At 38.2% G+C, this 72089-nt stretch overlaps 1 long non-coding RNA gene across 1 annotated transcript; it reads right to left on the bottom strand.

Moving 5' to 3' along the window:
- Positions 1-4588: 4588 nt before the first annotated feature.
- Positions 4589-28341, bottom strand: LOC102548210 (uncharacterized). Its single transcript, XR_005502504.2, has 3 exons — positions 26046-28341; positions 7455-11797; positions 4589-4859 (listed from the first exon to the last, which is right to left on the bottom strand). It is a non-coding gene; the product is annotated as an uncharacterized LOC102548210 (long non-coding RNA).
- Positions 28342-72089: the final 43748 nt, after the last annotated feature.

The raw sequence follows: 72089 nt of genomic DNA on the forward strand, positions 1-72089 counted from the left end.
GTGTGAAAAAATGCAAGTTGCAAATACCAAATTATTCATAATCCATCTTCTTAGGAATATTTATGAAGTGTTCCTAGTGCAGAAATGCTGGAGTAATTGCCGAGTTAAGGCAGGCTTTCTTCCTGCACTTTTGCTTTTGGGGGTTATTAAGTTACTAGCATCACTCACAACTATACACATGAAAGGATTGAAGAGATTCGAGTGTGCATTCATTCATTCAGCAAGTTTGTATGGATATCTCTGTGTAACTAAGAGAGCAACTTAGTTGCATGAGTGAGAAATAAAATAAAAATTAGTCAAAAGTCTTCACCTACATTCTGGTAGGAAGTAACAAAAAAAAGAGAACTACATATAATTAGTATGTGAATTATACTGTACAGTAGAAAGTCGGTGATGTACAAAACAAGAGCAGAATAAATGGCCTGAAAGGTATCACGGAGTCAATTCCTTTTTAAATATGACTGCTAAGGAGGTTTCCATGGTGAGGTGACATTAAACAGAGATTTGAAGGAGGTGAGGGAGTCAACTATGCAGTTATCTGGGGAGGAGAAGCCTAAAAACAAGACCAGGAAGAACATTGATACAGGATATAGGAGCCTGGAGCACAGGGGCTGTGATGACAGTGATAATGGAGGTGGATGGAAATTATCATATACTAGAAGAAACCAAATGAGTTCTGAGATACCTCTGGTCAGATGCCCAGGCTCTGCTAGATGTTATGTGTGCAGAGAAATAATGGAAGTTCCGAATGATGATTTTTTTAAAGGCAATATTTCACTCTTCCGTTTTGAGGTCAAACTGGGAGTAGGAGGAGGAGTAGAAAAGAGAAGAAACACTAAATTCAGAGAATGCTATTTTTTTATTACTTTTGTTTGTTTACAGGCCACTCATTATCCCCCTCCCAGTCTTCCCTCCCACAGTTCCTCATCTCATTCCTCCTCCCCACCATCTTCAAAAGGATCTCCCTACCCCACCCCCTGCCAGGCCTTCCCATTCCCTCAGGCCTCAAGTCTCTTGAGGGTTAGGTGCATCTTCTCTCACTGAGGCCAGACCAGCCAGTCCTCTGCTGTATATGTGTCAGGGGCCTCAGACCAGTTGGAGTGTGCTACCTGGTTGGTGGCTCAGTATCTGAGAGATCTCAGGGGTCAAGGTTAGTTGAGAATACTGGTTTTCCTCACCACCTCACCCCCACCTCAGCTTCTTCCAGCCTTTCCCTAATTCAACCACAGGGATTTCCAACTTCAGTCCATTGATTGAGTGTAAGTATCTGCCTCTGTCTCTGTCAGCTGCTTGTTGGGTCTCTCAAGAGGACAGACATGCTAGGTTCCTGTCTGTAAGTACACCACAGCACCAATGATAGTGCCAGCCCTTGGAGCCTCTACTTGAGATGGATCCCAAGTTGGGCCGATCACTGGAATTCCTTTCCCTCAGTCTCTTCTCCGTTTTTGTTCTTTCAGTTCTTTTAGACAGGGACAATTCTGGGTCAGAGTTTTTAACTGTGGGATGGCAACCCCATTTGTCCACTTGTCTTTCTACTGGAACTGGACTCTACACAAAGAATGCTATTTTAACACCAGTAAGTGCTTAGGAAGATAGACAAGGAAGTAGCAGGAAGATGATAAATAGAACTTCTGTCTTGATTATGCAAAGGATTTCCAAAAGCCTAGTTATTTAGAGTGTTACAGAGCATAAGCCTTAGGGATGATACTCCAGTAACAAACTCTCATGACACAACTAGAGAACCAGAGCCCCTAACTTCAGAGTCAGAATAAAGTGCCCAAGCATACGCTGTTAAGGTGAGAGTGGATGTCAAAACCCCTAGTCTCAGTAAACCCTAATACAACTAATATAGCAGTGGAGGCCAGGACTTCAGGCCAACTAGTCTCTGTGGGACTAACCAGGTGAAGACACACAGACAGAAAGTAAGACCTAGCAAATATACAGGCCTTTGACATCGTTCTTGCTACAATGACTTCTTCTGTGGATAACGGTAACGTTTTCCTTGAGAGCAGCACGGAGTCATACATACTATCTGTGTTTATATGGCAGCCACGAATAGTAGGTTTCTCCTTTAAACCATTGATAAATAGTAAACCTTCAGGAAAGCCTTTTCCAGGACAGGAATGGTACATGTACTGATGAGGACAACTCCGCCACAATGAGTAACATTCTGTTCGCCCCTCTGCAGTTATCACTTTGACATTTCCCACAAATGTTCTTTCCACTGCCCTAATAATTCCTACAGAACTATTTGGCTGCCAGCAGCAAATCCCCCTTGGGTAATCTCAAAACTCTAAAGGAAAAATGCCTTTCTTTTTCAGGAAATATTGTCTTTTCACAATCTATTAATCCCAGGCTATACTCTTGGCCAAAAAAGCCTCTATTTACGTATTATAAAAGGGAGTCCTTAACAAATGTTGAAAGACTGATAAAGTGATTTTTCTTATCTAGGGAAAAATTAAAGGCCTTGGATCTGGAATAAAGCCAAAATAATTTTGAGGAAAGTCCATTTCTCTCTCCCTTCCTGGCATATCCAGGGCTCGTTCTCCCTTCTTATATATTTACTTAACAAGAGAGCTAGCAAATCAAGTCTAACATATTTTCATTCAAGATGCAATGCCTATAGTGGTATTATAAAATATTTTAGCTACTGGTTGAAAATTTCTTAATTTAGCTAAATACTGTGAGCATTCCCTGATCACCCACCTATCAGCCAGCAGGAGAAGCCTCCAGAAGCCTGCTGAGACACAAGAACAGGTCTGTCTTGACACAACGCCATCTTTGTTCCTGACACATGGCTGCTTATTCAGCTTTCACAGTAACTTAAAAATAGGACCCCACTATGCCAAGTATTGTAAATGTCACTCTTTATTCTGAAGACTAAGTTCAAGCCATCGTTCCTTCTCAGTACTAATAAAACATTTCGGCAGGAAGCTAGCAAATTTCTAGATATTTGATTATTTTATTGACTTATTTATTCAAGTTGTTGGCATTAGCTCTGCCAAGTTTGTCATCATGTTCTTATCCTGAGGCTGTAAAGAAATTTAAAAAATATGAAGTAGCTTTTGCCTTTTGAAACAGAAGTAGCAAACTTCCTTCTTCTTCTTCAAGACTGGTTCTCAAACTTCCTGCTGTGACCTTTTATTCCTCATCTTGTGGTGACCCTCATCCATAAAATTATTTCGCTGCTAATTCATAACTGTAACTTTGTCACTGATATAAATTGTTATGTAAATAACAGATGTGCAGAATATCTGATAAGCTACCCCTGTGAAATGGTCATCTGACCCCTGTGGCTTCATGCCCCACAGGTTAAAATCCTCTGGTGTAGAGACAGGCTGGAGATAAGATTCTCCACATTTAACATTTCTGAGGAAAAATACTCCTGAGATCAAGTAATGCCACTCTGCTTGATGAATTCTTGATGAGTACAAAGAAAGCTAGATTCAATGAACTAGAACATCAGAGGCATGCATTGTTTCTATATAAAAAGTGATTTTTGACAAGAGGAGTCCATGAATACATTAGGAGAGGAATATGGATTTGAAAGGAATACTCTTACAGAGAGATGAGATACTCGTGCCTGTTTCAGTACTTCTGTGTGGTTATTAATAATCCCCTAACACAGAATGCAGGGGGCATATGTTCCTCTTACAGAGAAACCAGCTCCCTGAAGCACCAGGCAGGGAAACAGGCGGAGCTCATCCGGAACCACACAGTGCAGTCTGCACACAGCCAGCTTTGGATACGGCAAAGCAATGGTGCTGCTTCTGTTCCTGGCACTCGCTACCAGAAACCTGGAACTGAGGAAAGGAAATAAATTAGATCACAGCCCAGGTGGGATAGTCATTCTGTTGGACAGCAGGGTGGGCCCTGAAGGAAGCGTGGGCAGCCATTCTCCCAGGTCCCAAGCAGAGACAGGCTATGTTGCACAAAATGCTTCCAATAAGACAAATCTGTGCTTCAAGAGTTGGGGAAGGAAGGATGAACCTTCTGGAGCCTAAGATTCCTACTGAGTTATTTTATTGGCTGTCAATCTGGCCTTCACATACTGCTCACTTGTCCCTTCTTTGTGACCCTTTTTAGAAAAATCTACTCAAAAGTAGAGCAGTTGGGGATGGGGAGATGGCTCGGGGAGTGAACACTTGCTGTATGAGCATGAGGTCTTTGAGATCATATTCCCCAGCAACCACATGAACAGCCATGTGCACCCAAAACCCCAGCACTGTTAAAATGGAGAAGGGCTATGTCCAGGTTAAGGGAGGGACCTTGTCTCAGGAGAGTAAAGCAGAGAGCATCAGAATGAGTTGCCCAACAACATGCTCTGGCTTTCAGATGTGCACACAGGTACATGCAAATGTACAGCCTAAATGCACAAAGATGTTGCCTACAAAAAGAGTGCCATCTATAATGGCTACCACTTTAAACAAGCAGTAGCATGCCAAAGGGTAATTTTTATTATGCAAAAGGGTGTAGATACTTATGATGCCCCTTGACAGTGAAGGACCCTGATACATCAAATAACATCATCCATGAGCTTTATCCCATGGCCTGATGACAAATCATGATCTACCCTAAATGTCCTGAGTAAAAATCAACACAGCAAAGAGATCCCTGGGAAATGTATATGGATATTGAAGGGAAAAATAAAATGTTTCAAGGAAAAGCAAGAACACATTCTGCTATATGCTGAAAGATGCCTAAGTTTCTAACTCAGATGTGTCATTTGGAATCTGGCTCACCTTTTCTTTTGGTTCTCTCTTCTGAATAAGCATCATTTGGGAAGCAAACTCCCTCAGTGAGTAGCTGTGAATGTGTCCATCGGCATGGCCAGGTTTGTGCCCAAGTTGTTCTGCTCACTGTAGCAAAGGAACAAACTTATTGCTCATAATTCAAGCAAAGGTACTTGACATTCACTTTGGTAAATTCGACTAGACCAAATATTCAGTTCTAGAGTGATTATTGGTCAGATTGCCTAGGTCTGATTACATGATATAGGAATCACAAAAATGTGACTGCCACTCAAAAATAAAACAACCAGCCAACAAAACCAACCAGATGTTCTTAATTAAATGAGAAATGCAACTGCAGGAGAGGGCCAGCACTTTGCTGTTTCCAGCACCTATGATTCCTTGAGATCTGACTTCAGGGCAGTGCTAGAATCTAGGCATTATTTCATGATGGATGGTGCTGCTCCTTGCTATGAGTGTTAAAACAGAAAACAAGCAAGTCACATAGTATAGACTCCGTAGTAAGGTGCCATGGCTGCCTTAAACATCTAGATTTGTACTAGGAACTTCAAGAGTATCTAGGCTTTCAATGTGGGGATCCCAAATGGAAGTAAGAGCTATGATTCGGATATGTGTCCCATTTTAGGGTGTAGAAAGTGAAATACTGGAGGATTGAAACCACATTGCAAAGGGTACCTGTGATTGTAAACTTGTGTAAGTGAGTTTTAAGAACATAAGTTTTGCTCCCCCAAATGCTGAGGGTTTACCATACTGCACGGGAGATAAACATCATGTTTTTATTACAGTTTAGATGAAAAAAATTAACAGCTAAATTTTTGCATCTAAACTACCATTAGCCAAGTATCAGAGGACTTCTAAAATAAAAACATAATTATTAGATAAAATAGGGAGGTACTAGAGGCGCTGGATAAAAGTCAGTTTGCAGGTCCCTGCACTTCCTTAAATATCTAACAGTTTGAAATATGATTCGGCATTAAACTAGACAGCCAATTGATATGAGTTGTACCTAATTATATTCTCTCCAAATACTGTGCGTGTATGTGTGTATGTGTGTGTGTGTGTGTTGTTGTTGTTGTTGTTGTTTTAATATTAAAAGTTACAAGGGGACTTGTAAGATGACTCAGTGAGTAAAAGCTTTGCAGTACAATCCTGACCACGTGAGTTTGATTCTCATAAACTACATAAGAAGCCAAATACAGGGTAGGCAGCTGAAACCCCAACACTCACATAGTGAGATGAAAAATGGTCACAAAGAATCATCCAAAAGCTACTAGGTCAGCTATCCTCACATGCAACACATTAAAAACAAGAAAGACCCTTCCTCAACAAGGTAGAGGGTGAGAACAAGCAACGAAAAGAAATATGTCCTCTGGCCTACACACACACACACCACACACACACACACACACACACACACACACACACATAAACATACACACACATACACACACCACACACACACACCACACACACACATATACACACACACATACACATACACACACACCACACACACACTACACACACATATACACACACATACATATACACACACATACACATACACACACATACACACACACACACACACACACACACACACACATACCACCATCATCACCATCATTATCACCATCATCATCCCCACCATTATTATTATTTAAAGATGAAAATAACTAAGGACATCATGGAGAGAAAAGAAAGAAACAAAGAAAAAGAGACAGACTTGGGAAAGGAAGGACAGCAAGGAAGGATGGGAGAAAAGAACAAGGGATTAGACCAGTAAGGGACCCATGAGGAGGCAGGGACAGAGAGAGTGGAAACATTATTTTAAAAGTCAAATGGGGTTCAAAACCTTTCCTTGAATCAATTTCCCACCAAGGCCACCTGCAGACAGTCCTTACACTTGTGAAGTAGGATGTCACTCTGAGTTTAAGCACAGCGCTCACAGTTCTGACAGCAATCTACAGCACATTTAGAACCATTCCTAAAGGTGACAGTGGGAAAATACGTTTCAAACCATAATGTGAGAGTGGGTAGTGTTGTGGATCCATGGGATGCCTGGCCTGCTGTGCAAGGATGCTCTCACAGTGTCAACACTGCTTTCAGCTCTCATACCGACTGAGCTGGCTATTGTCCTATCAAAAGGAACTATCCACCTGTCTCAGGATATAGACCCATCTGCTCCAGAAGGCATTGGACAGCAGCCGGTTTCTTTCTTAGCAATGAGGGAAAGCTATTTCCTAGGAACATCTCTTTCTTTCAAAATAGCACATTCCCAAAATATTTATTTCATAATGGATGGTGCCTTCTTCCATCACTCAATGGATATGTGTGTGTGTGTGTGTGTGTCTGTGTCTGTGTCTGTGTCTATGTATCTGTATATGTGTGTATATGTGTCTGTATGCATGCATGCACATACTTGTGTATATGGGTAAGCTAAATAAATACACTCGTTCCATTTTGATCCTCTGGTCTTGCCCTTTCATTTCATTTGAAAAAGATTAGGTCTATTTGTTTACCAATAGAACAAGACAACAAAGGAGAGTTACTACATAAAATGTTTACACCTAGAAAATTAATAAAATTTCTCTGTCTTAAAAATCTTTGTTAAACTGGATTCCTTAGAGGAATAGAAGTGATAGGTTAATATTTATTAGATCAGCTTCTACAACAAGATCTGAAGAATTCAACAATGTCCACCTGCATGCAGGAGAAGCAGAGAATCCCATAACTGTGCAGTCTGTAAAGCTAGATGTCCCAGCAGTCCCAATCCAGTACCCAAAGCCAAGAGAAGCGGTTGTGTTGAGCATACGGTGGGAGGCTGAAAGAGCTGTGGCATGATTTCATGGTGTGACAGATGCATCCATTCAGAAAGAAGCTGCAAAAGTAAGAAAGATGATGAAACATCTTCTCTTCTTCAGATCTCTTTTCAGTTGGACTGCACTTAGGGTTCACTCTGAGTTTTCCTTTCTCAGCTAATCCTATCTGGAAACAGCCTCATAAACACAGCCAGAGGTATATTTCCTACGTGATTCTAAATCCACTGAGCTGCCAATCGATACTGATGTTCACTAAATCAGTACTAAAATATGCCCCATTATAACTTCTTGGATGTGTTCTTATGAATGTGTGTTTAAATACAGATGTTGCTTCTGCCATTCTTGGTAGGTTAATATTTTAATCCATCCATAGGCTAGTGATGTAGAAAGAGGCAGTTTGGGTGAAAACACTAAATATTTTTGTCATGTTCACAACCAGTAAAAAGATGGTTAACCAATTTAAGAAGACATTTTTCTTCTCCAAAAAAAAAAAAAAAACAGTATTTGTTTTCATACACAAAGCAATTATAACCAAAGGTAGCCATCTTGGACTCATGGGGAAGTGTCCAAAATAATACTCCCTAAAAGCTGTTTAACATTCTAACAGACATTCCATTTTTAGGTATCCAAAGGGATGACAGAAGATAGTTAGTGGTACATTATTTTACAGAGAGGAAAAGCTATCAAAATGTTCCTGACGGTAGCAACAATAAAACCCTAATGAAGCGGAGGAGCAGATGGAAATTGAAAAGCCTGTGCAGTGTCAAAGCCCAAAACATGGGGATTTGTTAAATTACAGGGTTCCTTCCCCTGAGACAAGAGCTGCAGTTTGCTGATAACTCAACAACTGGGATTATTACTGTAACACAGCAACACCATTTTCCTCCCAAAACCCGCATGAACTAATTAATTACATAGCTTTGGTTATTAAGTTAGAACCAAGCTTTGCTGTCCAATTTCCAAACACTGAACTTCATAAACTGTCAGAAGAACATATTTTTCCTAACTGTGTACAGACTATTTTGAATAGCTACAAAGACTACTATCAATAGCCATAAGACAAATTTCTTAAGGAAAACCTGCATTCTATTTTGACCATTTCAAAGAATTCTTTTTTTTCCCCGAGGCCTTTTTTTTTTAAATCCTGGATCTAGTGACTTACTTAGTGAATGACAATCTATCATGTTGCATGGCCACTCTAAACATGATGTAAGCATCAGGAGGCAGAGTGACGCCTGAAAAGGGTTTTTTATAATGGTGCCAGTTGGGCATACCAGGCTAGATGGGTAAAATATAATTTCTTTCATCAACCATATTGTTCTTTCTGCTCTAAACAGAAGTCCCCATATTTTTTGTCAATAAATAAGTAAAATGTCAGAACCCTCTTGAGTGCAAGCAAATGGGAAATAAAGCTCTGTCCATTATAAGAGAAAAGAATTGCCTTTGTTTTGGTGGTTTTCCCCTAGAAGCAGTTAAGTATTAGAAACAAGATTGACCCCTGGAGGCCCAGTGAAAATTGGGAAGGAAACATGGACCCTTAGTCTCCTGCAGTTCTGGAGGCCTTTCCTCTTTCATCATGCCTTGGCATCTTCACCCAACCTCTTCTGCTGCCACAGAAGCAACCCCCTTTCTTACCAGTGGAAGAATGCTCCATGAAGAGGAGCAGGGTTCGAAAGCATGCACATGCTATGGAACATCGAGCAGACAAAGGGCATATCCATGTGCTTTGGGGTGGTTGTACCAGGGTAACCAATGCAACATTGCTAATATGCAAACTGTATGGGACCATTGGAGTCAACAACTGTGGAAGAGCTAAACAATGTACACACATATTTAGATTATTAAATTATTTGTAAAAGGTTATTCAAGACGCAATTATACTAATGGTACTAGAAGAGTTCTAAACCACAGAATTGAATTAAAACAAACAACTAAATAAAATATAGCTATACAATAGCAGTTTGGAGGGTAAAAACTTTCCTAAAAGTAATATTTTTATAAATACAAGCACAGACAAGTAATCTTGAATTGCTTATATTAGATGGCAAGACACCATTATTCTCTAAGACGGAGTGGATGTGTAGGAACTGGGCAGGACAGGGAGATTTAGATAAACCTCATTAGCTAGCAAAGTAACTTGAGAAGAGCCACTCTTCCTTGGATGCCTCTATAATCCAGAGACTAGAAACTTGCCTGGCCGGTGGAGATGCTGTGTGGATTAAATGAGTTAGCAAAAAAAAAAAGCAGTTACCTCACAGCCCCACATGAGATGTTCTAGATGCTCTGTGTTACATCATTGAGTATGCAGGTGCTAGGACGAGTATAGCCAATGATTCATTGACGGTAAGGTGACTTACCAATATCTTAGAGAAGGAAAGCCTAGAGATTCTGGGACAAGGATGGTCTTCATGGACAAGTATTTAAAGTAGAATGAGAACCATTTTAAATCTAAAACTATTCCCTGAAGTTGGTGTATCCTCTTATATTGGAAGGAAATAAACATGAATCCTATGAGGGTTATATATCAGTACAAACTTGACCAATTTGGAATCTCCTAGGAGATTGGTGGCATACTCCTGTGGTTGCTGTGAAAGTGTTCCCAAAAATGATTAACTAAAGGGCAGAAGACACACCCTGAGTATGGAAGAATGAATCCTGGGACCTGGATAGAATAAGGTGGCAGGAGTCAGGGCATTAAGCAGTCTCCTGAGTGCTGCCATTCACCTGTTCCTGTTTTCTCTCCATCATGATGTGATCTCTATGATGAACCCTCTGAAACTAAATACATTTTCACTCCATCAAGTGCTTTTACTCAGATGTTAGGTCCACTAAAAGAGATCCACTGTCTGGTAACTCCGGATCTCTGGTACTTAAGAACACATTGTCCCAGGAGCTAATTAAACCAGGTGGGTAGTATTCGTGTCTGTCAAGTTCAAAATCTGAGAATGAGTTTAAATCTCCCCCTTTGTCAAAAGTAATATGATAGATTAAAAAACCGAACCTAATACTTTGCCACGTGTGACTTTATGGTGGAAAGATGTACTCTGTCACCCTTTAGCTTTGGGTTTGTCTATGTGACTTGTTTGACATCCTGGAATGTGGACCATTGCGATTTGCTCAGAGGTTTCAACGGTACTCATTTCATGCAGTTGGGTTTATTTCCTTTCACATATGTTAATCTGGAAGGAAAACATCCCAGATGCTCACTGCCCCTGCAGAACCAGACAAGTGGAATAGACGTGAACTGGACTTACAGACTCAAGCCAATCCCAACTTAAATCTGCTTAACACCAAATACAAAATTGTCATGAGTGGAAAAACGATGCAGAGGCTCTAACCTACTGGACCATTGCTAGGTTGTGGTCCTCATGATTGTTACACAACACTGCAATGTCTTTGTAGACAGATACACTGGTCATGTATAATCCTTTTTTCCTTCTACACTTCTGAAAGGACAGCTCTTTCCCCACCAGGACTAGAAGCTTTACCTCTACATTTAAACAATATGCAAAGAGTGTCTCCTGCTGTGCTTTCCACAGGCAGCATCACCTCTCACATCAGTCCTGGGGACTGAAGTCTTTCCACAGCCGGCCTTTGCCACCCTCGTCCTCTTACTCCAAAGTCTTCAATGGCTTCTTAGTCTGGAGTGCTTTCACCCTGCTCCAGGTTTAAGCAGTGTCTTCTTTCTCCCTTAAACATCTGTTAAAGTTTGTACTCACTGTGCTGTACCTGGACCATTCTCCTAGCAGACTATTGTTTCTCTAGCCTCTCATTCATGCGTCGAATTTTACTACAACATAAATTCCTCCTCCGTCCTTTCTCTTCTTACAGTACCATCTGCTTAGCACGTACCTCTCCCCTTCCATTGCTGATTGACCGAACACAGCAGATTCTATACTAAGGTCTTGAAAGTCCACCTTCCATTTTCCTAATTTTATAACTACCGTGGTCGTTGCTCCCAGGTAAAGTCTCAAACAGTATGGGCTCTGAGTATTTAACAGTGTTGTCTTGACTATACAAAGAAAGTTAATTAATTCCTGAATCTGTTCCGTGGTACACTACTGCCACCACACAGTTAGGCTTTGAGATTCTCAGAGTACAGTATGGTTTTGTGTCACTCCCATGTCACAGAATGTGTCAGTTAGGGTTCTGCTCCACGCGGTGGCTACCGAGGGACTCATGCTCGACGAAGCTTCAGCACAGCTCTGTATTTACAATTTCACACTGAAAAAAAAATGTAGAAACAGGCAAATGACTCCCAGAACCACACTTTTAACCCTGTATTTTATATGAATCCTATCAAAATATCTACCAATCTAGATAGACAAAATCAATTATCACCTAATAAGTAGCAGGTGAGCATTTTTAATTATAATTCATGAAGTGTTGCTAAAAGGAAAGTGATAAAGGATTGTGATATAGTTATCTAAGGAAACAAAATTTCCTTGAAGTTTGATAGTTTGCCAAAGATGGAGCATATATATATATATATATATATTCATATGAATATATATATGAATTTAAAACTAAGACTTCTTAACATATTCCAAATCTTTTATTTATATGGGATGATTTGCGGGAAAGGAATGTTGTCCTTTTACTGTAATCTTAAACAGTAAAACAAATATATGTTATACAACATTGTAGGAGAGGAGACAAACCAACACAGGGAGACCTGGGAAGAAAGATATCTTCTGAAACCAATTAGTTTTCCAAAGAAAATTTCCTTTGGGTGTGTGAAGAGTACTCAAAACAAGTTCTTTTGAATGACCGAGATCTCACACACTGAGAACCAAGTAACACAAATATACACTAGAGCCTTGTTTTTCATAGTATCTGTGTTCAAAACTCACTGAAACCAATCAATGATCTGAAACTCACAGAACCTTCACAGCCATTCACAGGGATATAAGCAGTAATGGAATTCTGGAATTTCAGAAAGTACAGATTTCTAGCTGATATTAACAAGGGAGTGAGTGTCTGTCTTCCTGTCTCGTGTGCCACACTGTAACTGGGTGGCTTCCTCTCCATTAACCTGGAGCCACCTCTTCCTCATTTTTGCACTTTGGTGTGTTCTTTTGCTTTGCAGTGGCCTTCTGCATAGTGCCAAGCAGCTCCAGGAACACTAACTGTGTCTCATGAGAAAAATGCATGTGTTGGACGGGCTTCATTCACTCACAGGTTACAATGCTGTGAGTTTAATTGCCGTAACTCAACAGCACAGCATGCCCAAAAAGAGAGAAATTTCCACTCCTGATGTGAAGCTGGGGAGAAATACCTGTTTTAAAAGCTATGAGAAGATAATAAGGAAGGCACATTTTTTTCATTTCTAAGATGGCCACTAATTAGAAAATTTTTCTAAAATTGAAAGCCAGGGAAATGTGTTGTCTTCTTATCCAGAACCAGAAAAAAAAATGTCAAATAATTCTCACCTAGTTCCGGCTGATTTGCATGTTTCAAAAAGTGATGTGGCATGAAAAAAATAAATTTTCAGTTTCTGCAGGTTCAAGACATTGCATAAAAATTGTTTTTAAGAATTTGACAAATGCTGTACAGTAAAGGTTTATATGAAAGAGCAGGTTTTCATCTGTGACAAGACAGCTTATCTCATAAGCATAATGCTAAAAGAACTCAATTAACACAAACAGAGCATGGGCCAAGTGTTGCAGAGGGACAAACAAGAACCGCTCCCTGTATTCCCTGAAGGAGCCATGATTCACTATTTGCTAACTCCCTGTTATGAGTGATTTTACAAAACAAATATCTGCTTGGAATAATGAGAATTGTCTTAGTTTGAAGTAGAATGGCCACCATAAGCTCGTGTATGTGAATGTTTGGTCCCTCGATATGGGCACTGTTTGGAAAGATTTAGGAGATGTGACTTTGTTGGAGGAGGATGTTACTGGAGGTGGACTTGAGAGTTTAAAGACTCAGGGCATTTCCAGATGCTTTCTCTACTTTGTTTTTGTTCAAGATATGAGCTCACAGCATTCTGTTCCCGGTAGCATAGGACCACTATGGAATCTCTCCTCCAGAACCTCAAGCCCACATAAACACTGTCTTCTTTAAGTCGCCTTGGTCGTGGTATATTACCAACAGGAAAATAACTCTTTCTTTCTCTGTGTGTGTGTTTGTGCATGCTCTATTTGTATGTGTGTGATTATGTGGGTGTGTGTGTGTACATGAGCATTTGTGCACACATGTGTGTGCCTTTATTATATGTGTGTATCTAGTACTTAAAGAATTCTACAATTTCTAGGTAGGAATCTAGGATATCTGCCATGGTACATATTAGCCAAGTAGCATTTTAATAAAATTTCTTTTTCATCAGTATTAATAGCTCTTCATTTTCAAATGAATTTTTAAAATTCCCATCTTTTTATTGTTTACTTCACTTTTTAATGTTTTGTGTGTCTGGTTTTTACCATAGCTTATTTAAAATGTAAAGTGACTTGGCCCTCATTGTACCCCTCAATTAACTATTATAATTGAGGAAGAAATTATTCAGTGTTCAGAAATAGCTACAAAAAATGTATTCCTTAAAAAGAAATTGGATTTTTCCATATTTTCCAATCAAATTTCTTTTCATATCATGTGTTATGTGTGTTTGCATAAACACATTAAGTCCATCTCCTAGTCTTACAAACCTATTCTCGTTTAAAATGTAAGAATTGGTGCTGCAGAGATGGCTCAGTGGTTTAAACACCTGTTCTTCCAGGTATTTTATGATTTGATTCCCAGTACCCACATGTCTGCTTAAAACCATCTATAAATTCAGGTATATTTTTCCAGCACCCTCATCTGCCGTCTATGGACACTAGGCACATGGTACACAGACAAACATGAGAGCAATACACAAAACATATAAAATAAAATAATCTAAAACCAAACAACTGAAAAGTGTTATTTTTAATTGCCTTTTGATTTAAATTGAAGATTGAAAAGCAACGAAAAAGAAAATGTCTCCTTCACCTACATACAGATTTCTTATCTCCAGGCAACTGTTACTGCAATTTAATTGTCCTACTTGATTGCAAACCATGAGACACGAAGGAAGATGAATCTGTCATGGAGAATTACCATTAAAATTCTTTAAGTATGCTTTCACAAACAAGTCAGGGATGTTATATTCTTGGATAAAAAGGAAACAAGCAGAGAAGGCATCTTTGTGCTGGGAGTCTGAGTGATGCAATCAGAGAGAAATTGCTATAAATGTATAGCTATCCTGACATTTTTAGTAGTGGGAGAATGTCAACCTGCCTTCTGAAATTAGAGCAGGAATTTCATATACATAAATGACTAGCAATACATTCCAGCTTTGTGCTGAGGCTGTAGAGAACAAAGTTCATGATGTAAGATTCTAGAGGACAGGTATCTTGGTGTGAGTGCAGAATGTAGCCACAGAGCAGAATTCAGAGTGCTTCATTTGCATTACTTCAGTACTTTTCCAGTGCTTACCTTCCAACTGTGGGCATTTGCTTCTAAGATTTGCAGAGCTCACTGTATATACTTCTGACCAGGTATACTGCACAATGGACATCACCCTCTTCCAACTTATCTCCATAAATGAATGTGCTCTGTGCCCACTGGCTTTTGTAGCCAGTCCCTGGGATGTACTCCATTCTGGTCCCAACATCTCTCAGTGTCACTGGGATATACATCCTCAGGTTTAATTCTTCCACACTTCATTGGCCACTTTCTTCATTTATATTCTTTCCTTTCCCTCTTCCCAGTACTTCCAGACATGGCCTGCCAAATATTGCCCTCATTTTTCTATCCTTGACTCTACTTCTGAATAAATCCAAATTAGGAAGACAGGTTTTCTACGCTCTAAATGATTTATACTATTATTATACTAAAGTCAGGCATCCCAGTAGTTACAAATAAAGAAATGAAAACATCACACTGTTTAGTTTACACCTGGCAGTGTAGTGTCCTCTTACAGGAAATATGTGTGTGTAGGGTGGTATGCTATATGTGGTAAGCATGCACATGTGTTCTCGTGTGTGTTCATACATGGAAACTCACAGTTGATTTCCTTTAACAGTCTCCAAATTTATTATTGAAGCAGCATCTCTCACTCAAACTAGGAGCTCACCAATAGGTGAATTTTCTAGCCAGATTGGTGTGAGAATTCTTTGACTGCTCCTTCACAAGATAGCCAGGTGAGCCACCATGATTACTGACATTTACATAGATTTGTGAATACAAACTCTGCCCATTCTCTTCTAGAAAGTGCTTGATAGCAAAGATCTCATTGGCTTCAAAATGGTGATTTTTTTTTAATATTGAGGATTAAGTCAACATCTTAACTGAACACAATTTTTCATATAGTATACATTCTGATCAAAACTTCCCCTTTCCCCAATGCCTCCTCAACCACATCTTTCTATCCTTTATTTTTCTCTATCTTAAGAAAACAAACAAGCAAGCAAACATGAACTATAAAATAATGCAATAAGGTTGAAAACCATTAAGTAGAGAACAACTACCTACCCTCTTATTAAGCAGTTTCAATCTTGTGTGGATACTCAATAGAATTACATACTTGGAATGCTAAACATGTCTAGGAGGCCACAAAAACTCCATTAATTAATATCACCAAAGGAGAAGGCTCAAGTGCTTATAATGAGAGAGATAAATTTCCAAGGAAATTGAGTCACTCCTACTTGCCACAGCAGAGTATTTAAATACTACATTAAATAAAAGAATATAGTACCAACTCTATTCCCTGTAGTACTTCATTGACAAAGACATCATAAGCAGTAAAAATTAATATACATTTAAGTCAAAGAATAATTATATTTTTCTTTTTTTATTTTATTTTCTTGGATATTTTATGTATTTACATGTCAAATGTTATCTCCTTTCACCCCTCTCCCACACTCACTCCCACACTCCCCTGCCTCTCTGCGGATGCTCCCACTCCCACCCACCCACTCCAAACTCAATGCCCTGGCAGTCCCCTACATTGGGGAAACAAGCCTTCATGGGACCAAGGGCTTTGCCTCCTATTGATGCTGCACAATGCCATCCTCTGCTATATATGTGGCTGGCATGATGGGTCCCTCCATGTGTAATGATTGGTTGGTGCTTTAGTCTCTGGGAGCTCTGGTGAGGTCTGATTGGTTGATATTGTTGTTCTTCCTTTGGTGTTGCAAATCACTTCAGCCCCTTCAGTCTTTTCTCTACATCCTCTAGTGGATTCCCCTTGTTCAGTCCAACAGTAGCTGCAACAATTCTCATCTGTATCAGTAAGGCTCTGGCAAACACTCTCAGGAAATACTCACATCAGTCTCCTGTCAGCAAACACTTCTTGGCATCAGCAATAGTGACTGGGTTTGGTGACTGCATATGGGATGGATCCCAAGGTGGGGAAGTTTCTGAATGACCTTCTCTTCAGTCCCTGCTCTACGTTTTGTCCCTATATTTCCTCCCATGAGTATTTTGTTCTCCCTTCTAAAGAGGACTGAAGTTATCCACATTTTGGTCTTCCTTCTTCTTGGGCTTCATATAATCTGTGAATTTTTCTTAGGTATTAAAAGCTTTTGGCCTAATATCCATTTATCAGTGAGTGCAGACCACGTGAGTTCTTTTGTGACTCACTCAGAATGATATTTCCTACCTAGTTTTATTGATTTGCCTAAGAATTTCATGTAGTCTTTGATTTTAATAGCTGAGTAGTAAGTAGTCTATTGTGTAAATGAACCACATTTTCTGTATCCATCCCTCTGCTGAAGGGCATATGTCTTCTGGCTATTATAAATAAGACTGCTACAAACATAGTGGAACATGTACCCTTGTTACAGGTTGGAGCATCTTTTGGGTATATGCCCAGGAGTGGTATAGCTGGGTCCTCAGGTAGTACTATGTCCAATTTTCTAAGAAACCACCAGATTTCCAGAGTGGTTGTACAGCTTGCAATTCCACAACCAATGGAGCAGTGTTATTTTTTCTCCAATATCCTCTCCAGCATTTACTGTCACCTGCATTGTGATCTTAGCCATCTGACTGGTATAAGGGGCGATCTCAGGGTTGTTTTGGTTTGCATTTCCCTGATGACTAAGGATGTTAAGTATTTCTTTAGGTGCTTCTCAGCCATTGCTGTTCCTCACTTAATAAAGCTTTGTTTAGCTATGTATATTTTAATAGCATTATTTGATTCTCTAGAGTCTAACTTCTTGGGTTCTTTGTATATATTAGATTTTAGCCCTCTATCAGATGTAGGATTGTTTAAGAACTTTTCCCAATCTGTTGGTTGCCATTATGTCATATTGACAGTCAATTTTTGATCTTAGAGCATAAATCATCGTTATATAGTTCAGGAAAATTTTTCCTGTCCCCACCTGTTTGGGGCTCATCCCCATTTTCTCTTCTAGTAGTTTCAGTGTATCTAGTTTTATGTAGAGATTTGATCCACTTGTACTTGAGCTTTGTACAAGAAAATAAGAATGGGTCAACTTGCATTCTTCTACATGCTAACCTCCAGTTGAACCAGCATCATTTGCTGAAAATACTGTCTTTATTTCCACTGGATGGTTTTACTCCTTTGTCAAAGATCAAGTGACAATAGGTGTGTGGGTTCATTTCTGGGTCTTCAATTTTATTCCATTGATCTACCTGCCTGTCTCTGTACCAATACCATGCAGTTTTTATCACAATTGCTCTGTAATACATCTTGAGGTCAGGGATAGTGATTCCCCCAGAAGTACTTTTATTGTTGAGTATATTTTTCACTATTCTAGTTGTTTTGCTTTTCCAGATGATTTTTTTAAATTGCTATTTCTAATTCTCTGAAGAATTGACTTGGAATTTTGATGGGAATTGCATTGAATCTGTAGATTGCTTTTGGCAAAAATGGCCATTTTTACTATATTAATCCTGTCAATCCATGAGCTTGGGAAATCGTTCCATTTTCTGAGATCTTCTTCAATTTCTTCCTTCAGACACCTGAAATTATTGGTATACAGATCTTTTATTTGCTTGGTTAGAGTCACAGCAAGGTATTTTTTATTATTTGTGGCTATTGTGAAGGGTGTCATTTCCCTAATTTCTTTCTCAACCTATCTATCCTTTGAGTAGAGGAAGGCTATTGATTTGTTTGAGTTAATTTTATATTCAACCACATTGCTGAAGTTGTTTATCAGCTATAGGAGTTCTCTGGTGGAATTTTTGGGGTCACTTAAGTATACTATCATATAATCTACAAATAGTGATATTTTGACTTCTTTCTTTCCAATTTGTATCCATTTGACCTTTTTTTATTTACTAATTGCTCTGGCTAGGACTTCAATAACTATATTGAATAGGTAGGGAGAGAATGGGCAGCCTTTTCTAGTCCCCTATTTTAGTGGGATTGCTTCAAGCTTTTCTCCATTTAGTTTGATGTTGGCTACTATTTTGCCATATATTGCTTTTACTACATTTAGGTATGGGCCTTGATTTCCTGATTTTTCCAAGACTTTTATCATGAAGTGGTGTTGAATTTTGCCAAATGCTTTCTCAGAATCTAATGAAATGATCATGTGATTTATTTCCTTAAGCTTATTTGTATAGTGGATTACATTGATGGATTTCCATATATTGAACCATCCCTGCATCCCTGGGATGACACCTACTTGATCATGGTGAATGATCATTTTGTTATGTTCTTGGATTGGTTTGTGAGAATTTTATTGAGTTTTTTTTTTTTTGCATCATAAATATAATGGGAAATGGGTCTGAAGCTCTCTTTCTTTTAGGGTCTTTGTGTGCTTTAGGTATAAGCATAATTGTGGCTTCAAAGAAGATATTGGGCACTGTTCCCTCTGCTTCTATTTTGTGGAACAGTTTGAAGAGTGTTGATATTAGGTCTTCTTTGAAGGTCTGATGGAATTCTGCACTAAACCCATCTGGTCCTGGGCTCTTTTTGGTTGGGAGACTTTCAATGACTGTTTCTATTTCTTTAGAAGTTACAAGACTGTTTAGATGATTTATCTGATCCTGATTTAACTTTGTTACCTGGTATCTGTCTAGAAAATTATCCATTTCCTCCAAATGTTCTAGTTTTGTTGAGTATAGGCATTTGTAGTAGGATCTGGTTGTTTTTGTTTTGTTTTTTTTAATTTCTTCAGTTTCTGTTGTTACATCCCCCTTTTCATTACTGATTCTGTTAATTTGGACACACTCTCTGTGCCCTCTGGTTAGTCTGGCTAAGGGTTTATCTATCTCGTTGATTTTCTCAAAGAACCAGCTCCGGTTTTGTTGATTCTTTGTATAGTTCTTTTTGTTTCTACTTGGTTGAATTCAGCTCTGAGTTTGATTATTTCCTACCGTCTACTCCTCTTGGGTGAATTTGCTTCTTTTTGTTCTAGAGCTTTCAGATGTGCTGTCAAACTATTAGTGTCAAACTATAGCACTCAGAACTATAGGTTTTCCTCTTAGCACTGCTTTCATTGTATCCCATAAGTTTAGGTGTGTTTCACCTTCATATTCATTCAATTCTAAAAAGTCTTTTTCTTTTTTTATTCCTTCCTTGACCAAGTTGTCACTGAGTAGAGCCTTGTTCAGCTTCCGTGTGTTTGTGGCCTTTCTCTTGTCGTTGTTATTGACGACCAGCCTTAGTCTGTGGTGATCTGATAGGATGCTGGGATTATTTCAATCTCCTTGTATCTATTGAGGCCTGTTTTGTGACCAATTATATGGTCAATTTCTGACAAGGTACCTTGAGGTGCTGAGAAGAAGGTATATTCTTTTGTTTTAGAATGAAATGTTCTACAGTTGTCTGTTGAATCCATTTTGTTCATAACTTCTGCTAGTTTCACTGTGTCTCTGTTTAGTTTCTTTTTCTATGATCTGTCCATTGTTGAGAGTGGGGTATTGAAGTCTTATTCTGTCATGTTCTCTATTCTGTAGCCAGTGCACTGCGTACACTCATTTTAACCTCTGTTGAGAGGAGTGGTAACATTGGTGTTTAAGCCAATATTACTTTAGTATAAGCTAGATCTCTGAGAGAGACTGTATTTGAAGACCTTCCCTCTGTTAGGACTACAAACATGGGCACATGCTCTGTGTGCATATGTGCTTATCTGTTCTGTTATTTTGTACTTGGGATAATTGTACATTGCATCTCACCCTAGCCCTTATATATAGTCTCTACAGGTTTCTCATTCTTTCTTTATATACTTTTAGTTTTAGTTTTTTGAGATTATGCTACAGTTGCATACAAGTTCCTTCCCTTTCCTCCATACAAACCCTCCCATATACAAACTTCCTGCTATCCTTCAAACCCATGCCCTTTTATTCACTAATTGTTATTGCATGCATATATGTATTTGATAATCAATATGAAATAGGAAAATCAGAGCTATTTCTATGGATGGTGTTTGTTTCCATGGAAGCATGAATCTTTAGGCAGACAGTGGTATGTTCAAAGCTTGGTTCGCCTTAGACTACTGAGATTATAGCCCAATGTCTGGAACTATTCAAATCTAAGGTTCCGTGTATAAACAGGAACTTCTATCACCTTATGTGAGACTCAAGTATAAAATATTGTTACCTAGGAATTCAGGTACTTACCAAAGTCCCTTTTTTGCGATAAAACTAACTCTTCACACTCTTTCTAGTATAAAGAATATTCCAAGGTCTATTTTCTCCTTTCATTTCTTCTCAGCTCTTCTCTTTCTCTCTGTTTCTGTCTCTGTCTCTGTATCTGTCTCTGTCTCTCTCTCTCTCGCTCTCTCTCTCTCTCTGTCTCTCTCTCTCTCTCCTTGTTTGCACAAGTTTTTGAAAAATCTTCATGAGACTGGTTTACAGAATGCTAGCAGAGATAACTACTGGCAGAAGCATGCTTTATTAGAAAGAGAGAACTCCCTAGGTTCCCATCTTTGTCACTTACATTGGTCTAAGCCATTGTTCACTTTTGTGCCCATCAGTCCACTCATCATGTGACAGACTCCATTGTACAATCTGCCATTCTTGCTGCCTCGAATGATGATTTTTTTACTTTCCTTCTGCCCTGTCAACTCACCCTTTCCTCTTAGTGTGGATGGAAAACTTATCCTTCCCTCCTTTTGCTTCCATGGCTTATGCATTTCCAACTTAATCTCCTCCTGTTGTGATTCTTTTTGGTATCTTGATTGTTTAACCTACTGTGCCCCTTGGGGAGTACAGGTGTGCAGCAGATGCTAGACTAAATGGAATTAATTTGTGAATGATGGAATATATTTTCATCAAAATCTATCTACAATTGAATGATTTTTTTCTAAAGAATTCTGGCCCTGGCTCTTTGATCAAAGTTACAACTTGTTGACTACCTTATTGGCATGTAATTTACAACTAAAAACATGATAAATAGGTCATAAATGTATGATATGATGAATTTTCACAGACTGAGCTTAATTATGGAGCTGATATCTATATTGTACAGGAAAATCAACCACTTTTTCGTATCTCCTTCCTTCTCATCCCTATAAATAGCAAACACTACTTTGATTTCTAACATAATAAATTTGTCTCTACATTTTGTATGAATGAATTCATATGTATTTTATTCTTTTGTCTGGAGCCATTCATTGAAAATAATGTTTTGATATATAAAAATACGTCTGCTTGTTGTACTGGCTAAAGTTTACATAGATAGATAGATAGATAGATAGATAGATAGATAGATAGATAGATAGATAGATAGATAGACAGAATTCATTATCATCTTTTTTGGGAATAAAAGAGTCTTCACATATCCCCAAAGAGGGGCTCTTAAGAAATCATGATATAAAAAAACAAACAAAAAAAAAAAGAAATCATGATATAAAAAAACAAACAAAAAAAAGAAATCATGATATGAATTTCTATAGATGTCTTTTTGCATATATGTGTTTGACTAGATATTCACTAGATCATAAAGTATCCATATACCCTTAACTTTTATAAACTGTCAGTTTCCAAAGTGGTAAGATCATTTTGCATCTCAGTAATATAGTATAAGAATTACCATTGACCTAAATCCACTGCAGTATTATCGTGAAGTTTGCTTAGCATTTTGTCATTCTGCTCTTATTCTCTGTACTTATTTATTTATGTATTACATTTGGACGAGTGCAGTGCTATGTCTCATTGTGTTGTTAAATTGAATTTTCCAGGTAACTAATGCAGTTGCTTTCCTCCTTCACATGCTTGTCAGACATTTGAGTATTGTGTCACATAAAGTCCCAATTAACTCCTTTGGGAATTGTACAGTCATTTACAGTTAACATTTTATGCAAAACTGTGCAGTATAGGAGAATTGGTTGCATTTTTTACAACTATAGCCAGTGGCCATTAATGCTATCTTGGATTGCCTGTAATATCTCTGAGTAACTTAATTTTGTTCATTAAGTGCATTCCCTATCATTTTTCAATAGACAGAGATTCAGAAAGTTAGTTTTGGTTAACTAAAATTCTCTGATTAGAGCAAATGCCTCTCTCTTTTTCCTCACCTGAAAATGTGAAAATGCTAAAGCTAAGATTGTCCAATTGTAATATTTCATAAAACACTAGCATGCATATCTCTAGATAGGTGAAGAGCAATTTTCCACTGGATTCTTCCAATTCAGACACCAGGAACACTGTGAAAGAAGAGGAAGAAAGACTATAGGACCCAGAAGAGATGGAAAATAGCAGAAGAACGTGACCCACTGAATCAATTACGTAGGGCTCATATGCAGCAAGCCCAGGGCCTGCATGGGTCAGTACCAGGTGCTCTGCATATCTGTTGTTTTAGCTTGGTATTCTTGTGAGACTCCTAACCATGTTAGCAGGTCTAACTCTGACTCTTGCCTGTTCTTCAGACTCTTTTTCTCCTCTTGGGTTGACTTGTCCAGCCTCAGTAAGATTTGATTGTCCTCTGTCTTTTTTTTTTTTTTGGTCAGGTTATTGTTTCTTAGAGAGATGACCTTTTCTGAAGAGGAAACTGCAGGGCAGTGGTTCTTAGGAAGAGGGGAAGTGGAGGGAGGTAGGAGTGAAGGAATTGGAAACTATAATTGGAATGTATTATTTTTGAGGAGACACTAATTTTAATTTAAAAGTTTAAAGGAATAAGAAGAAAAAGGGAATACTATGCAATTGAAATAACTCTCACACACTCTTAAGTTTAGAAAAACAAGATACTTTAACTCCAATGTTATTTTGGTGCAAAGTTTAACAACAGACAAACTCGACCACATCATGTAATGGTTACTCAAATATAATAAAAATGGTTTCATGTATAACTACCTCATCTCAATCCAAAAATGCTATTATTACTATCCCACAGATGAACAATAAGTACGTTTGGTTTTTCCAACACAAATAACCAGGAAGGAGACACCTAGAACTCTGAAATTTAATTTAAAATCCCACCTGCTTTCTAGGTTCCTATTTCCCTCATAGAAAATAAGTAAGCAATGAACCAAATGTCCCGAAACCACCAGTGTTATGTGACTTCAGTCAGACTTTGTAATGTTTTGTGTGCCTTGCTTTCCCCACATATCAAAGATGAAAACCTGAGATTGCAAGCGTGAGCACATTCTCATATACACAAACTGCAAAACATAGTCAATGGCCTCTAGTCTGATGGAATAAGGCTAATACATCTAGTCTGAGCTAATTATTGTAGTCATTGTTCTATGAGAAGTGATACCGATTGTCTCTCATGCTTTCACACACTGTTCCCGGCCAGCCAGCCACCAAAAGAAATAAGAGGACATAATCTAATTTAAAAACTTGGACACTGGGGTCAAATATAGCAAGCTATAGAGGGCCAGTATAGCCAAGTGTAACCGGAAGCAGGATAAAGCACACTTCTTTTCTGCATTAAAAGTGAATATATTTTTTTCTTATTGCATTAACCAGAGAGAGGTTAAGGTGCACAGACTGGGAAATTAAGCTCATTCTCAGCCAATTCTAACTGAAAACAATCTTTGGGACTATCTCATATGTCTTCTGACAGAGGGGCATCCAATGGGGAGATTACGTCTGTTATCAAGAAAAGCAATGAACTTTCCATTTACATTGGACACTTATAATCTGATGAGAGAAAAGATACATTTATCTAGTCTTTTAAAAAGGAAAAGGAAACCCTACAAATCTGTCCATTATACCTGCTGAGAATCTAAAGTGAGGTCAAGACAAAAACAGATTATATTTGATAGTGTTAATAAGAGTTTATTGCAAGCCTGCTTGCCAGCTCTCCCTCTGTAGATTTCTGAACGGCTTTGGAAGCTGGGCTATTCTTAGAGTAATGAGAAAGAGCCTTATCTCACACCATAGGAAATTTAAAGATCCCCATGCCTTTCAAAGTCTTATTGGTGCACTCTAGTATGAAAAAAGCCACGGTGATTATTGTCACAAATATCTGGGCAATGTGTGGATATATGAGGGACTCTGAGATGCAAGGACATGATTTTTCCAGTATAGCATTTGTAACAGCACGCCAAAGAACTGCTGTGTGATTGTGTCTGTTTCCATAATTAAATCGATATTGGAGACATTATTGGAGTTAGTGACCTAGCACTATGTAATACAAGTATTCTATCTATTGTAAATAAGAAGGAATCTAACAGAAAGATATTAAGGGCTCAAAGCATATTAGTGGATTGTTAGAATTTAGTTGGTAAAAGACAAGAGAATGACAGAGTAGGAAGCAAGAGGAATAGCGATAGTCTCCTGCCTGTAAAACTCCAAAACAGGACACTGCCTTTATCATGTACACAGATGTAATATTCCACTGGGTTCATGCTGTACTCATTGTAACATCCTTGGATCCTGGAAGAGATCAGCTAATTGGATAAGTTTGGATCATAGGTAACCTCCTTTCTCCAATAATTAAAACGGTATGGAAGAAAGGGGTGAAATGTGATACTAATCTGCTTTAACAGTGAACATCTGAAATTACTCTTTCAGTAAAACTAAACATGATATTTCACTCAATATTCTACCAAACCTCTATTTTATGCCTAATTCAAATCCTTATATGTTGTTTCTAAAGAAAACTGAAATTTGTAGGAAAATGGATGGAGTTGCAAATAATCCAAACTCAAAAACACCAAACACATATTCTTTGCCAAAAGCAGTTCCTGGCTCCATTACATAAATACGTGGATTATAACAGATGTGTGTATGTTAAATATATGTATTAATAAATGTAATATGAGTAAAATACTATACTGTGAGTTAAATACATGTAAATGTGGGTAAAATTCTATAAAGGAGGTAAAGAGAAGAAAAACATAGATGATACAGTTGGATCAAGCAAAGACAATACATAAGAGAAGAGGGTGGTGATTTAGGTATATGCTGGAGTAGAGGGGAAAGAGAATCTATCAAAACACACTGCTAAGAGAAATGTTATACACAAAGACTTACCAAAGAAAAGAATTACACACCAATTTCCCTTTTGAAAATTGATGCAAAAATACTAAATTAAAAAAAAATTCTCACAAGACAAATCTAAGAACTCATCAAAAACATTACCCACCGTAATCAAGCAGGCTTCATCCCAGGGACTCAGGGATGGGTCTGTCAATGTGATCCACCATAAAAGCAGACTGAAAGAAAAAAACCCAATGATCATCTCATTAGATGCTGAAAAGGCCTTTGACAAAATCTGACACCCCTTCCAGTTAAAATCTTGAGGAAATCATCGACACAAGGCCCTTACCTGAGCACAATAAAGGTAATAAACAGCAAACTAATAATAAACATCATGTTAAATAGTGACAAACTTAAAACAATCCTACTAAATCCAGGGATAAGACAAGGCTGCTCGTTCTCTGTATTTATTCAATATAGTACGTTAAGTTTTAGCTAACAATAAGACAACTAAAGGAGATCAAGAGAATACAAATTGGTGAAAAAAGTCAGAGTATTGCTATTTGCAGATATGGTAGTATACATAAGTGACACACAGACTCTACCAGAGAACTCCTACAGCTGACAAACCCCTCAGCAAAGTGACTGCACACAAAATTAACTCAAATAAAATTGGTAGCCCTCCTTCATACAATTGATAAATGGGCTTAGAAAGAAATTGGAGAGACAACACCCTTCACAATAGCCACAGAAAATATAAAATATCTTGATGTAACTCTAACCAAGCAAGTGAAAGACCCATATGACAATAACCTCAAGTCTTTGGACAAAGAAATTGAAGAATATATCAGAAGATGTAAAGATCTCCCATGTTTATGGATAGGTAGGATTAACATAACAAAAATGGACATCTCAACAAAAGCAATCAATAGATTCAATGCAGTTCCCATGAAAAATCCAACACAGTTCTGTACAGACCTTGAAAGAACAATATTAAACTTCAAATGAAAAAAATTAAAAAAAAAACAGGATAGCTAAAGCAATCCTGTACAATAAAAGAACTTTTACAGGTATCATCATCCCTGACTTCAAGCTATACTGCAGAGCAATCATAATGAAACCACATAGTACTGGCATAAAAGCAGACAAGTTGATCAGTAGATCTAATCAAAGACCTAGAAATAAATCCACACACTGACAGATACCGGATTTTTGACAAAGAAGCCCAAACTATATAATGGAAAAAGAAAGTCAACAAATCATGCTGGTCTAACTGGATGTCTGCATGTAAAAGGATTGAAAGAGATCCATATTTATCACCCTGCATAAAATTCAACTCCAAGTAGATCAAAGACATCCACATAAAACTGGATGGACTATATCTGATAGAAGAGAAAATGGGAAACAACCTTGAACCCACTGACACAGGGGACAATTTCCTGAACAGAGCACTAACAGCTCAGGCACTAAGATTAACAATAAATGGGACCTCACGAAACTGAAAAGCCTCCGTAAGGCAAATGGTACAAAACAATACCCTACAGAATGAGAAAGAATCTTCACCAACCCTAAACCTAAAGAAATGCTAATGTTGAAAATTACAAGAACTCAAGAAATTGGACACCATCAAATTAAATGACCCATTTTTTTAAAAAAAAAAAAATGAGGTACAGAGTTAAACAGATTTGTCAACAAGAATGTCAAATGGCCAAGAAGCACTTTAAGAAAGTAAGTTTCTTAACTTTTCTGTGCCTAAAGTTTCTCCTTTGTAAGTGAAGACAATAACACTAATATATTGTAACAATTTTGAGAGTATGGAATTGGGGAAAGGCCCCATAACTATACCTGAAATGTAACATTTAGGAAATATTCTTCCATCTGATTAACCCCTCACCTCATGGCCCTGTCTCCTTTTTCCTGGGAAAACCCACCCACTCTGTGACAGAACATATTTCTGACCTCTGGAGAGCTAGCCTCACTTTCACCCTGACCCAAAAGAAAAAGGAAATCCCTGAAGCTCTCCTATGTATTTCCCTTCACATTACAGTGTGTTTCATTATTCCTCCTCCTCACTCTAGAGAATACCTATCTTCTAGTTATGGAATTTATTCCTTAAGCCAGTTTGTCTTTATTTTTATTTGATTGTTTATAATATTTTTTCTTAATTTCTGACAATTATAAGTTATTTTCTTAGTGAGAAAATTTAGGAATTATAGTGTTAATGTCATAGTAAGTAATATTAAAATAAATGATGAGCTATGAACTGGTGAATTAAAACAACTAATAATTGGATTGGAGAAATATAAAAATTCTGGATTCAGTGAACCAGCACCAGTCTAATTTAAATGTCTAATTAAAAGTTATTTGGAGGAGCAGCATATACAAAATGCACTGCAGTCATCTATGACTGGGAAGAAGCTTCATAACCAGAAGGAAAATCGGAATCGCATGAAGTAATGGGAATGGACTATAATCTTTAATCAGAGCACTCTGTTTTAATCAAGACCTGTCTGACTCTCCATTCCATTGCCACTTCATTAAAAATGCGCTGTCCCTGGTGCTGAAACCGCTGTAAGGTGCTTAATGGAAGAGTAGCCAAGCTTCAAGACAGAAAGGGGGGGTAGCAATTCAGGATAGAAACGGGAGCCTCCAAAGTTGGCAGAGGGCTATAGAAGAAGAAAAATGTCAAGATTAGAACTGATTTAACCAGAACGAGTCTTCCAGTATGCAAGCTGATTCATTCAGAAGGCTATTCAGAGCAGAGGGCTATTTAGCACATTGTCAAATATGTCATTCTAACGAAGTGTGATCGTTAGTATGAATAGCTCATGAGTAGTGACATATTTGGATTCCCTACATAGAGGTGACAGGGTATGTGCAGTTATGCGCAAAGAACTTCATCTACATATGGAAAAAGAAAGATGTCTAAAAGTTCTGTAATTTGGTTGGTTTCTGGGACTTACCAGTCTCTGGCACTACCAGTTTGTCACTGTTACTTTTGCCTCTTTGTTTTCTCAACTGTAAATGTAAGCAAGCAATGACAGGTTCTGTGCAGTCTTGTTATTAAAGTTAATTAGAGATTTGATGAGTTAATATAAGTGCAGATATATCTATCTACACATATATGGTGCAATGAAAACTGTAGTAAGGAAAACAATAATCCATTGTCATCATTATTAACATTATCAGTGAGAAAAACTTTTCCCAGCACAATACTTTGAATAATAAATATCATTGAACCAAATCCAACACTGTGCTGAACTTCACCCATATTAGTAACTGAAGAGTCCTTCTATTATGGAGAATGGAGTCTTTTTTGAAAATGTTTCTTGTGATTAAGAAGTCAAAAGAAACAACTAAATTGTTTCCAAAACCTCTCACCTTTTCTTTTCCTCCCATTTTCTTAAAACGGCATTAGTTCAGCTCATTTCTTCACTCAGATTAACTTTGGAAAGCTCCTATGCTGGCTGAACACTATATTATATTATGTTACCACTTCACTTAATGCTGAGGATAGCAAGCAAGGAGCTAAACAAGCTTCTCTATGAATGAAAAGAACTACCTACAATAGACACAGCACCCTGAAATGTGCATACAAATTAAGCTGTTCTGTTACCACACATGTCATAAGTAGGGACACTTTGTGTTAATAGAGAATATGGCTTCCTTATGAGATCAACATAAATGTCATACTATCTAGTCTCAATTCACATCTCACTGCTGAGTCAACCTTCAGGAACCCAATGCTGCATTCTTGTCCTCCCATCTCCCTTTGTTCATGTCTGTACAAATAACAGTCCAGGGATCGAGTATAACTTAAGAACTGAATTGAATAGTGTAGAACAAAAATCTTTCTTCTTCCTTCAGACATTCAGTCAATAATGCCAGCTAAAAAAAAATCTCTGCAGTCTAAAAAGGGAGAAACAGCAGATAAATTACCTTCCTACTGAATAACAGGTCAATAGATCCCTAGGTCATATGTACTGCTTTTTTGGTCCAATCATATGTTTTTATTTTAGTTTGATTTTTAAAAAAATAAAAATAAAAAAATCTAAGAAATGTAAACAACCAGGGGCCATTTTCACAGTTTACCACCTAACAAAACACACAAGCAGTAATTAAAACAATCTCGGGCTATAGGAAGACAGACAGAAAATCTGTCACCACTGAGACTATCAAGAAGGGAGAAGGAGTCCTGGAGGATGAAGCAGAAGCAGTGACAGTTTGTTCCATCTCACCCCAGAGTGATGAGCAGAGAAAGAACATGGTAGAGCCCGGGGAAATGTCAGCTCATGTGAGAAGCTCATGGAAAAACACTAGAAAGCTGATGATAATCCTGCTCTTTTGCCATGTTCAGAAAGGGACTGGATTTCCTTTGTACACAGGAATTATCCTTGTAGTTATTTTCCTAGGCTACATTTGGAAAGGGGCAACCACACTGGCTTTCTCATCCTGTATCAGCTTGAAGTCTAGAGTTTAAACAGCAATGTCAACTCATATCCTGAAAGTATCAACACTTGCTACTATTTGACCTTTAAATGCCATAGTTCTTTCAGGATAATGGACTCCTTTTGTTGTTCTAATGTTAACAAACACTCCCTGAACCCCAAGTCATTAGCTCCAAAAATTTAGCTGTCTATTGATTGTGAAATTTCTCAAATATTTTAGAGCTTCTCATCTGCACATTTTAAAGTGAATTCATTAGGAACACACTGCAAGACATCTGACCCCAATTTGCTTCCCATTATCCACTTTGAATCAAATGGTTTCTTCATTGGGAACAAATGAAATCTAGTCAAGATTTCTCTGAACCTAGTTTTACTTTTATGTCCAAGCATTAACTACAATGATACATATAAGGCTGTTAATACTATATAAAATAGATTTTTGGAACAAAACAATTACTAGAAATAGAATAAAGATTATATAATAATCTTCTCTAATAATAGAGATAAATTAATATTCCAATGAAACATAGTTATATTAAATGTTTATGTGCCAGAAAACAGAATTGCAAAGCCTAAGAAAGCAGCCAATAATGGGATGCTTGCCTAGCAGATACTGGATTCTGTGTGGACTCATCAGCAATGAAAAAAATAAATAAAAATTCAATACAGAGACAAAGTTCAGAGCAAAGACTGAAGGAAAGACCATCCAGAGACTGCCCCCCACCCCCCAGGGGTCCAGCATATATGTGTGTGTGTGACACACACACACACACACAGAGTCACCAAACCAAGACAATATTGCTGATGCCAAGAAGTGCATGCTGATAGGAGCCTGATATAGCTGTCTCCTGAGAGACTGTGCCAGAGCATGACAAATACAGAGGCAAATGCTCACAACCGACCTTTGAACTGAGAACACGGTTCCCATTGGAGGAGCTATAGACAGGATTGAAGGAGCTGAAGGGGTTTGCTACCTCATAAGAACAATAATGCCAACCTACCAGATCTCCCAGGGACTAAACCACCATTCAAAGAGTACACATGGACACCCATGGCTCCAGCTTCCTATGTAGCAGAGGATGACCTTATTGGGCACCAATGGGAGGAGAAGCACTTGGTCCTGCCAAGACTGGAGGCCCCAGTATAAGGGAATGTCAGGATGAGGAGGCAGGAAGGGGTGGGCAGATGGATGGGGGAACACCCTCATAGAAGAAGTGGGAGGGGAGAGGGGAATGGGTGTTTACAGATGGGAAACTGGGAAAGGGGATAACATTTGAAATGTAAATAAAATATCCAATAAAAAAAGAGATATAGTGAATAGGAGAATAAGGGGGTTATGAAATATTGTGAATAAACTTGTGAATCAACAATTATTCAAAAATAAATAAAGCAATTTAATCCTACAAAATATCTAGAGCAAAAACCCAGGATTAAAGGGAAAAGTAAATCACCATGGTTAATGTTGGAGACCTCAATGCTTATTTTTCAGCAACTGTAAAAACTAAACACAAGATATAAAATACCTCATTTTAGACCTCATAAAATACAATTAAACATCAGGGTCTAGGTAATATTTGTCAGATTACATTGGTCACTTTGCCCAATTTAATCATACTCTAGACAACAGAACAAATGTGTAAACACACTTAAAAGAATTGAAATCATGTAGAAAGAATTCTTTTCCTAACTAAAATAAAAATATCAATAACACAATTGAAATAAGAACATTGCAAAATATCTACAAAATGAACAGCATACTTTTAAATGAAGAAAATTTTAAATTGTATTTAATTGGATGAATGAATATACTGTGTATTACAATTGGCAGGACACCAAGACAGTACAAAGAAAAAAATATAATTCTTAAAAAAAAAAAAGTCCTCAAATTACTAACCTCAAGCATACCTTAAAGAACCTAGAAAAAGTAGTACAAAATAAATTTAAAACAAGCAGAATAATGGAAACAATAAATACTAAGGAAAACAATAAAATTACAAATAAGAGGATGATAACAGAAAACCAATGACATAGAGAATAGGTTATTGAAAAGTACAATAAAACTGATGAACCTATGGCAACACCATCAAAGAAGAAAGAATGAACAAATTATTACTAATAGATATAATACAGAAAGGAATACAATTGGGTTGTTTAAAACTATACATGACTAAATCTGAAGTAGATCACTTGAATATCTTCATCACTGACAAGCTAACTGACTGTATAACTTAGTTTTATAATTATTTGTGTATTTCTTTAATGTGTTTGTGTGTCTTAGTGTATGTGTCTGCGTATACCATGGTGTGTGGAGGGCAAAGACTAACTTGTGTGAATTGATTCATTCACTGGGTGTCTTCTGTGTATCAGACTCAAGTCCTCAAGCTTGGGAACAAGCACCCATATCTGCAAACTTATTTGCATATTGTAAACTCATAAAATTCACAAAAAAAATAAAATGTCTGGGCTCACATTTTCCCACTGGAGAATTCTGCTAACTAGGTAAAGATGTATCATCAAGTTTTAAATAAATTCATCTAGAAATATTTCCAACTGATTCATCAAAGTCACAGAATAAAAGAGGCCCAGAAAAATTATTTTTCTATGCTGCCAATAGATATATCAACACTGAGAGGAAAGAAGCTTGAAAACAGACATTTAGGCATATACTTAAGAAAATGCATTTTGAGTCATTTGATGAAAGTAGCAAAACATTATGAAATAAATCAGGAGAGTTAAAAAGATATGGTATGTACTGTGTTGCAGTATTTAGATGACTCAGTTCAGCAAAGATGTCAATCTCCCTAAATTGATGGGGTTTGCATCTTTACTATAAGAGTCAAAGAAACATTTTTGTAGATGCAAACGTGATAGACTTAATATTATACATAAAAGCAAAATAACCAGAAGTAATTAAAGTAAATTTGAAAACATTAAGATCGAAGAAATCTATTTTACTGGTTCTAAAAATAATGTATAGGCATTAACCAATTAATGACAAGGATAAACATATAGATTAATTTTTAAAGACACACATTCTGAAATAGAGCCTTGCTAATAAATCTAGCTTATCTTTCAAAATGATGCGGCAGCATTTCAATGGAGAGAAGAAATTTTCTTAAATAAATAGTGATGCAATAAAAGAGTTCCCATAGAGACTTGACTTGCATGTTGGATCATGTGTAACTCAAATGTGTGGGTAGTTCAATGAAAAACAGAAGAGTATAATATGTTTGGTAAAAGAATAAAATCTTCTGACTCTAGCACTAGGGAAGGAATTCTTAAACATGATGGATCATTGCACACACTGGAACTCACAGTGGCTCTGGAAGAATGTACAAGATCCATGCAAGTTCAAGTTAATTCAACATGGGTAGGGGTGAGGCTCATGAAGTCCCACTTCTATTTGAGACGCTATTGGCTGTGAGGGGAGTCCATTTTCTTCAGAGTTACAAATCTTAAAGGACTGCACATACTCCAGGCGATGGTTCTATTCCAACTCTCATATGCAGCACTAAGTGAAATCAGTTGGTTGAGAGAGAAATAATAAGAAGAGAAAGGTATCAGGAGAAAAGAAATGGTGAGAGGATTGAGAAACAGAGAGGAGGGAATGGGACAGGTGTAATCAAGACACATTATAATGCATGCATAGTAAAAGAGAAAAGCGCAATAAATAAACAGAAAAGAGGCTAAAATGATACTCATCAAAATTAGACTTTCCCTTTCACATGTAAATTTAGAAGGCAAAAAGGCAAGCCATAAACTGAGAAAATTATTTAAATTCATTTATCTGGCAAAAGACTTTAATTGATAACATATAAAGAACTCCCAACACGCTATAGAGTAAAGCAAACAATTCCTTTAAATAATGGAAAATGCACAAGGAGCCATTTTATTGTAGAAAGTATGCTGTTGGCAAATAAACTTGTGAAAAGAGTTTCAATATTAATAGCAATGAGGGAAATACAAATTAAAGACAAATAAGATATCAATACATATATCAGGATATTTTAAAAGTGACATCACATATTAGATGTAGATAAATTAGGGCATTAATGCATATTTGAAATACAGATTAGAATAGACAAAATGGAAAACAGAATTAGATGTCTCTAAAAGCTAAATATGATGTACTATACAATTTAGCAATTACACTCCTGGGCATTTATCCCAGTGACATGAAAATGTTTACCCAAAAATGCCTAATTAAGGTTTAGAATGGATTTATTCATAGTAACCAAAACATGGATACAAACCAAATGCTCCATAATGGGTAAATGGTTAAACAAAAATGTATACATCTACACAATTATTAGTCCTAGATTTGTTTAAAGAGCAAACTATTGAATCTTACAATACCTAAAGGAATCTCCAGAAAATTAGACTGAGAAGAATGTGAAATGGCTGAGAAACACCTAAAGAAATGTTCAACATTTTTAGTTATAAGGGAAATGCAAATCAAAACAACACTGAGATTTCACCTCACACCAGTGAGAATGGCTAAGATCAAAAACTCAGGTGACAGAAAATGCTGGCGAGGATGTGGAGAAAGAGGAACACTCTTCCAATGTTGGTGGGATTGCAGACTGGTACAACCATTCTGGAAATCAGTCTGGAGGTTCCTCAGAAAATTGGACATTGAACCCAGCTATAGCTCTCTTGGGCATATACCCAAAAGATGCCCCAACATATAACAAAGACACATGCTCCACTATGTTTATAGCAGCCTTATTTATAATACCCAGAAGCTGGAAAGAACCCAGATGCCCTTCAACAGAGGAATGGATACAGAAAATGTGGTACATCTACACAATGGAATATTACTCAGCTATCAAAAACAATGACTTTATGAAATTCATAGGCAAACGGATGGAACTGGAAAATACCATCCTGAGTGAGGTAACCCAATCACAGAAAAACACACATAGTATGCACTCATTGATAAGTGGCTATTAGCCCAAATGCTTGAATTACCCTAGATGCACAGAACACATGAAACTCAAGAGGGATGACCAAAATGTGAATGCTTCACGCCTTCTTTAAAAGGGGAACAAGAATACCCTTGGAAGGGAATAGGGAGGCAAAGTTTAAAACAGAGGCAAAAGGAACACCCATTCAGAGCCTGCCCCACATGTGGCCCATACATATACAGCCACCCAATTAGACAAGATGGATGAAGCAAAGAAGTGCAGGCTGACAGGAACCAGATGTAGTTCTCTCCTGAGAGACACACCCAGAATACAGCAAATACATAGGCGAATGCCAGCAGCAAACCACTGAACTGAGAACGGGACCCCCGTTGAAGGAATCAGAGAAAGAACTGGAAGAGCATGAAGGGGCTTGAGACCCCATATGAACAACAATGCCAAGCAACCAGAGCTTCCAGGGACTAAGCTACTACCCAAAGACTATATATGGACTGACCCTGGACTCCAACTGCACCCATAGCAATGAATATCCTAGTAAGAGCACCAGTGGAAGGGGAAGCCCTTGGTCCTGCCAAGACTGAACCCCCCAGTGAACATGATTGTTGGGGGGAGGGCAGTAATGGGGGGAGGATGGGGAGGGGAACACCAATATAGAAGGGGAGGGGGAGGGGCTAGGGGGATGTTGGCCCGGAAACTGGGAAGGGGAATAATAATCGAAATGTAAATATGAAATACTCAAGTTAATAAAGATAAAAAAGAATTGAATAATGTATAATTCCGCTCTTAGAATATACTTAAAATAAAAATTATAAAAACTAGTAACAAATTGATAAGTGTTGCATATTAAAAATTTCTACTAAAGTAGGAAAGTTGCAGTGATAAAAAGGAAAAAGGTTATTTTAAATATTAAATGATTTATTTCACATTGATTTAGTGACTATAGAAATCAATATGGAGAATTCTCAAAAAGCTTAAACTAAATCAACCATGTGACCCAGCTACTTATAACTTCTTTTTCTGTTCCCAAAGTATTCAAACACCTATACCACAGATATTTGTTCAGCCATTTTAGTATATGATGTAATCATAACACCTAGGAAATGGAAACAACCTAAATGACCTTCAACCTATGAATGGATAATGAAAGTGTAATATATATATATATATATATATATATATATATATATATATATATTAGAATAATCTTCAACTGTAAAGAAAATACAAGGGATGGAAGAAAGAATCTCAGAGACATTTGAAGAAACTATAGGAGAAATGAATACATTGGCCAAAGAAATTGTTAAATCTAAAAAACCCCTAACACGAAACACCTAGGAAATCTGGGATCATGTGAAAATACAAAACCTAAGGATAGTAGGATTAAAGGAAAAAACAGAATCCCAACTCAAAGGCCCAGAAAATGTTTTCAACAAAAATCATAGAAAAATTTTTCTAATGTAAAGAAGAAGATGCCTATAAAGGTACAAATTGCATAAAGAACACCAAAGAGATTGGACCAGAAGAGAAAGTCACCTTGGTACATAATCAAAACACTAAATGTACAGAACAAAGAAAGCATATTAAAAGCTGCAAGGGGAAAAGACCAAAGCCTGACCTATTAGAGTTATATCTGACTTTTCAGTGGAGACTCTAAAAGCCAGAAGGGCCTGGACAGATTTCTGAACAATTGAGGAGACTATAGATGTCAGCCCAGATTTATTATACCCAGGTTAATATAGATGGAGAAAATAAGATATTCCATCATAAAGTTGAATTTAAACCATATCTAACTGTGTATTCACCACCACAGAAGATGGATAAAAAGAAGATTCCAACCTAAAAAGGTTAACTACATCCAAGAAAATGCTAAGAATAAATAACCTCAGACAAGCAAAATCAGAAGAAACACACACACACATTCACACACACACACACACACACGCACGCACGCACGCACACATACACACACACATCACCATAACCAACAACAAAATAATAGAAAAGAACATTTATTGGTCATTGATATGTCTCGATACTAATGGTCTGTATCCTCCAATCAAAATATACAGGCTAAAACAACAGATACAAAAACATGTTTAATCCTTCTGCTAAATCCAAGAAACACACCTCAATACTAATGATAAATATTCCCTTAGGGTAAATGGTTTGAAAAAGATATTCCAAGCAATGGACCTAAGAAGCAAGCAGGTGTAGCCATTTTAATATCTAATAAAATATACTTCAAACTAAAACTAATGAAAAGGTATAAGAAACTACATACTCATCAAAGGACAGAAACCTACCAAAAAGACATTGCAATTTGACTCTTTTTTATTTTTACTTTTTCACTTTATATCCCACTCACTGTCTCCTTCTCTGTCCCCCAGTCTTCCCCTATTTACCCTCCTCTTGTCCTCTGAGTAGGTGGAAATCCTCCAGGATATCCTCCTTCCCAGGCACATCAAGTCTCCATGAGACTACAAGCATCCTCTTTCACTAAAGCCAGACAAAGCAGCCTGCTTTGGAACAGACAATACCTTTTGGATAGTACCCACTCCAGTTGTTTGGGACCCGCATGAAGACCAAGCTGAATATCTATTACTTATATGCAGGGAGACAGACATTTATGTTCAGCCCATGTATGTTCTTTGGTTGGTGGTTCAGTCTCTGAGAGCCCAAAAGGTCCAGGTTAGTTGATTCTGTTGGTTTTCCTGTGGAGTTCTTAGCCCATTAGGGGCTGAAATCCTTCCTTCTATTTTTCCGTAAGAGTCATCAAGCTTCATCCATTGTTTGGCTGTGGATGTCTGCATCTGAGTCAGCTGCCAGGGGGAGCCTCTCAGACAACAGCCATGCTGGACTCCTATCTACAAGCATAGCAGAGTATTATTAAAAGTGTCAGGGATTGTGCTTGCCCATAGGATGGATCTCAACTTGGACCTGTTATTGGTTAGCTATTCCCTCGGTTTCTGAAACATTGCAATTCTTAACATCTATGCTGCAAACAACAGGGCACCCAAGTTTGCAAAAAAAAATTACTACAGCTTAAAACACATATTGATTCTCATACATTGATATTTGGAGATTTCGAGCCTCCAATACCAAACTTTACCAATGAACAGGTCATCCGGAAAAGCACTAAACAGAAAAATGCTGGAGCTAACAAATGTTATAAACTAAATGGACCTAATAGATATTTAAAGAACAAACAAACAGAAACAAATATACCTTCTCCGCGCTTAATGGAACAGTCTCAAAAATTGACCACATACTTTAACACAAAGCAAGATTCAACAAATAAAAGAATGAATGAAAATCGAGTCAAGACAGAAATAAAAAAAAGAAATTAAAGACTTTCTAGAATGCAATGAAAATGAATACACAGCATACTCAAACTTATGGGATACAATGAAAGAGGTTCTTATAAGCAAATGCAAAATATTAAGTACCTGCATACAAAGACTGGAGCGATATCATACTAGCAACTTAACAGTACACCTGAAATATCTAGAACAAGAATAAGTAATCACAATGAAGAGGAGTACACAGCAAGAACTAAGCAATAAAATAGAAACAAAGACAACAATAATGAAGTGTCATTAAAACGGAGAGTTGGTTCTTTGTGAAAATCCATGAGATAAATAAACCCTTATTCAAACTAATTAAAAGTCAAAGATAAAATCTCCAATTTAACAAAATCAGAAACCAAACAGGGACATAACAGAAGATACCAAGGAAGTTCAGAGAATCAGAAAGACATACTGAAATACCTGCACTTCACCAAACAGAAAAATCTAAAAGGAAAGGATATTTTTGAAAGGTACCACTTACCAATGTTAATGCAATATCAGATAACAATTTAAATAGACCTATAACCCCTAGTGAAATAGCAGTCATTATATAGAAGGGGAGAGGGAGGGTTTAGGGGCATGTTGGCCTGGAAACCTGGAAAGGTAATAACAATTGAAATGTAAGTAAGAAATACCCAATTTAATAAAGATGGAGAAAAAAAAAAAGTCTTCCAACACAAAAAGCCCAGAGCCAAATACCTTCAGCATGTTGAAGCTTGAAACTCTACTAGACTTTCAAAGAACAGTTAACACTAATCCTTCTCAAATTATTCCACTAAATAGAAACAGAAGAAACATTGCCTACTTCCTTTCATGAGGCCACAATTACCTTGATACCTAAAACACACAAATATTCAACAAAAAAAAGAATTACTGACAAATTTTAATAAAATACTGCAAACCACATCCAAGAATATATCAAAAAATTACCAGCCATGATCAAGTAAGCCTCATCTCAGAGATGTAAGGATGGTTCAATATATGAAAATCAATCAATACATGTAATCTGCCTCATTAACAAACCGGAATACAAAACACATAATCATCTAGTTAGATGCAGAAAAGGCCTTCGGCAAAATCCAACACCCCTTCATGACCAAAGTCCTAGGGAGTTTGTGAAGATTCTGGATAGAGGGGCATACCTAAACATAAGAAAGGCAGTCTACAGCAAGGCAATAGCCTACATCAACTTAAAATGATCAAAAATCAAAGCAACACTAAAATAAGTAACAAAATAAGGTTGTCTACTCTCCCCATATATATTCAATATATTACTTAAAGTATTAGCTAGAGGAATAGGACAACTAAAGGAGATCTAGGGGATACAATTGGAAAAGGAGAAGCCATAGTATCACTATTTGCAGATGATATGATAGTATACGTAACCATCCCCAAAACTTCTACCAGGGAACTTCTCCAGCTGATAAACACTTTCAACAAAGTATCTAAATAGAAAATTAACTCACAAAACTCAGTATCCCTCCTATATATAAATTATAAGTGAATTGAAAAAGAAACACCCTTCACAACAACCAAAAAATAATGTAGAACATTTTGAGATAACTCTAACCAAGCAAGTAAAAACTTCAAGTTTTTGAAGAAAGAAATTGAAGAAGATATCAGAAAATGGAATGATTTCCCATGCTCATGAATAATTAGAATTAAAATAATAGCCATCCTACCAAAAGCAATCTACAGATTTAATGCCATTCCCATCATAATTCTAACAATTATGTACACACCTTGCAATGACAATTCTGAACTTCATATGGAAAAACGAAAACCCAGGATAGCTAGAAAAATGCTAAACAATAAAAGCACTGTTGGAGGTGTAACTGTTCCTGGTTTCAAGTTGTGCTTGAAACTACAGAGCTCCTACAATAAAAGGTACATGGGATTGGCATAAAAACAGACATAGTGGTCAATGAATCCAAACTGAAGACCCAGACATAAACCCAAACATATATGGACATCTGATTTTCAATAAAGTAGCCAAAATGCACAGTGGAAAAAATAAAGCATATCGACAAGTGGTGCTAGTCAAACTGGATGTCTGCATGTAGAAGAATGAAAAATGACTCATGCTTATCACTCTGCCTGAAACTCAAGACCGTATGGATCAAAGGCCTTGACATAAATCCAGATGTAGCAAACTTGGTAAAATATAAAGAAGTAATGGCCTTGAATTTATTGGCATAGGAGATCCTGTAAGTAACAATGGTAGCACAGGAACTAAGACCAACCATTAATAAATAGAGCCTCATGAAAGTGAAGTTTCTGTAAGACAGAGGACACCATCATTTGGACAAAGCAGCAGCATACCAAATGGAAAAATTTTTTTACCAACACTACATCCAATAGAGGACTAATACCAAAATATATTTTTAAAAGACTGAAAAAACTATATATTCAAAAACAGATAACCAAATTAAAATGTGGACAACAAAGAACTCTCAATAAAGGAATCTCAAATGACTTAGAAACAAAGATATTCAAACTATTTCTTTCTGGTTGAAAAGGTCTTAAGTCCAGCTAGAGAACTGTTGGTTACTGCCAACGTATGTATGGTAGTATTGAACCCTTAAGGTTGTTGTGGTTCATACGCACCATAGCTAGGTAAGACTGTTTTTGTTCCCTTTCTCAGAATTTCTCATCAAACACTCTGGTAATGTAAAAGCTAGTCTTCAAGGAGGAGTCTTTTAGTCAGACCCATCTTGGGGTCTCTGGGTTCTGTATCCAAAGTACATGAGGCCTTCAACAATGGGGACTTTCTTTCCAAGTTTAGGGCAACCAAAAGCAAGAGCAATAGCTGTTCTAGGAGTCTTTTGTACAACACTGACCAACAACTCAAAAGGAGTCTGTTCGTGCCTAACGCTGGGATTTTATGAGATATTCTCCAACTCTTGGAGGGAATGTTGTCAGCCTAGACAGGATATATTCATTTAAACAGGATACATATATACTGTATACAGAGATGTATATGTGATATGAAATTTCATATTGATACATAATATGGCATCTTATGACTTTTTCATACATACTGTTCTTTTACCTGAAAAGGGATCCTTTGGTGATGAAAATGCTCTGTTTGACAGCATCAATATTAACACATTGGTTGTACTAAAACTTTATAAAACATCATGACTGGGGAAATTTGGGTTAAGGATACAGTAGCTCTCTCTCTCTCTCTCTCTCTCTCTCTCTCTCTCTCCCCCCCCCTCTGGTTTATTACAAGCATGTGTGTCTCTATATTTATCTCTGGGTAAAACGATTATTTTACAGTGTCAACACTGGCTTTTTGCTCATAATTTTGCATCTAATGTCAGAAATGCACTGGCTCAGCTCTACCACCAGCTGTCAGCAAAGCTGCCCCTCTGTGAGCTCACATGGCACATGAAGCAGATATTCTGCCATCTGTGCAAGGCCCCTCTCTAGGCCAGTCTTCCCTCAGACACAGCAGGTTCTCACTAACTACTTTATTTTGATCTTTTTTCTAACCCTCAGAACATAAGCCACGGATACGTGAATACAAATGATACAAATGCTAAGTCAGCACAATTTCTTTATTCCACTCAAGTCTTTACATCGTAATTATGACACTGCCAAGCAGCGAGTAACTAACTAGCACATATGGCTCACAACAGATGGCTCACATGTCATGGTTTCTACCCCCAAAGTTGCTCTGCTTAGTAAACCTATCAATAAACACAATACAAATAAGCATCGTAGAAAGGGAAAAGAAAGATGCACTGGGTGATGGGATCACAGATAATAAATGAGTAGATTCACAGGAAATTTCACCAGAGAATAAACACTGGAGAATACAGACCCAAGGATGAAAGATTCTTATTGGGTGTTCTTATGTTATGATATTGGTTTTGCTTGATTTTTCTTTGTTTCATTTTGTCTGATGAGAACAGTAAAGAAGCCACTAAACATAAACACTAGAGAATGTAAGGAAACTCTTTTTCCAAGTATGTGTGTCAGTAACTGGTACTAATTAATTGCCTTTACAAAGATTTGCATCTGTCATCCCATGTGCAGGTCTGCAGGTCACAAGTCTGCATGTATGCTGACCTCAGCTGGACTCAGTGACAGCTCTGCTTTGGGTTGCTCATCAGATAGACAAGGCTTGACCTTGGTTTGGATGTGATTCAAATGCATCTCTTGCACTTAGTCAAAGTTCTAATGGCAAAGAACAGCAGAGTCAAAGACAAACCAAACCATATAGGCCCAGATAAGAATTTGTCTTATGACTGCTCACAAACACCTTGGGAGAGAGAGCTCACCGCCTGGACAGGTGGGCATGCCTGAGACTGCAGAGTGGGAGAGACCACCAACACTGCTTACCAATGCCCACATCCCTGACCCAAGAGGAAACTGTATACAGCCTCTGGGAACCGGATTTTAGGGGCACTCGAACGGCAGATCCCCCGCAGTCCAGACACTGCGGGGACCTGAAGGGAACCAGTCAACAGATTTCTGCACCCAAATCCCGTGGGAGGGAGAGCTAAACCTTCAGAGGGGCAGACATGCCTGGGAAGCCAGAAGAGACTACACTCTGCACACATCTCTGACTCCAGAGGAAAACACCTAATGCCATCTGGGACCCCGGTGCACGGGGGCCAAAGGAAAAGGCGGCACAGGCACCCCTAGTTGCTGCCCTCACAGAGACCTCAAAAGCAGCCCCCACAAGCAACTTGAGCCATGGGACCACAGGTAGGACCAACTTTTCTGCTCCAAGATACCTGCCTGGTGGACTCAGGACACAGGCCCACAGGAACAGCTGAACATGTAGAGAGGAAAGACTACACGCCCGAAAGCAGGACACTCTGTTCCACTAACTAGCTGAAAGAAAACAGTGAAACAGGTCTACAGCACTCCTGACACACAGGCCTATAGGACAGTCTAGCCACTGTCAGAAATAGCAGACCAAGGTAACACCAGAGAAGTCCCGATGGCGAGAGGTAAGCACAGGAACCCAAGCAACAGAAACCAAGACTACATGGCATCATCGGAGCCCAATTCTCCCACCAAAGCAAACACTGAATGTCCAAACACACCAGAAAAGCAAGTTCTACTTTAAAATCACATTTGATCATGATGCTGGAGAACTTCAAGAAAGACATGAGGAACTCCCTTAGAGAAACGCAGGAAAACATAAATAAACAAGTAGAAGCCTATAGAGAGGAATCACAAAAATCCCTGAAAGAACTCCAGGAAAACACAATCAAACAGGTGAAGGAATTAAAAATGAAAGTAGAAGCAATAAAGAAAGAACACATGGAAACAACCCTGGATATAGAAAACCAAAGAAAGAGACAAGGAGGCAAAGATACAAGCATCACCAACAGAATACAGGAGATAGAAGAGAGAGTCTCAGGGGCAAAAGATTCAATAGAAATCATCGACATAATGGTCAAAGATAATGTAAAATGGAAAAAGCTACTGGTCCAAAACAAACTGGAAATCCAGGACTCAATGAGAAGGCCAAACCTAAGGATAATAGGTATAGAAGAGAGTGAAGACTCCCAGCTCAAAGGACCAGTAAATGTCTTCAACAAAATCATAGAAGGAAATTTCCCTAACCCAAAGAAAGAGATGCCCATAAACATTCAAGAAAGCCTGCAGAACTCAAAATAGATTGGACCAGAAAAGAAACTCCTCCTGTCACATGATCATCAAAACACCAAATGCACAAAATAAAAAAAGAATATTAAAAGCAGTAAGGGAAAAATGTCAAGTAACATATAAAGACAGACCTATCAGAATCACACTAGACTTCTCAACAGAGACTATGAAAGACAGAAGATCCTGGACAGATGTCATACAGACCCTAAGAGAACACAGATGCCAGCCCAGGTTACTATATCCTGCAAAACTCTCAATTAACATAGATGGAGAAACCAAGATATTCCATGACAAAACCAATTTACTCAATATCTTTCTACAAATCCAGTGCTACAAAGGATAATAAATGGTAAAGCCCAACATAAGGAGGCAAGCTACACCCTAGAAAAAGCAAGAAACTAATCGCCTTGGCAATAAAACAAAGAGAAGAAAAGCACACAAACATAACCTCACATTCAAATATGAATAAAACAGGAAGCAATAATCACTATTCTTTAATATCTCTTAACATCAATGGTCTCAACTCTCCAATAAAAAGACATAGATTAATAAACTGGATACGCAATTCTGCTGCCTACAGGAAACAAACCTCAGAGACGAAGACAGACACTACCTCAGAGTGAAAGGCTGGAAAACAACTTGTGAAGCAAATGGTCGGAAGAAGCAAGCTGGAGTAGCCATTCTAATATCGAATAAAATCGATTTTCAACTAAAAGTCATCAAAAAAGATAAGGAAGGACATTTCATATTCATCAAAGGAAAAATCCACCAAGATGAACTCTCAATCCTAAATATCTATGCTCCAAATACAAGGGCACCTACATACAGAAAAGAAACCTTACTAAAGCTCAAAGCACACATTGCACCTCACACAATAATAGTAGGAGATTTCAACACCCCACTCTAAACAATGGACAGATCATGGAAACAGAAATTAAACAGAGACATAGACAGACTAAAAAAAATCATGAACCGAATGGACTTAAGAGATACTTATAGAACATTCTATCCTAAAACAAAAGGATATACCTTCTTCTCAGCTCCTCATGGTACTTTCTCCGAAATTGACCATATAATTGGTCATAAAACAGGCCTCAACAGATACAGAAAGATAGAAATAATCCCATGTGCCCCATCAGATCACCATGGGCTAAAGCTGGTCTTCAATAACAATAAGGGAAGAAAACCCACATATACATGGAAGTTGAACAATGCTCTACTCAATGATAACCTGGTCAAGGAAGAAATAAAGAAAGAAATTAAAGACTTCTTAGAATTTAATGAAAATGAAGGTGTAACATACCCAAACTTATGGGACATAATGAAAGCTGTGCTAAGAGGAAAACTCGTAGCTCTGAGTGCCTGCAGAAAGAAACAGGAGAGAGCATATATCAGCAGCTTGACAGCACACCTAAAACCTCTAGAACAAAAAGAAGCAAATACAACCAAGAGGAGTAGAAGGCAGGAAATAATCAAACTCAGAGCTGCAATCAACCAAGGAGAAATAAAAATGACCATAGAAAGAATCAACAGAACCAAAAGTTGGTAATTTGGGGAAATCAACAAGATAGATAAACCCTTAGCCAGACTAATGAGAGGACACAGAGAGTATGTCCAAATTAACAAAGTCAGAAATGAAAAGGAAGCCATAACTGCACAATCAGAGGAAATTCAAAAAATCATCACATCCTACTACAAAAGCCTATATTCAACAAAACTTGAAAAATCTACAGGATATGGACAATTTCCTAGACAGATACCAGGTACCAAAGTTAAATCAAGAACAGATAAACCATTTAAACAACCCCATAACTCCTAACGAAATAGAAGCAGTCATTAAAGGTCTCCAAATCAAAAAGAGCGTCCAGATGGGTTCAGTGCAAAATTCTATCAGACCTTCATAGAAGACTTCATACCAATACTATCCAAACTATTCCACAAAATTTAAACAGATGGAGCACTACCGAATTCCTTCTATGAAGGCACAATTTCTCTTTTACCTAAACCACACAAAGACCGAACAAAGAAAGAAAACTACAGACCAATTTCCCTTATAAATATCGACACAAAAATACTCAATAAAATTCTGGCAAACCGAATCCAAGAGCACATCAAAACAATCATCCACCATGATCAAGTAGGTTTTATCCCAGGCATGCAGGGATAGTTTAATATACGGAAAACCATCAATGTGATCCATTATATAAACAAATTGAAAGAACAAAACCACATGATCATTTCATTAGATGTTGAGAAAGCATTTGACTAAATTCAACACCCCTTCATGTTAAAAGTCCTAGAAAGAATAGGAATTCAAGGTCCATACCTAAACATAGTAAAAGCAATATACAGCAAACCAGTCACTAACATTAAACTAAACGGAGAGAAACTTGAAGCAATCCCACTAAAATCAGGGACTAGACAAGGCTGCCCACTCTCTCCCTACTTATTCAATATAGTTCTTGAAGTTCTAGCCAGAGCAATCAGACAACAAAAGGAGATCAAGGGGATACAGATTGGAAAAGAAGAAGTCAAAATATCACTATTTGCAGATGATATGATAGTATATTTAAGTGATGCCAAAATTCCACCAGAGAACTACTAAACCTGATAAACACCTTCAGCAAAATGGCTGGATATAAAATTAACTCAAATTAATCAGTAGCCTCCCTCTACACAAAAGAGAAACAAGCCAAGAAAGAAATTAGGGAAACTACACCCTTCATAATAGTCCCAAATAATAACTTTGTGTGACTTTAACCAAGCAAGTAAAAGATCTGTATGATAAGAACTTCAAGCCTCTGCAGAAAGAAATTGAAGAAGACCTCAGAAGATGGAAAGATCTCCCATGCTCATGGATTGGCAGGATTAACATAGCAAAAAAGGCCATTTTACCAAAAGCGATCTACAGATTCAATGCAATCCCCATCAAAATACCAATCCAATTCTTCAAACAGTTAGACAGAACAATTTGCCAATTCATCTGGAATAACAAAAAGCCCAGGATAGCTAATACAATCCTCAACAATAAAAGGACTTCTGGGGGAATCACTATCCCTGAACTCAAGCAGTATTACAGAGCAATAGTGATAAAAACTGCATGGCATTGGTACAGAGACAGACAGATAGACAACTGGAATAGAATTGAAGACCCAGAAATGAACCCACATACCTATGGTCACTTGATTTTTGAGAAAGTAGCCAAAACCAACCAATGGAAAAAAAGATAGCATTTTCAGTAAATGGTGCTGGTTCAACTGGAGGTCAGCATGTAGAAGAATGCAGATTGACCCATGCTTATCACCCTGTACAAAGCTTAAGTCCAAGTGGATCAAGGACCTCCATATCAAACCAGATACACTCAACTAATAGAAGAAAAAGTGGGGAAGCATCTCAAACACATGGGCACTGGAGAAAATTTCCTGAAAAAAACACCAATGGATTATGCTCTAAGATCAAGAATCGACAAATGGGATCTCATAAAACTATAAAGCATCTGTAAGGCAAAGGACACTGTTGTTAGGACAAAACGACAACCAACAGATTGGGAAAAGATCTTTACCAATCCTACAACAGATAGACGGGCTTATATCCAAAATATATGAAGAACTCAAGAAGTTAGATTGCAGGGAGACAAATAACCCTATTAAAAATGGGGTTCTGAGCTAAACAAAGAATTCACAGCTGAAGATTGCCGGATGGCTGAGAAACACCTAAAGGAATGTTCAACATCTTTAGTCATAAGGGAAATGCAAATCAAAACAACCCTGAGATTTCACCTCACACCAGTGAGAATGGCTAAGATCAAAAACTCAGGTGACAGCAAATGCTGGCGAGGATGTGGAGAAAGAGGAACCCTCCTCCACTGTTGGTGGGATTGCAGACTGGTACAACCATTCTGGAAATCAGTCTGGAGGTTCCTCAGAAAATTGGACATTGAACTACCTGAGGACCCAGCTATACCTCTCTTGGGCATATACCCAAAAGATGCCCCAACATATAACAAAGACACGTGTTCCACTATGTTCATAGCAGCCTTATTTTTAATAGCCAGAAGCTGGAAAGAACCCAGATGCCCTTCAACAGAGGAATGGATACAGAAAATGTGGTACATCTACACAATGGAATATTACTCAGCTATCAAAAACAATGACTTTATGAAATTCATAGGCAAATGGATGGAAATGGAAAATATCATCCTGAGTGAGGTAATCCAATCACAGAAATGCACACATGGTATGCACTCATTGATAAGTGGCTATTGGCCCAAATGCTTGAATTACCCTGGATGCACAGAACACATGAAACTCAAGAGGGATGACCAAAATGTGAATGCTTCACTCCTTCTTTACAAGGGGAACAAGAATACCCTTGTCAGGGAATAGGGGGGCAAAGTTTAAAACAGAGGCAGAAGGAACACCCATTCAGAGCCTGCCCCACATGTGGCCCATACATATACAGCCACCAAACTAGATAAGATGGATGAAGCAAAGAAGTCCAGGCCAACAGGAACTGGATGTAGATCTCTCCTGAGAGACACAGCCAGAATACAGCAAATACATAGGCGAATGCCAGCAGCAAACCACTGAACTGAGAATGGGACCCCTGTTGATGGAATCAAAGAAAGGGACTGGAAGAGCTTGAAGGGGCTTGAGACCCCATATGAACAACAATGCCAACCAACCAGAGCTTCTAGGGACTAAGCCACTACCCAAAGACTATACATGACTGACCCTGGGCTCCAATCTCATAAGTAGCAATAAATAGCTTAGTAAGAGCACCAGTGGAAGGGGAAGCCCTTGGTCCTGCCAAGACTGAATCCCCAGTAAACGAGATTGTTGGGGGGAGGGTGGTAATGGGGGGAGTATGGGGAGGGGAAGCCCGTATAGAAGGGGTAAGGGCTAGGGTGATGTTTGCCCGGAAACCGGGAAGGGGAATAATAATCGAAATGTAAATATGAAATACTCAAGTTAATAAAGTTAAAAAAAAGAATTTGTCTTACATCACATCTAATACTCTGTTAGTAACTATGAGCCTGTTCCTGAGACCAGTATCAATGCAATAGCCCAAATTGATCACATCAGGAGGGAACAAGAATATTTGTCCAAACTCTTCTGTTATTTCACAAACTACAAACTTCTTTCTAGCGTTCTCAATAAGGAGGCTATAGTGGTATTTCACAATATTCAAATGAGAAATCATGTAATTGAAACGGAAAGCTTTAGCTGAGTCTGCACTTTTCAGCTCAACTGTGTTTGAGGACAAGTTTCTCAACCCTAGCAATACTAGCAATTTGGACTAATCATTGTTAGGGGTGAGAAGAAGACTATCCTGTCGAAATATGCTTAGTAACATGTCCAGCCTTCCCCACTAGACGCCCAGAATAACTTCAAGTCATGATGACCAAAACTGTCTTTATCATTGCCAATTGATCCACACAAATCAAATTTATCAATGTTTTAGAATAAGTATCTTAGAGAAATATTCAGCATTCAAGGTTTGCTATGAATGGTCAACAAAAAAATTCTAATAACGAAATATTTTGTGTCTATATAAACTATGAATACTCTAGTAAACCTGTGTTCTTCTCTATAGACTTGACATATCACCCTTAGAGACTTACAATGATCTTATCAGGAGAGTTTTACCTCCCACTATAAATACTGGAATTAAGCAACATTAATAAACAAAGAAGAGAATCTTAAATTTAAACACGAATTTTTCTGTTTAAAATGATTTTTTAATAGGAGTACATACAATTACCACCCCTACAATAATTTCTGAGTGTTATAATCATGTCCATTCTGCTTGTCAAGCATCCTTTTGATATACAAATGATACAAATGTATGGCAAACTACAAGCTGCTAGAAAATAAGCCAGTTCTTAAAATGAATTACTGAGGATTCTTGATCAATCACATCACAAACAGTAAGTGATTAATATATTTTAATGGTCTCCAATTGCTATGGATGGTATAGCTGCAACATATGCATGCCATCAAAAATACTTGTGTTCTTACCAGCTTACACCCAACAAAATCATGATCCAAAGTATAGTTTTTGAGTGAAGACTGTGTAAATTCATCTCACTTAACAAATTGGTAGAAAATTCAAAGCGGAAAATATTCCTCACACTTAGATCCTTCTAAAGTGTGCCCATCACCTTCAGAAAACAATGGAAAATTATTTGTTAAGTGTGTAAGAGCCTAAAATGTTAGCAACATCCCATCTGTATCTTCACCCATAGCTTACCCTACTGATTCAGTACAACTTAACCCTCCCCAACACCACGTTCTTACTGATGCTTGGACACAAGAAACAGCATCTCCAGATATCAGTTCTCCATCTCATGGACCACATACTTAGCAGCCACACTCCTTTACAGACTTTTTCACTTTTGTTCAAATACTCCTCCCTCTACAAAACCTTTGTAGACCAGTATAAATGAGAATTCCCTTTCTTTGACTGCCAACTTCTCTTGCTTTGCTTTTATCGAAAAATATATTTGCTGTCTTCACCAACAGAATAGAATGTGAGCACAGACAGGAACTCTTTGCTCATTACTCTTATTCCAGAAATGAGGGTACATTGTAGGTCTTCTATAAACATTTAGAAAGCAAGGAAATAATTAAAAAATAAATAGAGGTTGACTTCTAAGTCTTCTTAATATTTATGGTATTCTTGTGCAATCAATTAGACTACTCTATCATAACTACCAAACACACTATAAATTCAAGAATTGTCCTCTCTAATAGTGACTGCATTTGCAGTGACTAAAATCATTATGTTACCCAGCACATGCCATCTGTAAGTTTACCTGTGTATTTGGTGAATCTCACTGAAGATTGGTAGCAAGAGGAAGTATGTGACACATAGTGCTTCAAAGTTAATAGTTCTTCATTCTGAAAAAAAATGATGAACTTCAGTCTCCACTTCTCCCTGTGGATCCTCTTTGGGCATACCAAGTTCCCAGCCCCGTCTTTTCTCATCTGCCCTCTTTGTGTTGTCCACATAAATAAGAGAACAAGTTTCTGTCTTCATCTCACTCAATTCAGTCATCTCCTTTAGGGAGTTTAGTCTTTCTAGCTTCATCCTATTTAGTCTCTCCCTCCATTCCAAGAAACTCTTCCAGGCATCTATCTAAACACGATTCATCTCTACGTTTTGAGGACACATTAAGGCAGGATGGACAACTAGAAACTGCCTCTGTGTAGCCTTGTGAAGGAGTAGAACCTTGAAAAAAGTAAAACAGGCTCTATTTACATAAAATAAGAAGCAGAAGTACACCAGTTTATGGTGGAAAGGTGTGAAAAGTGTATATAATAGAGAGAAGATGACAGAGCTGCATTGAAAGCTATTAAATCCTTTGAGAAGCAACCATGAACAGATATGACCTGCTGCCCTGCTGAGAAACACTGCTTGGGCCAGGATGGGGTTAATGATGGTGGTAATGGCCTCTCTGGACATTGATACTACAAGAAAAACAAACTGGAAAGAGAATGAGCACCCTACAACCAAGAGCTGTGTATACTTAAAGCAGATCAGTGGAGACTGCAGCAAAAGTGTAGCGTGGGAACCTGGAGAGAAGCCTAAGGTTCTCCCTGAGCACTGCAGAGTGACTCACTTAATGAATTTGTAAGTGGGATCACCTTCAGCACCAACTCAGTGAGCTACAACAGGGGAATGTAAGAATTATGAGTTTGGCACAGTCTTGCCAAAGGATGTAAATAGAGCAGGAAAGAACAGTAAACTATCAAGAGCACTGAAAAGAAACAAATGAACAAAAACAAAACCAAGACCCACACAGCTGAGATATAACCAGAAAACGAACAGCTAGCAGCAAAAGTAAGCACAAACACCTAGGTATTTTCACAGCCCCTCACAACCTCACAAGAAGCCATGTAGAGAAAGTCTAGTCCCCAGCGCAGCAATAGTGTAGATGCAGGATGCTCCTCCAGACTAAACCACCATCCCAAGAGTACACATGGACTGACCCCATGGCTCCAGCTGCGCATGTAGCAGAGGATGCCCTTGGTGGGCACCAATGGGAGGAGAAGCCCTTGCTCTTGCCAATGCTGAGCCCCCCACCAGTGTAGAGGAATGTCAGGACTGGGAGGTGAGAAGGGTTGGGTGGATGGGTGAGGGAACACCCTCATAGAAGAAGGGGGAGGGGAAATGGGATAGGGAGTTGCTGGAGGGGAAACCAGGAAAGTGTATATATATAATAAAAAAAAGAAAAATGAAAGAAATGTAGTTGCAGGTGGTAAGCATCAAGCCTCTCCCAATCTACAGAGCCAGCTGCAAAAACCAAGTCAGGGACAAGAGCTGCCATATTGTTCTGCACTAGGGAGCAATATTGAATGGTGTTATAATACTTTCTATTGAATTTATTTTCATTTTTATCATCTTATAGTCACTTACACTCCTTATAATTTGTGTAGTAGCTTTTGTTTTAGCTTACAGCTTAACTAAGTAGACTCTATATTATTTCTTTTCTGTATCTATTCTAGATTTATATTTCTTGTAGGTCTAGCTTATATACTTTTTCTTTTATTGATTCCTTTCCTCCTTTTCACATTCCCTTCTTTGTAAGTCTTAATCCTCATAGCATGCTTATTTCTAAGATACTATGAATTATATATTTTTCCTAACCAGTACTGGAATGGCACTGTATCTGGACCTTAATGGGAACACACCAGAAGCACGGGGGCATCTTTTTCTGCAGGTTACTGCAGAGACTGCTGTCAAAACATTGTATATCTTACTGACATTGTCACCGCACATACTAAATAGTACTATGAAGCATAAACTCAAGTGGAGACCCAGGAAGAGTCACCCAAAACATAGCAAACCCACAGAAGTAATGAGAAAAGAAAAAAATGAAACTGAAAGATATATCCTTCATACAGATATGAAAAACACAGTAAATTAAAAAAAAAGATTACTACCTTCTACAATACAGAGAAAGTCATTGTGAAAGGGAGTTCTTGCATCTGAGAACATTATACAGATAGAACATGCTGTAATTAGGGATATATATGAATTGACACATAAGTATATGCCTGTAACAACAATGAATGTAAAAAACAAGCCAAGAATTTGAAGACAGATGGCAATATAATATAACAAGTTTTATAGGGAGAAAAGGGACAGGATACATTATTTAATTATTTTATAATATCAAAATGGAAAAAAAGTGTATTCCCCCTTCTCTGCTCTCTGTCCTTTTCACTCTCTTGCCCTTTACAATGGAGAGGCACATTCAGAATACCCTCTCTAGATTCCAAACCTCCAAATTAAAAGTCAAATGAAGTTATTTTCTTTGCAGATTATCCAGCACTTACTAATTCTGTTACAGCAGCACACAGTGAACTAAGACAACTTTCTAGATCCCTACTACACCGAGATAGTGATTAATAACAATACCCTCATGCTTGCTGACTTCTTGTGTCTCTGTAGGTTTCTATCCCAATAAGTGCTCTTCCAAATGACTTCTCATGTATACTGTCTAGCTATTCACCTTTGTACTCTACACAGGTTCACTCTGTGTATATAGAAATCATGGAGAGTCATGTACGAAATCATAAAAGCAAGAAGCCAAGATAGAAGAGAGGGGTACTTGGGAAATGTAGATGGATAAAGATGTTCTAAAATATTTTATATTATATTTGAGCAAGAGAACTATGTTATCTAATATTTTTAAGTATAAAGAAGAAAAGTTAAGTCAATAGCCACTAGAAAATAATGTTTTTAAAAGAGGAAATAATTCAAATCAGTATGGGACAGCTTCCTGTTCTACTTCATATTCCTTGACCTGGCCTAGAGAATGGCATCAATGGCCTTGGAAGTGAAGTCACATCAGGTGCAAGAGAGAAGTCAGGTCATAGTTAGTCAGCATTATGTTTACAAAGATGTTGAATGTTGCCGAGGAGGCCACTTTTAGCTAATCTAAAATTGGAAATTTTTTAAACCAAAGAGGAAAATTGACTAAATTTTCTACTGTTTGTGAGTGGAAGAAACTTAACCATTATATATATTATTCTCTTAGGAAATAAATTGACATTAAAATATAATTCTCCATCCTACCTCTTTATACCCGCATAGAGAAGACAGATGACTAAAAGGATAATTAAAATACAGCTATTATCCATATACTACAATAATAATTCCAAAAAGATAGCTAACCTAAATATAGAAGGGAAATTAAAATATATTTTGAAAAAAATCCAAAACTATAAGGAAATTTTTCTTAAACATTGGGGCAATAATCTCACCACCCAGAAGACAAAACCAAGCAAATCTCAAAAATCAAGCAAAGACAGCCAGGTCTACCTAGAGAGTTCAAAGAAAACAAGGATTACATAGTGAGAACCTGTCTCAAAAAATGGGAGGAATACGGAAAAATGAAAGAAAAATACTAATAAGTTTGATGGTATTAAAAATAAGGACTTCTAGTCATCAAAAGAAATGAAGCTTTAACATGTAAGACATGTGATGGGAAAAGACACGTATACTACATGCACCTGGCATATTACTTCTATGAGTCAGAAAGAGTAAAATATTCCATAAAGAAGCATGAAACTTTAACTGGCATTCAAAAAAGAAAGCATCTGCATGAGTGATAGAATCTGATAATAACAAAACAAAAATTATAGCCACCATAAGACACACCACACAGTCATAAGAACAGTGAATCTCTGACAGTGGCCATTGCTACTGGGAATGATTATGTACTGGAATGTACAAGCATGGCAAGGAGATCAAGTTGGGAAGAACATTTTGTCAGTATCCTTTAAAACTAAATATTTACATACTCTCTAATTCCTGCCTATGTAGTATGAGGGGTGCTTATTTCTAACAAACATTAAGGACAAAGTTGTTCACAATAACATTATTTGAAAAAATGAAGACCAAAGATATAAGTGCCCATGAATATTACTATGTATATAATTCATGTCATGCTTAGTGGGACATTATATACAGATAAATGTAAAAGAAGTATAGCCATATAGTACAACCCAAAGTAAGTTTTCTACAACATAACTGAATGAAGTAAGTCAGATTTAGGATTATACATGCTGCATGACTCAATTTACATGAAGTTCTAAAATGTTCATGAATCACCTCAATATTAAAAGCAAGGCAAGTTCACCCTGAGAATGCAGAGGTGTTCATTAAGAATGGTTGTATGAAGAGGTTACTGTCGATTCCTTGGCCTAAATAGTGGTTACCTGGGCAAATAAGTAAGTTGAATGTTACAGTTGTGAAATTATCTGCATGAACGGAATCACACACATACACACAAAGGCAAAACGTGGGCCTAAAGAGTTGGTTCACAAGTGAAAAATACTTCATGCTCTTGCAGAGGATTCAGGTTCAAGTAATTCTCCATAATCATATCACAAACGCAGTTCCAGGAAATCCAATGTCCTGAAATCCTACAGGCATGTGTACACACAGGGTGCACATATATACATTTGGGAGCAAATATAAAATAAATTAAATGAAATCTTTAAAAGTAATGTCAAAGTTCTCACACCCCTATTAGAAAAAATCCATAAAGACTTGATTTTTAAACATCACACTGAAAGAAAAAATAGCTTAATGTTTTCATTTATTTATAAAATTAACCATAATATTTTCTGCAAGTAATAAGAAAGCAGCATGTAGAATAGGAAACAGTATTATTGATCTAGTGGTGGTATCAGAGAGAATGGCATTATAAGTCACTTTAGCTAAAAATAACTTTAAAATAAAGATGGCTTAAAGAACTCAGGTGGGAGATTAAGTATCACCTTTCGTTTGAACATGCCTGAGCACAGAACTTATTTTTGTATCTTCGTAGAGCTGAAAGGACTCCAGTGTTTTCAAGCTTTGCCATATCATAAAGAGAACATTTGAGAATGAAAGCTTGAGAAACTGAACCAAAGTCACACAGACAGTTAGATGCTAAGGAAGGAGCTTTGGGCCATACTTTAACCCACATACTTTCTACTGCCTGCACTTCTATGTACTATAGCCATGGAGCCCATACTTACAGAACATCATGTGTAACTAAGCTACTTTTCTACATGCCATGAGAGTGAATTAACACTATCCAACTTTATTTGTACCAAATAAATGAGCTGGTCTCTACCAAGCAGAGTGCTATCCATTAGAAGTTTAGCATTTAATTACTGAGCTTCATTTGTTTTATTCCTCTCCAAAAACTAGATTCTTCTAAGCCTACAAGAGTTATTCAATGAGTATGTGTGCCATACGTCTGTGGGAGCTGTTGTTGGCAAACTTTATCTGCATTGCTATTTCCTCTTCCCAAAAGGCAGCAAGTCAGCCCCTGTTTCCTCTATGAAGGGGAGCTCCTTCTCAATACGTTTTATAAGGTGATGTTTTCAGATTAATATTAACAAGGAAATGTTCCTGCCCTCACTGCTCATGATTGCCCACATTTCTGCAATTCCTTCAGCACCTGAAAGACAGTGCCTTCTCTAACTTATCACAGAAGTAAAAATGAATGGAATGAGAACTGAGAATGAGTAAGCCTGACCCTCCCAATGTACCTTAGTATGTCTTACTAATGCATCGATAGATATCTGAGGAATCCTGTGGTGTAGGTGTGAAATAGGTCCTCCTTTTTGTTCAGCTTTATTCCCCTTTTCTAAATGCAAATATGTCTGAATTAATATACCAAAGTCTTAATTTAGATTATCAGTTCTTGTTCCTCCAAAATAGACCCAAGAAAGAACTCAAGACCTTGGGCATTGACCACAGCGGACAATCACCATGATGACCTCAGATGAGTCCACCTGCATGAAACGGGGAGACAGACCTGAAGGAGCAGCAATTGTGTGCTGTTAAATTGTCTCTGTGAAGCTTTCTATGGGTGGTAATAACCATAATTGTCATCATAATCATTAGAGAAGCTGATATTTATTGGAGGCTTATGTTCCAGACACTTAGCTGAGAGCATGCCTTTGTGTTGAGGCCATAGATGGGTTTCTTTGTGAATTTTAAATTTCCATTTATGACCTGTGATGGCCAACCAAAGGATTATGACCAGATTGTGGTACATAACTCTTGCTTTCACCTCTAAATTAAGTGGATGATTGCCTCCTTTGTAGTATTGCCAAGATAAAATACCTTCATTCCAATAATAAATCCGAGATCCATTGGCTACATCGGAAAAGGATCTCTTGCTTTGGCTATCACTACACCAGCGTTAATCTTGGAGTTAAACTAACTACAGCTGAAATCTTGCTGTTTGTCTTCAACTCCTTCATCCCTAATTTTGTGTATGAAATGACAAGTCACAGAGCTCTCGTGATCATTAAGCATTTTGTAAAATTCTTAAAATAGTAACGGCTTTAAGATTCCTAGAATGGCTTACATGGAACACCAGAATCCTCACAATCACACGGTGATAAGTCCTTTTGTTATCACTTCATGCTAGTGGAATAAATCTGTGCCGGGTCCTGAAATGTGAGGGGTCAGAAGTAAAGTGTGCACAAACCATTTACACAACAGTCTTTTATTTGGTCACCAAGGCTATTTAATCCAATAGCCTCAGTTATCTTGAGTGAAAACCTTCCTGCAAGGCTATACATGGACTAGTTTCTTATATACATCTGGTTATTTTTTGTTCCAGGCTCTGTTTCCTTTCAGAAACACGGCGGAGGCTAACTGCAGGCATATCCTTCCCTTACCACTTCCATCTCTGAGGCCTGGACAAATAAAAAATGCTTTTGGAATGTAAAGATGGGACTGTAGCTATCTTTCTTTTACCTGAAAATATTCAGTTCCCTTGAGAATGCCAAAGCCTGGCAGAGATTCAGGATAGTCTGTTTTCCCAACCCTGGCTTAGACTTCCTCCTCAGAAGCAAGTACCAGATGCACGACTGAGTAGAAGAAGAAAGGATGGCAAACATCTCCATACATTATTACATCCTGCTTGAACAAGATGTTCTTTAAGTATGTGATTGGGAACACCTGCAGCTCAGCAGACAGGCAGGCTCCCACTGCTTGCTCATTCCTGAGAAACCAAACTGACCCCCCTTCTTATTGCTATGCTATCAGTTGAACATCAAGCATTAGATGCTTGGAAGAGGTCCAGGAAAGGAAAGCACAGGTTGGAATGTAGCTCATGCTGAGGAAACAAACCTACCTACTTCCTAGTGAACACTGGTGTTGGCTTTCTGCAGACCAGAAGGCTCTCACCTCTTAAAGTGGCCCTGCTGCTCGGCTACATATGACCCCACTTCTCACCCCTAGTGATTGATGTAGGACAAAACATCTCCTGGTGGCTGTATTCCAAGTAGTTTTGATTGCAGCTGCTTCCAGTGTTCTATTCCTGGCTTTTACCAAGAAACAGAATCCAAGCAAATGTAAACTTTTAGTTCTTACTGAGATACCCCCTCCCTCTCTCTCTCACTCTCGTGCTCTCTCTCTCTCTCTCTCTCTCTCTCTCTCTCTCTCTCTCTCTCTCTCTCTCTCTCCTCCCTCCTCCATCCCGCCCTCCCTCCCACCCTGGTAGGGTGTGTGTCTGTGTGTGTGTCTGTGTGTGTGTCTCTGTGTGTGTCTGTGTGTGTGTCTGCCTGCCTGCCTGCCTGCCTGCCTGCGTGCCTACCTGTGAATTTCAAATATGATGCCGGAAGCTAAAACTCATAGGATTTCTGGCAACTGAAGAAGGAAGAAGTTTACAAGGTAAGGGACAAAAGATATAAACTGAAACACCCAAGAAGAGGGAAAAAGATTGCGAGTTGGAGGCCCTCCCAAATTAAATAGTGAAAGCCTTCTTTCAAAAACAAAACAAAACAAACGAAAAATAGATATCCCAAATATGACTTCCATAAAGACCATGGAAATGGACTAAAATGTATTTTGGATCTTATATCTTACTTTAATACATGGTACCTATAAAGTCTAAGGCCAATTATCATGAAAGTACACACATACATCTGGACTCAGTCAGAGAGTAGCAGAATGGTTCTGGGATAACAGGCTAGATGCAGCACTGGGGTTAATTCACACAATAGGGAAGTCAGCTAATGAGTGGCCAATGTGTACACTATGAAATGGGCCTATCTCTTATGACATATTGAGATTAGATATGAAAGAAAATTTTGAGATATGTAGTTCTATCTAGAACAAGTTTGACACATTTCATATCACTTCAATTTCCCAATAGACTGCATCCCCTGATACAAGTTTTCTGACCAAAGTTGAGTAACTCACTAAATATATGTGTGCATGTAGCCCTGACACTGATAGGATTGTGGAAGAGAATAGAGTGTAGTACTTTATAGTCGTTATCTGTGCTTAAGAGATCATTTATAAGAGGTAAATTGAGAAGATTACCTCCAAAGAAGACTAACATGTTTTAGCAAAGTTGTGACTTACATTTATACCTCTCTGATTCTGTGCACAAGATAACTATGATGCTTCCCACCATCTGATTCTCTCTTCTGGCTCAGTAATTCCCCAGGGAGTTAGTATGTATATATTGTATGTATTTGCCACTAAACCCACCAGAACCCAGATTTAAATAATAGGATTATAGAAATCTGTAGTTTATTTTGGATCTTGCTGCCACAAGAAAACTACACTTTAGCCAATTCCCAAGGGGGTGATGATGACTGCATCACTTTGAGTTCTGGCAGGATAGAGGTGGCTTTTCTACATAGTCATTTTAATAAAAGAAATTTATACAGAGGTACACATAGGTTAATAGGAGCCAGTTGGGGTCAGTGAAACAAGCGCAGATGAGCAGTTGTTGGAAGCCAGGATTCCTGGAGGCTGGGGGTAGAAGTACCATTGCAGAATGCTGGTGAGGTATGCAACTACAGGAGCAGTCATGCTGCCTGCTATGGCTGAAATGGTAGACATAGCTTCTTTGTTCCTACCTGAAGATATCATTCTAGCCTATTCAACAGGAAAGCAGAGTGCATGAGTGCCCAGAGAGTGGCACATCTGTCAAGAGAAACTTCTAGAGCAAAGACATGGGAGAGAACAGATTTGGAGAGAAAATGGGTACTTAGTTATCCTCTCAGGCCAGTTAATTCTCTTTTCTAATTATTTTATTTTATCTTTGAGATTATAACTACAATATCTCTAACTTTCCATTCATCCTTCCAAATCCTATTGGGATTGGGCTCTCTTTCATTTTTTTTCTTTTTCTTTTTTATTATTAACTTGAGTATTTCTTATATACATTTCGAGTGTTATTCCCTTTCCCGGTTTCCGGGCAAACATCCCCCTCCCCCCTCCCCTTCCTTATGGGTGTTCCCCTCCCAACCCTCCCCCCATTGCCGCCCTCCCCCCACCAGTCTAGTTCACTGGAGGTTCAGTCTTAGCAGGACCCAGGGCTTCCCCTTCCACTGGTGCTCTTACTAGGATATTCATTGCTACCTATGAGGTCAGAGTCCAGGGTCAGTCCATGTATAGTCTTTAGTTAGTGGCTTAGTCCCTGGAAGCTCTGGTTTCTTGGCATTGTTGTACATATGGGGTCTTGAGCCCCTTCAAGCTCTTCCAGTTCTTTCTCTGATTCCTTCAACGGGGGTTCTATTCTCAGTTCAGTGGTTTGCTGCTGGCATTCGCCTCTGTTTTTGCTGTATTCTGGCTGTGTCTCTCAGGAGCGATCTACATCCGGCTCCTGTCGGTCTGCACTTCTTTGCTTCATCCATCTTGTCTAATTGGGTGGCTGTATATGTATGGGCCACATGTGGGGCAGGCTCTGAATGGGTGTTCCTTCAGTCTCTGTTTTAATCTTTGCCTCTCTCTTCCCTGCCAAGGGGATTCTTGTTCCCCTTTTAAAGAAGGAGTGAAGCATTCACGTTTTGATCATCCGTCTTGAGTTTCATTTGTTCTAGGCATCTAGGGTAATTCAAGCATTTGGGCTAATAGCCACTTATCAATGAGTGCATACCATGTATGTCTTTCTGTGATTGGGTTAGCTCACTCAGGATGATGTTTTCCAGTTCCAACCATTTGCCTACGAATTTCATAAAGTCGTTGTTTTTGATAGCTGAGTAATATTCCATTGTGTAGATGTACCACATTTTCTGTATCCATTCCTCTGTTGAAGGGCATCTGGGTTCTTTCCAGCTTCTGGCTATTATAAATAAGGCTGCAATGAACATAGTGGAGCACGTGTCTTTTTTATATGTTGGGGCATCTTTTGGGTATATGCCCAAGAGAGGTATAGCTGGATCCTCAGGCAGTTCAATGTCCAATTTTCTGAGGATCCTCCAGACTGATTTCCAGAATGGTTGTACCAGTTTGCAACCCCACCAACAATGGAGGAGTGTTCCTCTTTCTCCGCATCCTTGCCAGCATCTGCTGTCCCCTGAGTTTTTGATCTTAGCCATTCTCACTGGTGTGAGGTGAAATCTCAGGGTTGTTTTGATTTGCATTTCCCTTATGACTAAAGATGTTGAACATTTCTTTAGGTGTTTCTCAGCCATTCGGCATTCCTCAGCTGTGAATTCTTTGTTTAGCTCTGAGCCCCATTTTTTAATAGGGTTATTTGTTTCCCTGCGGTCTAACTTCTTGAGTTCTTTGTATATTTTGGATATAAGGCCTCTATCTGTTGTAGGATTGGTAAAGATCTTTTCCCAATCTGTTGGTTGCCGTTTTGTCCTAACCACAGTGTCCTTTGCCTTACAGAAGCTTTGCAGTTTTATGAGATCCCATTTGTCGATTCTTGATCTTAGAGCGTAAGCCATTGGTGTTTTGTTCAGGAAATTTGATGAGAATGACACAACTAGAAGCCACATAGGGTTCCATACAACGAAACTGTAGAGTTGCATGAGGTTATAACAGCAGCAAAGAGGACCAACCGTTTGATGGAACCCACTCCCTTGCTCAATAGCACAAGGTCCTTTATAATGCTAAAACCAGACATGAGCTTTTGATTTCATTTAAATAGCAATTCAAGATAAAGTCTCCCTGCACACTAATATAAACTTTATTCCTTTTTATTCTAATGCTACAGCAACCCTTAATGAATTTTAAAAATAACAGAAATTTGGGAATCTAGAGTGACTTGCAAATATCCCAGCAGACGTGTCTACTTCTCAGAGCCAACACAGTGTAGAAGTGTTATTTTTATGCACACAGAGAAGGACAAAATGAAAATTAACTGAAAGCTGTCAGGTACCAAACTGACAGAGTGAGGAATTCCCATGTGGAAATCGCTAGGAAGAGGTGTCCTCTGAAAAGACAACTAGAAATGTGACTCTACACTAAGAGCATTCGATGACGGTAACCTAAGATAAAGGCCCATGTCTGTGAGAGCTTTGTCACACTACCATGATCCCTTCTCTTCCTGGGAGAATATGACCATCTCTCTGATTGCAATCTAAAACATCGATCATGCTGAGCTTCTGAAATTCAAGTTGTTCAGGGTTCTGTGGCACTTTCCTTCTTTTTTTCCCCTTTCTGCCTCCTGTGAAAACCTCTTTTCACCCTGTTGAAATCAAACTTGGACTTGGAGAAAAAGAATCACTGTGTATGTATCTTTTGTTACAGTTTCCTTTTGTACTTTTTTTCTGTACTGTGTGACTTTGTCAACTTAAAAATAATATATATATATATATATATATATATATGGAGCAAAACTCTGAACATGTTGCCTTCAGCCATTCTTCTTAGCATTTTTAGCAAGAACTAGACCCACAAGAGACTTGTGCTGGGCAGGGAAGTTCTGCTTTAATTTCTGCCTCTGACTCAGTCTCATTTCTGCTCCAAACTAGGGCAGTAATGTGCAGCAGTAGCAGCACTGATCTCTATTGTTCCTTTGATTCCGGGGCTACAGGAGCTGAGCTCTTTTAACTCCAGATGGGCCAATGCACAGCCCAAGTTCTGTGCGTCCTCCCTGCTGTGCTATTCTCTGACCTCTGCTCAGAAGTTGGATAAGAAGAATAGAAGCAAAAGTCTTACACTGCAGATCTGTCTAAGCTTAGACAATCTGTGTAGCGATGTACTGGGTAAAAGGAAAAATAATGATGCCAGAAGTCAATTACGTATGATGGCCTCAGCTCCAGATGTTTCACATCTCACTCACATAGCACAGTCTCTCTTTAGTTCCTGCTCTTGGGTTTGCTGAGTAACTGTGCACCTTGCTGTTTCCTCCCTTTTCTTGAGTATGTCATCCCTTCTGCCCATTCACACATGACCTCTCTGCTCAATTGAACCTTCTTTCTCTCCCCACCCTTTGCACGGGTGTGCAGCCAGCACTGCTGCACTGGTGCACTGTGAAAAACCATGCAGCAGAAAACAGCAAGAACAACTGGAAACTGGTTACATGAACTCAAAGGAAAGAAAGAAAGAAAGAAAGAAAGAAAGAAAGAAAGAGAGAGGGAGGGAAGGAGGGAGGGAAGGAAGGAAGGAAGGAAGGAAGGAAAGAGAGAAAGAAAGAAAGAAAGAAAGAAAGAAAGAAAGAAAGAAAGAAAGAAAGAAAGAAAGAAAGAAAGAGAAGAAAGATGAAGGAAGTACTCTCTCCAGCTAGCAAATATATTTAGGGAAATTGGCCTTGAATTTAGACTGTACAAAGGCAACTCTTGCCTTTGCCTACAAACCTAAGGCCATCTTCCAAGAGTCAATCCAATCAAAGTCAGTCCCTCTTGAAAAACACATTGTGAAGGCTCATTTTATATAAATATTTTAATTAATAGATACCCTCATCACACATGAGAAGCATTGCGCATTAACACTCACCAGAGACCCTGAAATTAGATTGATTATCTGCATCTTAATTTGCTTTTCTCGACACCGCTAATTTATTTTTAATAGGTCTGTAATTTAGCCTTCTCGATTTCTTATTCTGCTTGGCAAAGTTGCTCGCCTCTAGCTCACCAACCTGTCTCTGTAACCTTTAGGCACTGATGTCTGCACAGTGTATTAATTTTTGAATTATCAAGCTTAGTGTGAGAAAAAAAGCTTCAATTAATTTCCATAGGCAAAGCAAACTAACACCTCTTTGCTTTCCAAGTGAAGGCGAAATGTAAATGAGGGTAAAGGCAAGGTCTAAGGAGAATCCTGATAGAGCCAGGAAGTTCTTGTCCTACCTTACAGAATCTGCTACGCTTAAAGTGCCTTCCAGTTGAACCAGTAGTTTTCACATCATCCTGCAGTAAAGGTAAGTGCTTTCTATGACTCCACCCAGCAACTCACAGAATAATGGTAAAGGGAAGGCTTTTTACTATTGCATTTACAAATGTGTCCCAGGTACCTAGAGCAATGACTAAGAGAGCAGGCACTCAGTGGAGACTTCGGAAATGCAGTCATTATAATTACATGATTATGTATATGCGAAATGCTTATCTACCCTAAAACTGAACCGATTTTTATTGAAGACATGAAAAATAGAGATAGTAGAGAAAAGATGGTCTGGAGGAAAAAAAAGAAACAGGAAAAGTTAGTCAGTAAAAGAAAGTGTAAGTTTTCATGACAGATACATGATTAGCTGAGATCCTTACATCATCATTAGAAGCAATGAGAAGCGTCCCTGACTTGGCAGGAATGTTGTTTCTATATAGACAGGTGTACCCCACATCCAGATTGGACTGTGGTAAATGGAGTCATGGCTTCTGTGCTTCTCTTCTGCTGACTTACCCTGTTTACTGACCTTCCTCCTGGGCTTCCCAGAATAAACCATGCCAGCCCCTACAGGAATCTTCTCACTGGTAAATAACATTTTAGAAATGGTCACTTTAAGACTATATTGAACAAATGTTCTGGATAGTTATATGTCTACCTGATACAAGCTAAAGTCATCTAAGAAGAAGAAACTTCAATTAAGAAATTGTCTCTGTAAGAGTGGACTGTGGACAAGCCTGGCAGTAGGATATTTTCCTAACCAATGATTGATGGGAAATGCCCAACCCATTGTCAGTAGTGCCATCCCTGGCAGTGGTCTCGGGTTCAATAAAAAAGCAGACTGGGTAAGCTGTAGAAAGCAAGCCAGTAAGCAGCACCCCTCCATGGCCTCTGCATCGACTCCTTCTTCCAGGTTCCTGCCCTGTTTGATTTCGTGTCTTCACTTCCATTGATGAACTGTGATGTGGAACTGTAAGTGGAATAAACATTTTCCTTCCCAAGTTGCTTTTGTCATGGTATTTTATCACGCAATGGGAATTCTGAGTAAGACAACTGAATAATGAGTTCAATTCTGAGCCCCATGGTTTTTGGAAAACACTAATAAACAGATGGCTTCCAAAGAAGGAGATGAAAAGGGAGGATTGTATGAATAGAATGTACAATTAGGAGATGTTTGATCTAAAGCAAGTGTCTAAAGAGCCTGTGGCTTCTGCATTACCATATTGGAAGAAATAGGACCAATACAGACATATATTTGGTGAATTATGAATTATCGAAGTAAATGAAATGATTAAAAGATGGCAGTTATAGTTTAGTTCTCTGTGCTTTGTACCTGCTCCTGGATTGCCCTGTTTACTGACCTCTTCTTTGACTTTCCCAATCACAAACCATCCCAAACCACCCCTGAAATTTTTATTAGTGTTTTTATCATAAAGGAAGCTCTTTTTGTTCTGAGAAACCCTTTAACAACTCTGAGATATAGAAGTAAGATAAAAATGCCTAAGCCTTAAAAAAATGAAAAATAGTTAAGACTCAGAGGTAAGCAGCAGGGATTTTTCTGTCTTTGATGATTAGTATGAAAGTGTAGATCTGTGGGAATGAGTGATGTTCAGAAATGTAGAAATGATAAAATAGAATCATGAGGAGTCTCAGCAGGAGGCAGTTCCATTGACCAGGTGCACATCATCAAGGACATAGCAAAGACTATGCTGATGAGGATGGGGGAAATAGGCAGGCTTGAAATATTTATTAGACAGATTAAAGATCTCTGAAGATCAGATGAAGCTTATTTGAACACCTCAACTTCTAGCAAGAGCGAGTAACTGGGTAGTAGGTATCCAGACTCACTTTTGGAATCATGAGCAACAGAAATGGAAAAGATAGAAGTCAAACATTGGATGATGATATCCAAAGTCTCCGAAGAAATCAAAATGGAATCATCCAATACGCTGGTTTATGTTCCTTATGTAAAAGCTAAAATTCAATGAAATGATCTAACATAGGAAAATGGGTTTGTCATTATAAGATAATGTTGAAAAATATGAAAATGGATCATATTTTCTAAGAAAGTGGAGAATGGGGAGTGAGATGACAACAGCCTAATTCTTACTCTTTAGAAATATCAGAATTAGAAGAGAGCAACAGTGTACTCACAGACATAAAATAAATAAATAAATCTTTAAAAAATAAACAAAGATAAATATGGTAATTATAGGACTCTCTAGAGGTTGGGGATTTAGCTCAGTGGTAGAGCGCTTGCCTAGCAAGTGCAAGGCCCTGGGCACGGTCCCCAGCTCTGAAAAAAAAAATAAATATAAAAAAATTTAAAGCAAAAGAAGTAATCCCTCTGGATAAAAATACATATTTTTTACATAATCATTTAATAACACTTTATAAATAAATTATACCTTGATAATACTTTATGACATTATGTATAAGTTAATAAGAATATTTGTGTGGCTATGTGCGTGACTTTGTTTAATGATTAAATAAAAGCCTATGTTTTGAAAAATATTTTCAAACAATAGATTCATGCGTTAAAATCTCAGAATTAAAATAAAGAGGAAGCAAAGGAGGAAGGAAGGAAGGAAGGAAGGAAGGAAGGAAGGAAGGGAGAGAGGGAAGGAGGGAAGGGAGAGAGGGAAGGAGGGAAGGAGAGGCAGGGTGGGAAGGAGAGGTAGGGTGGGAATGGGTAGAGAAGAGGGGTAGTAGGTTGTCTCAGGGGAAAAGGACACATGAAAGAGGGTTATATCTGCAGACAAGTTAACAGCAAAGCTACCCCAGGAGAACAAAGTGCTAACTGAATCAAGTGTTATTGGTGGGGATAGGAGGTGGCAGCAGAAAGAATGAGAGAAAGAAAGAAAGAAAGAAAGAAAGAAAGAAAGAAAGAAAGAAAGAAAGAAAGAAAGGAAGGAAGGAAGGAAGGAAGGAAGGAAGGAAGGAAGGAAGGAAGGAAGGAAGGAAAGAAAGAAAGAAAGAAAGAAAGAAAGAAAGAAAGAAAGAAAGAAAGAAAGGAAGGAAGGAAGAAAGGAAGAAAGAAAGAAAATTTTACCCCAATTAAGCTGTTTGGTTTTTTAAAAAGCCTTTTGAAGTCATGTGAAGAGGTTGGGATTTCTAGCCTTTGACAGGACAATAGCCTCTTCTTCCACGATAACGAGAGTATTACTCATATGGATCCACTTTGGTAGCTCAGTCTTCCCAGTGCACAGTGTCTTCTTGGGCATAGTTCTCTGAGACAGAAGCACCAGTGATCTCATGTCATACACCTCCAACACCTATAGCCCTAGGTCACTGAGCCCCAGCAGCACGACATCAGTGTGCATTCTATAACAGGTGTAGATGTATTTGTCTACAAGTATGTAAACATTCTGAGGAATAAATGATGATTTACTAAACTCTACATTCTACAGTAATGAACACATTATCTGGAACATCTATTTATGCTATTCAATTTAAATGAAGAAGTTTTTTTTGAAACATTACTTAAAATTTTCTAATGACTAATAAGTTACTAAAGAAAGAAATTCAAGTTCATAAATTAGTAAAATCACAAATGAATTAATCGATGCTTACTTTATTTCTCTTATTCAATATAAATACTTTTACACATGCTAAAGAAAAACAAGAGATTGTTTACACACAGAAAAAGCTACTTAATATTGTATTGATGGTTAGGATGATGGCTACTTTTTATGTCAACTTGACACAGGACAGAATCATTTGGGGAAAAGAGACCATCAAATGAGAAATCTCCCCACCAGATAGGCCTGAGAAGGCCATGGGAGCATGTTCTTGATTAATGATTGATGTGAGAGAACCTAGCCCATGACGGGTGGTACCACCCCAGGGTAGATGGTCATGGGAGAGGATAGGAAAACAGCGGATCCATCCATGGAGAGCAGGGTAGCAAGCAGCACTCCATCATCAGTTCTTGCCTCTAAGTTCCTGCTTTGAGTTCCTGCCCTGGCTTTCCTGGATAGCGAACTCTAAGCCTTAATAAAATAAACCTGTTCTTCCCCAAGTTGCTTTTTGTGACATGATGTTTGATGAAGCTCTGTGGGACATGAAGAATTATCTGTCTTGGGGCTGATGCCTCACAGAGGCTACAGAAAATATTTGGGATGTTAGGATCCAAATCCTCTTTAAAGAAATACAAGAAGGAACAGGCAGGACTTTAATCCCAACCCTTGTGATGGAAAGCAGTTCTCTATGAGTTAAATGCCAGTCTGGTTTAAAGGGATATCCAAGCAAGCCAAGGCTACAGACAAATAAAAAATTAAATTTAAGAAGAATGCAGCAGATCCCTAGTCTGACTGACTCATTTTTTAAAAAAGAAGCATGAAATACAGAAATTCTATCTCAGCTGGAGCAGGAGACTCAGGCAGTCACTTACAAAACCATTCAAGAACCACTAGCCCAGCTGACAAGTTTCTCTCTGTGTGCATGTTTATTTTGTCTATAAATACAAAGGATAATAATGGCTTTTCAGAATAGAGTAGGAGACAAAGTATGAACCTTAGAAGAGCAATGAATTGCGTTGACATGGAGCAGATGGTCTGCGATTTGTTCCTTTGTATTCATCCTGTGCTCTGGACATGATTCTATCTGAAACAGCCTCAACCTTTCCCAGTGCTGAGACATAGAAAGGGGAATTCTTGAACTCCATTTTATATTTTAAATAAAGTGTATTGTCCTGCGTTTCATCTATAGAGTATCAAATGTCTTGAAAGCCTGTTGTGTGGTATCATAAATACTCTTTTAAAAAAATAGCGATCCCTGAATCTTGTCCTATGCCAGTGAATCGTAAAAGGTACAGAAAACAGGCGATAACATTCAATGACTATCAAGACCTCTAGGTGTGGTCTATTTTCCCTCTATAAAAAGGAGGAATCGTCACCTGGAAGAGCCCAAGGTACAAGGTGGCTACCCAGGAAGAGCTCTGACCACTTTGACTGCCATCCAGGTCCAGATCCAGCACTTAGTTTGTCAACTCCAATACCTACTTTATCTATGAGCTATTGGACCATAAATAGGAACCAGTGCTGAAGAACCAGATGCAGGGGCATGTCACTGTCACCAAGGATGAAAACATAAAGCATAACTGTGATTGAAGAAGTCATCATACTAGCCCAGTATTTCTGTTGCTTCAGACACCAGAGGCCTTGAGTCAGACCAATGATTTATAACAGTGAGTATTCGCATGTAGAACTGTATGAGATACACACACACTCACACACACACACACACACACACACACACACACACACACACACACACACACACCGAGTGACACACTGCAGCTTTCAGTAACATTGCAATGGAAGAGTGGGAAGAATGGAAGAACAGAGATGGCTGCCTACACCGTGAAGAGAAACTGAATCATGTCGAGGTCTGAAGCCTGAACTACTGCTAGAAGCCATGTTGATATGAATGGCCTTAGGCCACATTGATACCTGTGGCCTATGCTGCTGCCAGGGTCCATGTCTGGGTCCATGGTCTTGGTGCAGCCAGGGGCAGTGTTGGTGTCTTTCATCCGTGTTGCTACCAAAGGCCATTCAGATGCCTGTGCTGACACCTGAAGTTATGTTGATGTCTGTGGGCCAGGCTGCTGCTGGGGACAGTGTTGGCATCAGTGGCCTGTACTGCCACCAGAGACTATGCTGAGGTCTGTGACACATACTGACCCTAGAGACCAGGTAGATATCCCATGGTCTTTGTTGTTACCAGATAACATATGGAAATCCATGATCTATGTGTCCACTGACTGTAAAGGACGAAGAAGACTCTTTTGCAGTGGTATCAATGAATGAAGACTCACAGTTGAAAAGAGAGATATAGAAGGCTTCAGTGACAACCCCCACCGCACCACCCCACAAAAGAAACAACCTAGATAGAAGCCGTGGAAGAAAACTCTTAAAAATTGTGATAAGGATGCTAACATATTTCTCTCTACAATAAATGGCTTCTGGTGGGGGGGGGGCTCACTTTTCTTTAAGGATCTGGCTGCTGAGTTTGATGATACTCCAGTGACTATATGGACAAGACAAATTGAACTTGATTTCTTCTTCTTCTTCTTCTTCTTCTTCTTCTTCTTCTTCTTCTTCTTCTTCTTCTTCTTCTTCTTCTTCTTCTTCTTCTTCCCCTTTCTTTCTTTCTTTCTTTTTCTTCTATCTGTTTTTGAGGGGGGAGGTCACAAGTGGGGCTGTGTCCTGAGAGGACTGGGAAGTAAGGATGATCAAGGTGTATTATGTATAACTATAAATAATAAATTAAAATATTATGTTTTTTAAAGAATTGTGCCTGTTCAGATGGCAATTTAATTCACTCTTCACTCTGGGATTCAGAGGAATGAATGTCACATAAAACTCGGGACTTACTAGAAGCTTGGAACATTCCAGTGTGGTCAGCCCAGTATCACTGAACTGAGAAGTGTATTTTTTTTATAGCTATAAGGTCCAGCAGATATAAAATGAAGAAAGGGGGTAAGCAAGGACAGAACAAGTCAGGGTGTTGAAGTTCATATAAGATGAGGAAAGCTAAGTCTTAGCACTTGATGCCTGGTTATTCCTCACATATGTGAGAGTGTGTTTCCCAAAACCCATTAGTCATTACACAGATTCATTCAAAATCTTCTCAGCACCTACCTGCTTCCTTTTTGAGTCCTGACAAATATAAAGACTAATAACACCAAGGAAAATTATTGGTACAGGCTTCTATAGCTTAATCTACTTTGAGGCTGTTTTCTGGGAGAAATCTCTAGAGTTTGATCTCAAGGACCCAAGGATTAGAAAATATCTCAAAGATAAAAATTAAAGTAATTCATTCTGGCTTAGATGCAAATAAAGAGATATAGACAGAAAAGAAAGTGACAAATAAGAAAATTTTGCCAAGGTTATTTGGGTTTTGTGGAAGATGGCCTCAGGTAGGACTGGTTTTCATCTAACTTGAAAAAAGCCTTAGATTTCAAAAATGAAGCCAAGCAAATGATTAGTCAGTCATTTTGTGTAAATGCTCTAGCTTGGGATATTACTGTGAAAAGTAAAGTAGAATAAAACAGATTTAGTACTGCCCCAGTAAGCACAGTCTGTGGCCCACACATTAAATCCTGAATTACAAGCTCCCCCAAAGCCTTCCTAATGAGCCATCCAAGTCTCTGATGTATATAATATACCTTTTTTTAAAATGCATGAATACATATTCCACTCAGAGGTTTAGATGGCTCCTTTGGGTTATTTAAGTTTCAAAGGAGTCCATCAGTCTCCTGTGTATGACGTTCTGTGAATGCCTTAAAAATGAAAATTCAGAAATTAGAAGCTCAAAATACCTTAAAGGGGAACAATGTATCAGGAAATGCGTGCACACACAGACAGGCACACGTTCAAAGGAAAGTTGATGAGGCATCTGCCTCCCTGAATTTCCTGTCTTTTTTCAGTTTGGGTCACAACCTTTAAAATAGCTGTAACTCTCTTCCTTCCTTTCTAATTATACAACTCTGGCTTGCTTTGTTTATAATTAGAATCCTGTAACCTCCTCTGACTCGTGTCTGTGCTGCTGCTGCACGGCTGTTGTGGATGCTGCATGAGATTTGAGGCTAAGCAGGAAGGGACAAGATGTTCAAAGCAGCAGGATGGAACTCCCCTGGGCTGTGTTGCAAAGAATGTAGAGGTTGGCACATCCTAGCCTAAGGAAATACATGCATCCAGAAAAGGAACACTCGGGAGTGCCGGGGAGTGAACAAATCACAAAATGTAATGCCTACGAAAAGCAA

Source organism: Rattus norvegicus, chromosome 3, assembly GCF_036323735.1.
Source record: "Rattus norvegicus strain BN/NHsdMcwi chromosome 3, GRCr8, whole genome shotgun sequence".
NCBI classification, from domain to species: domain Eukaryota; kingdom Metazoa; phylum Chordata; class Mammalia; order Rodentia; family Muridae; genus Rattus; species Rattus norvegicus.